Source organism: Malus sylvestris, chromosome 2, assembly GCF_916048215.2.
Source record: "Malus sylvestris chromosome 2, drMalSylv7.2, whole genome shotgun sequence".
Taxonomy (NCBI): domain Eukaryota; kingdom Viridiplantae; phylum Streptophyta; class Magnoliopsida; order Rosales; family Rosaceae; genus Malus; species Malus sylvestris.
In genome coordinates this window covers 14994354-15066442 of record NC_062261.1, presented here as the reverse complement: position 1 = coordinate 15066442, position 72089 = coordinate 14994354, and the positions used below count along the sequence as shown (strand labels likewise).

The window sequence follows — 72089 nt, the reverse complement described above, 5'->3', positions numbered from 1 at the left end:
ATCCTTGTGTTCTTAGCTAGTGTATTAATCTTTTAAGTCTAGTTTAATCTTACATTGATTACTTGCATCACAAGTTATTTAGACTTCTTAGTTCTATTGGATTGTTTATAGATGGGCTAAGTCTGTATAAAATTCTTCTTGCCTTGTAAACAAGGATTTTTACTCATAATATCATATGTCCAACTAAAGGGAGTTTAGGGCCCTTCAAATTAGTTCTTTGGTTATGGTTAACAATAAAGAAGCAATGTTAATTAGTTTAGCAAGATTAATCATAGATGAAACTTTGAATGAAAAGCAGTAAAAAATGATATAGGATCCAATGAAATATGCATAAACAACATATCTACTTTATGTAAGTACAAACAAAAGAGACTCGGGTAAGATTATGACATTGGCAGGCAATGTTCGTCTTCTTGCAACCACTTCTCTTTGTGTTTTACACGGGTTGTAGTGTTTGGAGAATGAAATATAAATCGGTTTACTAAAGAGATTCGATACTACAACACACGGGAAAGGTAGCAGAGCTTCTAAAACTTGACAAAAGATGGCTTTCTATGGTGGACCTGCGACTAAAAGGGTAAAGCTTGAACAAACTAAAACTTTCGGGTTTCCTGCTTGTTGGAGTGCAAAGTTGGATGTCCTTTGATTGATTGGTTGAGTGTTCTTCTTCCTTGTGTCCTTCGGTGCTTTTATAAACTCTCTAGCCCGACTGTTCAAGCCTCCCCTTTTGGTGATGGCCTTCAGAGTATGGTGAGTCACCATTTATTTACCTATCTATGCCCTGGAAAAGTACTTTTTGATGGGGGGTGATCTGCCCTTTGTATGTCACTTCTCACATAGGCTTGTTGCCTATTTCTTGGCAAAAAATGATTTTCAATTCTTCCTGGAATGCCAACTGTCTGAGCCCAATCCTCTTTCTACTTTTTGCATTCTTTGGCCTTCAATCGCACTAAGCCCAACATTAAATATCCACTCAAACAAAAGGTATATTAAGTATTCAATGATTGTGAAGGTATTAATATCCATGTCAACAAGAAGAAAAAAAAAGGTAAAGGTGGTTACTATTACCAATGTATTTTATATTTTTTTTAATGTTTTCTTGGCCTCCTTAACCTCCATGTGTCATTATTACTTTAGATTTGTAAGTTTGTTTAAGTGTGAACTTTGTAAGTACAATCTCATGAAATTAAAATAAAGTCACAGGGGATAATATCAGTGTGGCTTGGTCAGTCTTTCCTTGGAATGTATGGAACTTCCTCCTTCAAAGAAAAACCTTCTTCTCATGACGCAAGTTTTTTCGCTTTTCTAAAAACATTTTGAATCAGGGGACATCTCATCAAGGCATCGCATGGTATCCTGATGGTTAGGAATTTTTATTTTTTGGATTTTTTTAGTTTTTATTTTTATTTTTTATTGTTGGATTAATCATGGTCATTGATTTTTAAAATTTTACGTTGGATGCCCCAGATTTTGCTACATGGCAACTGCAAAAAAAGTTGCTAATTTTGTATGGTTGGAAATTCAACGACTGATGGACCAAGAAAAATGAGCAGTTTGGCTCAGTGGTAAGCACATGGGGGGCCCCATGCCTTTTGCTACATGACATCATTGTCAATGTCAGCCACTGCTAGCGGGCTTATGGCCCCATGCCAACGATGTTACCGCTAACAATTTGACCACCATGGGGGACATTCGTATCCCCATCAACAATTTTCGCTAGAGTCAAGGTAGAAGTCGGCACAATGGGCTGCCCTTCTAGAGTTATGGCAGCCTTATGGAGTTATGGTACTTATGTTACTGTAATTGAAGATAGGAATTAGCATTTGGAGGGTGGTCCACCTGGAGTTTTTCAGAGATTTCATATGTTTCACAATGTCCACAAACTTTGCATGGTTCTCTACTTGAGAAGCTATATAGTTTCTTTGAAGTTTATCAACGGAAGTGTTGATCTTCAACAAAGTCTCCCAAATATATTCCATTGTGGGAGGAGGCCCAGTCGCAGGAATGTCACCGTTTTCTAGGATGGTTGTTACATCAGTAGTCTGGTCACTCGCACTAGGAGTGGCAAAGACGTCAAGAACTAGGTTGTTCCCAATGACAGTGATGGAGGCCTCAGGGAGTGGATTGTTTCTCGTTGACATGTTAACGCTACCGTTGACATATTAACGCTACCATTAACATAACTTTCTTATGCAAATGTGCTTGTGGTAAAGTAATTTGGTCGGGAGGATCTTGAGTTCAACTTTCAATGAAAACACCAATTGTTGAAACCAAATTTCGTAGGCCGCCATGAAGGGTGGAGATGCACAAACTCGACTAGACTAACATGTAAAAGAACATACAAATGTAAGCAAACAAGGACCCGAGGAGGGGAGTGCCAGCCAAAGGTTCTTCGACGATCAAATTAGTAAGCAAATATTTGAGACTCAAATGATAGGCAAAAGAATAAGTGTGCGATAATTGCATTAGTAGAGATGAAGCAAAGAAAGGTGTATTTATGCTAGTCGAGATATAGACCTTTTAGGATATGAAATCCGTATTAAACTAGGAGAAGCCCAGAATACTTCTAAGAGTATGATTACTTACGGTGCACGACAATCCTTATATTGTAAGGATTATAAGAATATAAGAAACCTGTTGATTCCTTACTGGATTAGGTTTTTGTCTCTTGCGGAAAAACCATGGTCAACCTTAGTGAAGTCGTTGAACTTCGCCTACTGATTTGGAACAGGGTGATGGTGGCATCGCTACTCTGTTCAACTCCGCTGCGAAAGTTGTTGAGTTCATGACTAGACTTCTGAGGAATTCATATTCCGATCAACCTCACTTCGGCCCTGGAAAATCATGGTCGCACAATGAGGTGGGCTTGGCAATGGTGAACCTTCCATATCCCACTAAGAGTTTCTACTAATCTCTCGATTTTCCAATTGAGGGATATGGAATTTACCAAAAATAGTAAGAGATGCCATTTGATTTAAAGACCTAAACCAAATGGCTAGAAAATCAAGCTAATTAAATTGATATTCGTTATGTAATCAAAATGCGTACATATTTACAAACACGCTATACAAAACTTAACAAAGAAAAGGCCTGAGGCTAAAGTTTCCTAACTTGATACCGCAATCGCAAGATTGTCTTGAAAGGATTTACTCAAGTAGTTTCATCCTCATTTTTCCTAGTGATAGCGTATCCATATGAGATTATATTAGATAAACAAAAGTGCTTGTTCCTTTGTTCAACGAACAAGGAGCTTAAAAAGTTAGCACAAGAATATGGACACTTCATGTGCATGCCATGATTCTTCACTGCAAACAGTTGTGTGAAGAAATACGAATTGCTACAAACAACTCCTAAATAACCCTTGCTGATCTAGGAAGTGACATTGAGTTGGGGTTTATTGTCCTTCATTATTTTAGTCCCATTTAGAATGACAATTTACCAAGTGTTTCTAGGCCCCCTTCCATTTTGTGGTTTCTTTTTTAGCATTAGCCATGTACCTCGCCCAAAAAAACATTTAATATTTTTATAAATCACGTTTTAGATATATTGTTTATCCAACCTTGTCCTTCCACCATTCACATTTTTTTTTTCTCTCCCTAACATCATCTGTCATTTCTTTCTCCCTCTTCTTCCCCACTACTATTTTTAACTAAGAAAAAATTAAAGCAGTTGAAACATTGCCATATAGAGCAAATCAACGAATGGAGTGATGCAAATGATGTTCTCAGAGAATTAAGAAACATTTTGAGGCAATAATTTGCTGAGCACAAAAGTATTAATCGGAAAAACTTGTAAATGATGTCTCGCCAATAATTGTACTAGTTAACTCATAAATCCTCGTTTGCTCAACATACCTTTCCCACAAAGGGATATCAACTTTTAAGGCCTATTGTGGTATTGTAGTGGCGATCGAATATCCTTTAGAAAATTTTATTTTGGTAATCCTTCTATATGCACTAACATCTCACATGTTAGAACTTGATGTAGCATATTATCTACATGTTTGTTCATTTTTGGAGTACATATGTAGCTGTGTGTTTTCTGCAAGTTGCATAAATCCAGCTTAGAAAGGAGATGAAGCACGCTTACTGCAAGTTATATTTGTTCCAATTACTCATGGTAAAAGTACATGCTGAAATCATCTGTCAACAAATGTTGGCCTCAATGATTGATATATCTTTGTTAAGTTGGTTTTGTGTGTCTAAATAGCATTGCACTTTTAGTTGAACAACAATTTTTTAAGTCATTAGTTAGTATATATTTGCATATGTTATTATAAGATTAGGCTAGAATATTACATTATTTCTTGCCTCTTGGACACTATTCCTTGCAGGCCGGTTTATGTCGATAAATAATTCAAATTTTGTTATGTTTGTCCCAGTAACAAAATCAGTAATTCCAAAAAAATAAATATTATTACATAAAAATATATCTATCTATATGGAGAGAGAGCGGACCCTATCTATTTATATAACACATGATGTCTCTGTTTTGTATTCCATGGAATTATTTTTTCATGAGTAATTCTTTTATTATCATTTTATTAATTATAATGTTTGAGAAAACATTTTTTTTAGATTACAATTTAAAGAAATCAAGATACTGTAACATACAATTCCTAAACATTCGACATTTATAGGAAGGGAAAATTAGTATCCGATCTCTAATTTCTAATGTTCATTGATGAATGCCTTATTAGTTTTTAAATTTTGATCAAAGTCCCTAACATTACTATATTAATGAATTACATGTAAGTTACATAATTTTTATAATAAAAATTAGTAATTGATATAGAGTTTTAATGTCACATCCCGGCCCGGGCCCCCACGACATCGCGGGCTCGAATCCACCATAGCACAATATTGTCCACTTTGGGCCCCGACCACGCCCTCACGATTTTGTTTCTTGGAACTCACATGAGAACTTCCCAGTGGGTCACCCATCATGGGATTGCTCTCGTGCGAACTCGCTTAACTTCGGAGTTTCAATGGAACCTAAAGCCAGTGAGCTCCCTAAAGGCCTTGTGCTGGGTATAGATGGGAATATACATATAAGGCTTACAAGATCCACTCTCCTGGGCAATGTGGGATGTTACAATCCACCCCCCTTAAGGGCCCGACGTCCTCGTTGGCACACTTCCGGCCAAGGATTGGCTCTGATACCAAATTGTCACATCCCGGACTGGGCCCCCACTACATCCCGGGCTCGACTCCGCATGGGATTGCTCTCGCGCGAACTCACTTAACTTCGGACTCGAGTCCGCCATAGCACAATATTGTCCGCTTTGGGCCCCGACCACGCCCTCACGATTTTGTTTCTTGGAACTCACATGAGAACTTCCCAGTGGGTCACCCATCATGGGATTGCTCTCGCGCGAACTCACTTAACTTCGGAGTTCGGATGGAACCCAAAGCCAGTGAGCTCCCAAAAGGCATCGTGCTAGGTAGAGATGGGAATATACATATAAGGCTTACAGGATCCACTCCCCTGTGCGATGTGGGATGTTACATTTAATACTCACACCCTTTTTAAACTCCTAATTAATTTTCAATTCAAACATTTATAAAATATAAATAAATAAATTAGAATAAGTTTGTACCCATTAAATTTTTATAATTTTTTTATAATTTTTTAATCTTATATATACCCATTCTTAAATATACCAATTTGTTATATGAAAAATGTACCCTTTTTTAATATAAAATGTACCCATTTTTTATATAAAATTCATTTAATCTTTTCTCTAATCCAATTTTTAAACTTATAAGGGTACATTCTTTTTCGTTGATTTGAGAATGTATCCATGTTAAATTTAATAGAAGAAATTTGATAATGTTATTAAGCCTAATATCTTTTTTTTTTTTTTTTGAAAAAAGTACCCATGTTTTGGTACAATAAATTTTCGGTTAGTATTGATGAACGTACCCATGTGTGTACACACACAGTATATTAGAGAATATAATTTATCTTTAATATTTTTAATCCCATAAATTATGGATTTTATTTAAAATCTCATTAATATAAATAACTACAAATTTCATTTTTAATTTAGAAATATAATAACCTACATAGAAATACATTATTACATTAATGTGAGGGACTTCAATAAAAAACTAAAACCACAAAGGTTTTAATCAAAGAATATTGGTAGTTAAGGACCACATCCAAAGTGTCCCAACAAATTTTATGGAAATTGACCTTCTAACAACTACCCAGGCAAGGACTTGGAGTCTTGGACACGTAAGAGGCGAGTGTTTGACTAAGGACTGTCACATTCTCACCAAATTTGTGCTCTCATAAGATAATTGCAAACGTAACGTTGTTAACATTCATTGAATTTGTAAGTAATGGAAGCATCCATAAGTTGTGTCCTTGATCAACACAATGAAACGCGTAAGAAGGAAAGAGCCATATACTATCTCAGCAAGAAGTTAATTGATTTTCCATATAAAATTTCAATTAAATCCACCAGGCCTAACTCTTGTCCCAAAATCCTACAACATAAACCAGACTAACCCTTAATTTTCCAAATAATTGACTTTTACCATTTGATTACCTCGGAGTAACATAAAACGTGATCAAGATGGTTGGCTGCAGAAAGGATCAATGTTTTTAAAAATCCTACAATTAGTAATCCAGTCCAAAGAAGGAAGCCGGAAGGGATAATAATAATTGAACGATCTTGACCGGAATATAATTAATGAGTAAATAACATTTATGCATATGTTAGGTATTAAGAATTTTATGTGTTATGTATTGCATGTTTTCTTTTGACCTATTCTTTGAGGGTTGGTTTACTTATCAGTTATGGACACATACAAAATCGGATAATTTAGGAATGGGAAGAAGCAAGGAAAGGGAATTGAATTAACACCTCCCCTTAGTTAATCAAATTCTTGAAATTGGGTTATTCCATTATAGATTTTAGGTAATTCTATTACGGATTATATTTTTTTTTTTTGGAAATTATTACGGATTATATTTAAGTAAACGCAGAGGAAGTCATGAAGGGAATCCATTCCCTTTCTTTTCATTCATAAGTAAACAAGCCCGAAGTTCTTGTTTTTGTTTTCACTAGTGTTTTAAGTTTTTGTTATATTCTGCCGTATTATATATTATGTTATTTTTGTAGTATATTTGTGTGGTTGGTCCGGGATTGAATACTATAATAATATGAAATGATTATTAACTGGAGAGGAGAAATTTGGTGAAGAAAAATACCAGTATATATCCATGGGCTGATTAATATTGCTAAAAGCTAGGCGAAAGAAAAAAAGAAAATCGTGTGAAATGCACGTTTGGCTTGGTGCTCTGCATTTTCATTTTTGGGTTGGGCATGTATTTTTTTTTTCTTCCAACAAAAAATGTTTTTTTGCCCTAGTATTTGGATGATAATTTCAGTAAGCATTTACTTCCTCAATTCTCACTCCCTTCAACTTGTAGGTTTTCCTGCAGATCCTGACTACATTGTAGAGCTTGTTCTTCTGCACAATAAATACAAACAGAAACATCATCAGTTCTTGTTTTGGGGAGACATGATTCCCATGCATCGATCGTTTTACGTCTGACATGCATGTTCGGTTTACTCTGTTCCCATGACCTATTTTATCTCTTCTCTACCATATCACAGTAGAAACTGGTGATCGATAATCTTATCTGCCAAATCCCGCCAGACTAGAATGGGCATAACATTATCTATCACAACACAAACAATCCTTTTCATATGTTTCATTGTTCAGTAAAAAATAAACTTATCGTATATGTATTTTTGTTAATTTTTAACTTATTTGAATTTTATGTCTCTGTATTGTTACACTGTGATATGATGTATGCTTTTTTGTCCTGCCAATGATATGATATGTCTCTTGATTTTATTCACTTACTCGTTACCACATTTACATTTTCAAAAAGTGAAAGGCAGATTCCATTGACAATCTGCTTAACGGATATGATATGTCTCATGTTTCATGGTTTTCAACATTTAGTACATCAATTTTTTTTCGTCTCAGAGTCATACCTAAAGTGTAAATTTTGGGACAGTTTCATACATCTGTTAGTCAAACTGTTAATTCTCCCGTTAAGTGATGACGTGGCGCCCATGTGGACAATGACTGGGCGCCACGTGTCATTAAAAATATTAAAATATTATTATTAAAAAATTAAAAATAAATTAAAAAAAAAACCCTATCGTCTTCCCCACCCCGACCCCCCTCCCATCTCTCTCCCTTCTCTTCTCTGCACCTACCCAACCCCCAACCTCTGCACCTTCCCCCACCCCCTATATTCCCCCACTGCACATCCAAATCAAGTAAATTAACCCGTCTTCCACCTCCCTTCCTTCTTCCCTCTGCAACATTCTCTTCGGCTCCCCCTTTTCTCTCCCCTATTTTTATCCCCCCTTCTCCACAACCACCACCTCCTCCACCATTCCTCTCCTAACCCTACCCCCTCTTCCTTCTCATTATCCTGCACCCCAACCCAACCCCACCCCCTGTCCCTCTTCCCCGATCCCCCTCATTCCTCCCTCTTCACCTCTCTCTCCCAAGCACCCTCCATCTTCACCTCTCTCTCCCAAGCACAGTCGATTGGAGGGTCCATCATCGAGTTTGGATCCAAGCTTCTCCATGTCCAGCAGGTGCCGAAGATTTTGTCCTCAGAGCCGCCCAGCTCCTTGAAGCTGCAGGACGGGCTTCGAACGGGTTCTAGAGCAGATCCAGGTCGTCGGGATCAGAAAATGGATCTCGGATTGGGTTCGACGGTGGTAGGAGCCCCGGAACGGGGCGCTCGGAGTTGCGTCTGGCAACGGCTGCGCCATGTGTCTTGAGAGCTGGAGCTCGGATTCGGTTTCGGGTTGGTTGGATCTTGCATTTTGTTAAGTCCAGTTTCGGGGTGGGGGAAGGTGCAGAGGTTGGGGTTGGGTAGGTGCAAAGAAGAGAAGGGTATTTTGTCGAGTCCAGTTTCTGGGTGGGGGAAGGTGCAGAGGTTGGGGGTTGGAGAGAGAAAGGAAGGGGGGTCGGGGTGGGGAAGACGACAGGTTTTTTTTTTTAATTTTATATATATATATATATATATATATATATTTTATAATAATAATAATAATAATATTTTAATATTTTAATGACACGTGGCGCCCAGTCATTGTCCACATGGGCGCCACATCATCACTTAACGGGAGAATTAACAGTTTGACTAACGGATGTATGAAACTGTCCCAAAATTTACACTTTAGGTATGACTCTGGGACGAAAAAAAATTGATGTACTAAATGTTAAAAACCATGAAACATGAGGGTAGTAAACAGTCTTTTGCCCTAAAAATTACAACAGTGTTTATCTTCTCTGGCTTTTTTAGGGTTTAGTAGTGATAATCTTGGTCATTGCAACAACTTGAATTGGTGGATATAATTATATAAGGTCTTTAATAAAAAGACAGCCCTATAATTTGTTGTCTGAATTAGGGCTTCAAGAACTTAGGTTCATTGAAGGGAATTCTACACAACATCATCACAGGCAAGTCAAGCATTTCGATATGACTCCTTCCACCTACCATCATTAGATATCCATTATTTCTTCACTTATAGGTTCTTCAGTTCACGCCTAGAACATGTGGGGTCACACAAGATATTTTCGAAGAAAACTTACTCTCTCCTTGACTACACATGCTTTCCAGATTCAAACTTAGATCGCGATCATATGGAGATTACTCGAACCTGGACTAAATTCAAAAATCTCATTTCTTAGCTAGTAGCTAAATTCTATTCGTCTGTGTTTTGATGCTTTGGGGACAATCCGCATCCTTGTTTGCTATATATCAAAGTTTTTATCAGCACCGAAAAAGAAAAAGAAAAAACAAAAGAAAAGAAAGAGGACCGTACGTGGCTTGGGCTAGTAGCTAGGGTAGTAGATAATAGTTAAGACTCCACCAATTTGAAATTGAAGGATTAGACGATATTAGTTCATCGGCAATGGTTATGAGTCATGACTCTCTCACAGGATGAGGACCTTTACACTCGGAAAACTACCAGCACGTCCCTCCTCCACCTTAGTTAGGCCCATTTGTAAAAATTGACAGATAATGATCTAGATCAATGTGAAACGCGAACTATATGTTACTATAAATCCCAACAAGATTACTATATATAACCAAATCTTAGCAGCCTAATTGTGTTTACCTAGCTAGTAGCCAAAAGCAACTGCAGCTCCTCATGATCAACTGGTCCCAAATTTCAGACTTAGCTATATTAGCTATGTGGTTAGAATAAGATGATTTAATTAGATACGTTCTGATACTAGTGTTGGATGTTCATATGCAAACAAGGAGGGTCGGTCGGTAAAGATTTTAACTATATCTAGCTTTTTTTTTAAGGTAATGCTAAGGAGACTAAATTTGTAAATAAAATTTTGTAAACGAAATAACATGGAAGTTGATGATTAGATTATTACTTAAGCGTTGATATTATGTTCGTGACATATCATTTAGTTTTTATATTCTGTCTATAAATCTTGTCTCCCTAACATTACTTTTTTTTTTAATCACTATATCTAGCTATTTATATACTATTATTTAGGGCGATGGACTTTCTCAACCCTTGTAGAAAATGCTTCCATTTCTCTATTTTCTTAATTTACTCTTATTGAAAGAAATATATATATATATATATATATATATATATATATATATATAATAAGGATAAACAAGAATTTTCTAATAAAATAAAAATAAAAATAGTACAATTTTCTCACAACTTTCTCTTCCTCAACGATAAATATATACAAGAGTAGCAAGTTTCTCACTTCTCTTCTCTTCCTTTGCAATCCTTGATTGTTTTTATCCATTGAGTCCACATTGCTCTATAAAATTCACCGATAAAGAAAACAAGAAGAAATACAACATTACAATGAAAAAAAAAAGTGCAAAAATTATTTTCCTATATAAAACAGCTCGCTCTCCTCATGCATTAGCTACCATACTAGCATCTATAACATGTGTGAGGATTTCTTGTATTTATATATGTATGGTTAGACTAATTGTCGATTGGTCATATGTAGCTGTATTCAAATATGATAGGGGCTTATGTTTGATTAATTCAGCTGGGCCATTACATATCATTCTTGGAAGATGGTCTCAGATAAACGAGGAGTCTTGTCTAACTTCACATGGCTGCTAAGCCTGCTGTGCTGTATAGGTGTAGACACTGTAGAGTGTAGAAGATCCTTGATCGGCCGATGAATTCCAAGGATCCAATTAGCTTGTGATTTTGTGGATGCCATCTAATTATTCTCTGCCTCTTAATAAGTGGCAAGAAACTGTATCCTACTTACCCCTATTTGATGGAAATCCGTGACTCATTGTTTAATGGAATTTCACTCGAAGGAATAAAATAAGTTAGACTAGTAGTAATATAGTTACTAGCTTCTAATTTACACTCTTATTTGTAAGATCTTGTGCCGTCGGTCATACAACTCACATACTTTTGGAGTCGAGTTAATAACAAATCTAAATATAACACAAAGTAATAAACACGCCATGTTAGTATGAACTCATATCACACAATTAAATATGTACCATAGTCTGTAACTCAATGATTGTAAACTAATACATAACATCGTAAACCAATATATGGATATTCACCAATATTCTGTTACTTTTTAATATAATATTTACTACCAACTAGTACTTTCGCCAGGCTCAACTCACATGAATGACAAAGATAACGATGTATAATATTTGTATTGAGTTAATTGCTAACTAGGATTTACCTCCTTAATTGAGATGATTTTTTTTGGGGTATTTTCGAGCTCAACGAAGCCCTTTAGAGCATGGCTGGAGAAGACCTCAAGCAATTGCCATAAGTTGGACCTCTCAGCTCCCTCACTTTTCTTTGTCTACGTTAAGTATGGCTGAAGCATAAGGACTCGTTTGGAAAGTGTATTTATATGATTGAAAGTGTTTTTAGATAAAATATTTTTGGAACCAATCATTCGTAAAAATACAAGTTAATCCTCAGTCATGTAAAAGCATTTTCTCTAAAAACGTTTTCAATCATTTAAAAGCACTTCCCAAACGAGCCCTAAGTTGTTCTCATTTAGTTCTTTTTGGGTTGTGTTTAATACAGATGATCAGTTTGGATAAGCTAATTCATTATTGGAGGAAGAAGTTGATGACAACTTTAAAATGTCATCTGTTGAACGAGAAATTTTTTATTGTGACCGGAACACTACACCACGTGTTTTTATATGAGTGGTGAAAAATTGTATTTTTTAAGTTATTAACTTTTAAACACATATTCTACCATTTATATAATAACACGTGGTGTACCATTCCGTGTTCTGGTCATATTGAAAAATCTCTCCTGTTGAATGAACAAAATGGAGTAGTCATGGGGGATTTCTTTTTTAATCTTACCATCATGACTGACCCTCCTGACTACAAATCCAAGAGGGCCCAATAAAAAACAATACTATGGGCCGGGCTTGACAACCCAATGAGGGTCCAATTTAGATACTTAAAACAGGCTTCAAAGGATCAGCGTTTTATTAAGACACTGATCTGACCGTAATGGAAAAGTAATCAGATCGAAGCCAATTATCAATTATGGTCCAAAGAGATTAGATTGGTTGAAAAAGACAAGTCAAATATTAGTTGCCACACCAAATAGAATTTAGTTGTACTAAAAGCTGAAGCACAAACTGGGAGCCTTTCTTCTTCTTTTTGCTTTTTTTTTTTTGTTTTTGTTTTTTGTGAACAACTGGTAGTCTTGCAGAAAGAAATTAAATTATTATTATTATTACTAACAGATGCTTACACAGGTGTGTCCAAATTATTTATTTTTATCGAGTGATTAGTTTTTAAAATTTAAAAAAAAAAATCAATTATGAAAAACTAACAACGATGGGGTAGTTTCTTCTTTCTTCTATCATAGGAATACTTTTTATTTACTTAATTTTAATCCTTAAATAGGATATGTCTGTTTTTTAATTTTGATTGACAAACAGATAGATAGTTTAGAAACTGAATTATTTTTCCAAATACAATAGTTGAAAGTTTGGCGTTATAGCACTACACTATAAAGTATAAACAACAAAAATGAAACTATACCAAGGTCCCATCGACTAAAGTTGTCTTGATGATTTAAAGTACACGTACCAAAGCATTATTAGTTTGGACTTCTACAATGGTATAGAACTTTTGTGCAGGGATTTTGCACTTGTATCTATATCGATAATATACACATTACGTTATTGATTTGTTATCTACTAATATTATCTATCGAACTTTTGTGAATGAATTTTGTGTTGATGTTATTGATATATGTATCAATGATTTTGATAATATGCATGTTTTGTTGTTGATATGTTATTTAACAAAGATTATCAGTTGATTATCGGCTCTAAAACATGTATTATTTAGACAAATTTAGATTGAAATACAATAAATACTAGGAAGAAAGCTTAGAATCACAGCCGAAGATTTAAGTCCAGCTGCTTATTATGTACATCTGATTCTTGTCGTGGCAATTGATGATCCACCCGGAAACTTCCGGGCCAAATATTATCCATGGTTTCTTCAAGCATGAAGGGTATCCATGCCATCCCAAAACCTGCGGCGGCGTCACTAAATCTCGCCACCGTTGACGACCCATCAGACCTGCTGCTAGGTTTCTGCACGAGTGAATGAGGCTGGACGCCAAGTGACCTAGCTGCTGCAGCCGTAGGGCTGAACGGAAACCCCATTGCTGACATCATCATTTTGTGAGAGTGATACCTTTTGGCAGCTCCCCTCTCTCTCTTGTGTGCGTTTTGATGGCCTCCCAAGGCTTGTGAGCTGTAAAACTTCCTCAGACAGAAGTTGCATGAGAAAACTTTGTTGCTATTTGAGGGTTTTGGTGACGGAAAATCGGCGTCAACTTCCGCCGCGGATGGCTCGTTGGAGTTGAGGCTTAAACTCAACCAGTCTCCCAAATTATCATATTCATGATCATCAGCTAATCTTTCATCATTACTTTCTGTAATCTCATCATTTGCTTCCTGTGCTTCTGCTTCTCGTTCTTGCTCCCTTTTGGGAATCATTGCAAACCCTAAATAAAACTCAATTTAAAAGGTATAAGAAATGGAGAGTTTGGGATAGAGGGTTGAAGAAGTGGGGGAGCTTGAACTTAAATAACGGATGTGTGATGAAAAAGAAGGAAGTTAAGTTAGTGTAGAAACAGCAGACGTGAACGTACGACATTGGCTCAACTTAAAAGAGAAATTTTTAATTGTAACGGGAACATAAGTGGTACATCACGTGTTTTAATAAAAGTGGTAGGAAATTTTATTTTTTATGTTATTAACTTTTTAACATACATATCATATCATTTATTTAGTGACACGTGATATATCATCCCGTGTACATGTCTCATTGAAAATCTCTCAAACTTAAAGTATAACATTGCTTGTATAAAAAAATAAAAAAATTCTAAACAGTCCAGAAAGGGCATATGATAATGGAGGGGATGAAGTGTCATTGGATATTACTAAAATATTTTATCTCAAATTTATGTGGTGCTCCCGTTTTGTGATGCTTGAAACTTTTTAGGGGACCAGTTGTGCTCAAGTCATGTATAATTGTATTGGCCATTCAAAGCTTAGGATTCCTTAGTAGCATCAATATAATTTGATTCCATATGGATGAATTAATCACAAACACTTTAAACTACTGAAAATGCCATTAAAAGCATATAGGTAAACATTTCCAAAGTGCTTCTAGTGATGGAAGGTTGAAATCAAAAAGCACTTTTAGGTAAATGTTGCTTAGAGAACACAGGCAAGTTGGAGTTCTTATCTACAAGCCCCGAACTGTACACCCTTTTGAACCCATACTGCAGATTTAAAGCATCCAGCATATGTTTATGGAGCCTTGTTTTCACCTCACCTAGTAATCAAGAATTTATGCTCACTCACGGTTGAATTTAATATTAAGAGTTGAGATTAAAAATTAAAAGTACATCTATTTGTTCTTTAAGTGACCATGAATTCTACGATTACCGAATAACTAAGAGAACATTTCAGTGTGTTTATGTGCTGGACTGGACTCTCTGCAGATTATGGACCACTTCTTTGATGTGTCGTACGTGCAAAATTAAATTGGTCTTGCCAGAGGTTGATATGTAAATTAAATACAACTTACAGAGAGAATGAGATTGATCTGTGTACTGCAATAAATGTTTTGCATGCCCAACATTCATTAACATGTGGTGTTTGTTCAGATAGTAGGGGGAAAAGGTTGGAGGCAGATTGTATGCCCAACATTCATTAACATGTGGTGTTTGTTCAGATAGTAGGGGGAAAAGGTTGGAGGCAGATTGTATGCCCAACATTCATTAACATGTGGTGTTTGTTCAGATAGTAGGGGGAAAAGGTTGGGAGGCAGATTGTCTGCCCTCTGTTTGGTTGTCATTTTCATCTCTTTCTATTTGTGCAGTCATGGTTAAAACACATCAATATTTTATATTCTTATTGTTTTTTTTTCTTACTATCTCTATAAAAAAAATTAATATAAAATGTTAATGTGACTTAACCGTAACCGCACAAAATAAGAGGGAGGGGAATAGCACCTAAACAAAATGACAGACAATCTACCTCTAAAAGGTTGATATAGCAAATCAATCAATTGAGTTGTTAATAAATATCGTTAAGATTTATTTAATATGATATCATCATAATATACATGTGAAACTAATAGTGGTGATGATGGTGGAAAGTGAAATCAATCAAAATAGATCATAATGGTCCCTGGTCTATCCTACCTTTTTTTTGTTCTTGTTACTGTTCTAAATCCAAACTCTTTTTCGTTCCAGGTCTGGACTCATTTTTCTCTTCATCCCTCTTTTTGCCGTGTAGTCTTCACTTCTCTTCCTTATTGTATCAACTTTTCTTTGACTTTATCTTATATTTTAAAATTTTCTTGTTACTACATACCTCATATTCTAGATTTTGAGCGTGTGTAATGTTTTTAGTTCTATATTGAATTTAGAATCTTTCAATTTTATGCAAACTATTCCAATCTCTCATGTTCTGATTCTAAATTACCTATATATATGATGAACTCTCCCACCCATAAAATTCTTGCCCCGCTACTAATTTGAAGATGCTATTATCATCAATAATTTCGTATACACATGATACTGCAATGCAAACCTGCAATGGTAGCTTTATGAAGAGTTTGGGAGGACCCAGCAATATATATACACTAGCATTTATGCACACGCTCACGCGCCTGCAGAAGACATTTTTAAATCATGACGTGTTATGCGTTACTTACACTTTTTAAATGTATTTATATGCGTGAATTGACAAAAGGAAAATCAAATATTTGAAGTACATGAATAATCCTAGATCATGCTAGAAAAAACCCTCACAAACCAATCAAAGCAGTTGATTCATATAATAAAATCGATCTTTCAATTTTCATCTACATTCTATTGAATTTACATTAAGAATAGAAAAAATAATATTTAATAAACAACTGATTAATCGCATTATTGCTAGCTCATTGTGAGGCTAAACTCATCACTTCCCCCTTAGTGTAGATAATATCGTTTGTTCAAAAAAAACAATCATTTGACAACTTATTTAATCATATTATTATGCGCGTGTGAAAGATCTTTTTTATAACCGACATTACACGCATCTTGAGATATTTTGGACATGTTTAAAAATAGTGAAAATAATATTTAATAAATAACTGATTGAATAACATTATTGCTAGCCTATTGTGAGATACTAATTTAAAAAAAATGTACAACAAGAATTAATTATTAAAAACACTGTTAAAATGACGAAAATATTCTTGCATTATTTTAGGTTGTTTTTGAAATTTTTTGTTGTAGGGGCGTTTTTATCCAAAATTTTTTGATGAAGCATGTGATCCCAAAAGAAGTTGTTGGCTTTATGTATAAAGATAGGTGGGATGTCGATTTTTCCCAATTGGGGTTTCCGAGGATCGTTGTTGGATGTATCACGTACAAGTAGTGGGCTATGTGTACACATATGTATTACGTACAGTAGGAGCCGAGAAACCACCACGACCACATAATTCTTAGAAAATCAAATCAGAATCTTGCTGCTCATCCAAAAATCTTCATTGGAAAAGGATTAAATTAAAAAATATTTTTGTGGTGGAGTTGGAATGATGAGTCGGATCGTCCGTGTGCTTGGAGATTGGATTTGTTTTGCCCAAGGTATTAAATATCAATGATATCGAAAATATCGGTATTTCAAAAATAAGGAAATTTTGATGAAAATGTCGGGATATTATCGATATCAATAAAAATTGAATAAAAATCACGAAAATTGTAAGAAAAACTTAGAAATTTTTATTGAAACTTTGCAGGATGTTTATTTAGTCAATTATCTATTAGTTTATCACAAAAAAATTGGAAGGAAATGCATTGCATGATAGATATAACTGATTTAAGTTGATTATATAGCGAGCTGGCAAACATTGTGAGTGTAGAAAATATGTAGTAATTAATGAAAGAAGTTTAAACACACCTTAATCATTTATATATAATAAATTAGTACAATAGTTTACACTTTATACATTGCATGGTAAGATACTTGAGTGACTTAGCAAAATCTAAAATATCGATGATATCGAAAATATCGTTAGTCCAAAAAAATATCGATAATCCAAAAACACGGAAATTTCGATGAAAATATCGGGATATTATAGATATTTCAGACCATGGTTTTGCCCACACTGCTGTTTGGCTTTTGCCTTTTAATCATCAAGCAAAAGAATTGTTTTCTAATTCAATCCAAAGCAAGAAAGGTAAAAATCAAATGAATAACAGTAAATTATTAATTTCGAATTGGGTTATTCATTTATCGCCTATGGAATCAGAACTTATGACCTACTTCGAAAGATTGAAGACCGCGTTTTTCTTTGAAATGTAATGATGCCAGATTAATTTTTTCTATCTATCAAGAACAAATTGAAAAAATTCAGTCTTGACTACACTAGTTCTTCGGAGAAAGGAGGTGGATTGTCTGTCTTCCCATTTCCATACTCTTCCTATCCCCTTCTGTTTTGTGTGATCACGATTAAGCCATGTCAACATTTTATATTCCTATTACTTTTTGTTTTATTATTTTTATAAAAAAATTATTATAAAATATTAACATGGCTTAATCATGACCACGATAGGAAAAGAATGAAAATAGGAGGGGAGACAATCAACCTCAAGCTAAGACACAAATAATCTGTACGGTCCATAAAGAAGAATCAGTGCTGGCATGTTTACTTACTAGGTATGAGTATGAGAAGAAGGGGAATCATGTTCCAATTTCTGATCACCCGCGTTTACTAACACACAAGGAATTAAAAAAGGTGCGTTCCACCTTAAAATCAGTAATCCAATACCCTCAAGATCATGAATTGTATCAACAGATGGGGGGAGGCAGTTGACCTGATTCTCGTTCCTCACCATATTCCAAAGTTGCCTGATTCTTTACTTTTCCTATTCCTAGTAAGTAAACATGCGATGAGAGGAAAATAGAGAAGAGCAATTTCTCAACAAAGTTCAAATGCATAGTATATGGACCGACCAACAAGGATTTCACCTGATTCACAAATGAGGTTGGATTTTCAACTACAAACTACCACACCCTTTTGGAGAGAGGTTACTCTTTCATTCTATAAGCTAGTGTAAAATCTACAAGATTATAGCAAAAACAAATGCAGCTTCTGGGGAAAGACCAGTTGCACCCCTTATGTCGTGTATTAGATTTCAATTTGGATCCATTAATTTCGATAGCAATAAATAACAGTAAAACAACACTGTTAGTCAGATCAGGAAACAGTCGTATGGCGTTGTAATTCTGATCATAAAAGGCTACACAAGCCAAATGGCTTATAAGAAAATGAACACACCTTATAGAAACAATGTTGAAACTAGAAATTATCCACTACAACGTGAAATTACATCCTACACCCACCTTATCAAACATAAGGAGTACAGAATGCTTCCACTCTCACGATCCACATAATAAAGCAGCAACTGCTGCTGTGTCAATCCAACCGAAGCTTGTTCAAGAACCTACAACATTGCACCCAGAAGACCAATAAGCTGAGATGCATATCTAGACAGACACTACTCGCACCGAAAGACAATAACATAACTTTTTTCATGTCGGAATTGGATAAGCCCACAAGCGTTTCACTTGAGATGGCTTATAATAATAGATGGATAGTTAAAAATATAGCAGCCACAATTCTGTTCAAAATATTGGAATTTGGACGAAGAATAACACCTGTACGAAAGCATTCATTATCCACCACCAAAAAGGATAAAGCACAAGGATGAAAAGACAAATGTTACCGAGAATCATAGTATCACATCTAGAAACTCCACAATTAATCAACTTCTATTGGGTTCAGAAACAACTATAAGCTTTATTTCCGATTACACAAACACTGCATTGCATACCCAACAAGTTCAAAGCTCCCATCTTTGCTCTATTTTCGATTGAAATTCTTATCGTTACACTCCCATTTCTCAAAATCTAACGCGCAGATAACTGGAAGAAACAATAAGATGGTACAAATCAATAAGCTAGTGCTGAGTATCATGAATCACAAGCTTCTCATTAAACAAACAGCTCACAAGGCATTGCATACACAAAATACTCAAAGTTCCCATATTTTTCTCTTTCAATTAAAATTCCTTATCATTACACTTCCATTTCACCAAATCTCACACACAGATGACAAGTAATTCAATGTAATTTGAAAGGGGAAAAAATGTCAGTACAAGACGCACCGCAGAAAGAGAGAAACTACTACGAGGGATCAATGGAGGTACCCTGAGACAGCTCGCAGCAATGCCGCGCTTCGACGGAGATGTGGCTTGTGAGACGAGCCGAAGCCAGGGCGCTGTGCAATGGCATCAGCGACTGCGCGCAAGCTAATTGGCCCGCATTGACTGGGAGGGAGAAGAGGTTGCGGCGGGAGCTGCTGCCGATGAGATTACGAAGCGGAGCGCGAGGGAGAGATGAGATCGACGGAGACGACCGGAATGTCGAAGCTCTTGCCGTTGAGATCAGAGACCTTGACAACGACGACCCAGATCGCCACGCCATATCTTTGCTTGCTGGAAATTTAGGAACTGGGGATTGGATTGGAAGCAAGGGTTTTATGGCATTTCGATTTAAACCCTGAAACTGAAGAAGTTGTCTTTACAATACAATTGCAAAATCATTGGGCCTGTTTTACATCTGGTCTCTTCAAGTTCTGGTCCAATATTGGGATTTGGCCCATTAAGAGCGCCCTTTAAACCATGGTTTCGATCTAACAGATACATGCCACGTCTTAGAGCCAAAACTGACGAGGCCACCATCATGATCTTTATTTGAAGACATGCATAATGCATTGCAAACTGAGTACTTCACTAAAAAGGATTCAGTCTTTCGGGTTGGGCTCTTCCTTTGGGCTTGAGTACCTAATATTGATATCAGAGTCTAGGTTCCCGACGCTGAGGAGGGGATAACCTAGAAAGGGCTACCTTAACAGAATGACCAAAAGGGTACGCCGCCGTTAAGAGTGAAAGCCACCAAAGTAAGGGCCGTTGTGGGTGTCGACTTCTGAAGGGTGGTGTAATGTTATGATCCCACATCAACTACACTTATAGTGGTGTAGGGGTTCTTAAGTCATTGGGATCCTCCCACCTATTGAACTAGTCTTTTGGGTTGGGCTCTTCCCTTGAGCTTGAGTACCTAACATTACGCACTTTGACTTGCTTTGGCTGAACGCTTGGATCATGAGAAAGATATTTTCTTGCCTAAAGCAAAACACAACTAGTAGCACTTACGCTTTCAAAACTTTAAGTATCTAAATGAATACAACTCTGAAGTTTGACATTTCCAACTGATTCTAGTTCTTCCGTACCCGAAATCTGTATGTGCTTTAGTCAAATTGATCGTGTGCTTTCGCTTCCAAAGTAGTCAACACAAAACCAAAACCAGAAAAATAGTTGGAGTAACAGCTTTCTTGAGAATGTTCAGTAGCATGCCATAAGATTGAGAGAGAAGCAAACTACATGAAAAAGCCCTAACTAAAAAAGTTGAAAACAATCCTGTACATCTCTCCTAGAAAAGCAGCTAGATCGACAACTTAATCAAGAAACGGGCTCACAAACAAAATGAACATTAGTGAGTTTAGCCTTGATCTACGGTTAAAATGCAATGCCTACCCACCTAAAATACACTCAGCCACCCATCCTAATCAAATGCAAAGAACTAATCTACGACTTGGATTTGACGACCAACTAACTTCCGATACACGACAATTTTGGTATTTCCAGTTCTAGATTCTAAAATCCAAAACGCAGACTGTGTTGTTGGCAAAACATGCAGCAAGTTTGTCGCCTTCCTTGTTCCAGCAGACTTCAAATATACCGCCACTTCCAGTGTACGTTTTCACAATCTTGCCTTCCTTCAGTGACCATATGTGCATCGATTTATCAAGAGATCCACTGGCCAAATACTCACCGTTTGGGCTAAAAGCAACAGAATAAACAGGTTCCCTGTTGATTCAATTTGAATGTATCAATACAGAATGAAGTATAGAAATTTTATTAAGCTTCGAACACCATAAGGGTTTGTTTAAATCCAGTACCTGTGTCCATCCAAGCTGCAGATAAGTTTTCCTTGTTCCACATCCCATAGCTTCACAGTGGAGTCGAACGAAGCACTGCACAAGAAGCACAAAGATTCAGTGTATTTTCTCCACAGAAAGTATTGAGTGTACTTTCTCAGCGGAGTATACATGCAGAATGAAGTGCAAGTTTGAATCCTATCAAGAAATAATATTTCTGCATAAAGACAACTGCGCTTAGGCATGAAACAGAAACCCCCAAATGCAATAACATGAATACAAAAGATCAGTGGCTTAAAATACAGTTCTCGCTGCACCACAGGGTTAACGGCAATAAGAAGTTTGACAATAACTTGTTAGCACAGAATGAATCAGGAGAACTACCATCCAACCAGGTTTTACACAGGTAATAAATCATTTTCTGTCTTTGTACAAAATTTCAACTGCCAACATTAAGCTTTTCTTGAAAAATATGAAAACCATGTAAAAGCTATTTATTGAAACAATTTGCAACTTAACTGAAATAATAAAAGAAGACATGGTAACCGCAACGCACACAATACAGTATCCCACTTCATCTGAGAAGCACTATACCTTGCCAGAACTAACTGTTGGCTAGGGTTGTTTGTTCCTGGCCCAGTCGGACTCCACCTGATAGTGTATATCTCCTGCAATCCAAATTTTCAACTCTTCTAAGATTCCGCAATAGTAAGTTCAAACAGACATGATAGGAAAATTAAACTTGAATGACAATCTCAGGAATACCTTAGAATGCTCTCTCAAATCATGAACATACTTTTCCTGCTTCATGCTCCATATCTAAACCATAATTTCACATGAGTTGCAAATTCAATAGTCTTATCAATGGAAAACAATGAACCAGCTGAAAGTGATCCAATTAATTGAATGGAAAATAATGAACCAACTGAAACTGATCCAATTAATTGAAAATGGCTATATTATACTGAATAGGGATAAGATGTACAAAAGAAGAATGATATATATATGAATTATCGGACTCAAACTTCTAATCTAGCAGTAAACGAGATTGGTTTAATCAATCCTATTGTTCCCATGTTCCGGAGTATACATATGACACTACCCCCATACCAGGTCTGTGTTCAACTTCAGCAACTATCTTTGATTATATACAAGTATAGAATAAAAATATTATATGCAAACAAGTATCTTACTGGACATAAAATGGAACTACTTGACTACAAATTGAGCAGGTAGCACAGATAACCTTTGCACTGATATCGTCAGAACATGAAGCCAACAATGAACCGGTTGGATCCCATTTAACACAATTAACTTCTCCCTGAAACAGCGAAAATCCATTGATTAGCCACAAAAACTGATACTATCAAGTACAATTGTAAATTATAAAGTTTATCGTTCGCAAACATGCAAATTTTTGCAGATGTTCAAAACAAGTGAAACCATTTTTGCTACCTGAGAAAATTCCAGTAACTACAATCAGACATGTTCAAATAAACTGGTAAGCTCAGGGTTTTCCAGTTGACAAAATCAAATGCAGGTGTGTAAGCTTTAGGGAAATAAAACAGCAACATTCTAGAATGGAAGGCTGGATTACCAAGACCCTCTCAAATCCATTTTCAACCAGACGAGGACCAGTTAACCGAGATTTTCTCAAATGAAATTGAACATTAACATGATCAGCATCAAGACAATATATCTCCGACTAGAATTGGGTGTACCTAGATCTTCAACAATCTAAACAACACAAAACTATCTGCAGCCTCTACAGGAAAAGAGTAGAGTATACATAAACAACAATAATAAGAAAAAAATGCTAAAAACATAATTAACCTCAGGTTTGATCTAGAGCAACTAAATGCTTGAGAATACCTGATGTCCTGCAAAAGTTTTAATAGGGTGGTTTTCCCCAATCTTGCAGACATATATCATATTGTCTGTTGAGCTCATTGCAAAGGATACATTGTTGCGCCAATCGACATCGAGTGTTGGACCTAAATGACAGAAAATAATCATCAAAATCCCAACACAACCACTATTACACTGTCTGTTCCATGAAAATAACACACCTGAATGAAATTCGAACTGCTGTTTTGATTGCTCTGCCTTTACATCCCACACAATTGCAGTTTTATCACAGCTTCCTGTAAGAAGATAATCTCCCTTTTTGTTCCACTTTAGTGAGAATATAGGCCCTTTATGTTTGCTCAAAGTACTAATTAATTCACCTGGGCAAAGATACCACACAGAATATATGTTCTTAAAACTTCCAAAATGATGCAGAAAAGTAAACAAGAATCATAAATCAAATGGAACAGAAAAACCAGAAAAGCAATCTGCTTACCATTTGTACCCCAAATTCTTGCTTGCCCATCATACGATCCGGTTGCAAGCATTGTTCCCTCTCCCTGAATAAGTGAAAGGTTTATTTGCATATACACCAAAGAAAAAAAATACAAGAAGCTCTTGCAGTTTTAGATGCTTTTGGAATAAAGAAAACAAGTTTTTTTCTTGATTAGTGAAACTCGCAAGAGCACATAACAAAGAGCATCCACATGGCATGTAATCAATTACAAGAAAATTTGATAGGCCAATTATCACAAAATAAATCCACAATAACAGAGCTCACATTCCAATCAAGTGTTGTCACATCTTTGCTCTTTTCATTTGTTCTACCCTTAACATGCTTCAGCACCAACACATTTGAGGAGCCATTTTGTGAACTAAATCTGGAGCTTCCATCAGCAATGGTCCAAATACGAGCAGTTGAATCTCCAGACCTGGAAAGTGATTAATTAAAAGTGACAAGAGTAAGGGATTGAAAAAATGTGGAAAGAAGAGATCTTTCAAAATTTGCCACTGGTACGGTAATCCTAACAAAGTGTGGTAACACCATGGATTCGGAAACAGCCCATATTCTGGTCAACATTAAGGCCCACAATTAACATGATATATGATAAATTAATATCACCAGTTCCAACTAGTCTTGAGGGATGTTGATTTTACTGAAATTTAATTCTAAGAGAGAGGCTTAAATAACAACAAAAGATAGTATCAAATCAAATGGTGAAGAGCAGATAAAGGGAAAAACATGTCTCATCCAACATCAGTATTCAATTAACTAGCAAAACATGTGAAAGAATTAGTAAAGAGAGAATAAATTAACAACATTTTTCCATGGTTCATTATTCTCTAAACAAGAAAATAGATAATAGAAACATCCACTACATATGAACAATAACAAATACACACCCCGATGCAAGAAGAGAACCTGCTGGACTCCATGCACAAGCACATACCTAATGAAGAAAGGAAATGAGATCCAATGTCACACACAGAGATATGAAGAAACATACGGCACAGAAAGGGGGGAAAAGCCAAGTATAAGGTGGGTAATGCAGGTAAATAGGAGCATGCACAAACCTCATTAGTATGCCCCTCCAAAATTGTCACATCAGAACCAGGGATTTCAACATCTGTAAGAGGAATATCCATTGGTTCTGCTCCAACAAAAGAAAATCATGATTACTTGTACACTTAAGAAATTGACAGGAGAAAGATTATTTTGGATAGAACCGGAAATTTTCAACTGTATTAAAGGAGAGTTTTACATAGCATGCCTTGCCTTTTTACACATATTATTATTTTGGATAGAACCGGAATTTTTCAACTGTATTAAAGGAGAGTTTTACATAGTATGCTTTGCCTTTTTACACATGCCAAAAACTCTAACTCATCATACCTAGATGATTATGGAATGAAGCTAGTTAAACTTCCTTGCGCAGATTCTCAAATGGCAAGAAATGCGCAAGGCACCACATTCCAAAACAAATTCTCATCTTGGCAGATCATGATATCATTACAAGAGAAAACAAGAAGTTAAAGCATTCTTCCTTTATTACTTTCAGTTCATTAAAAATTAGAAAAAAAATTATATAAGAGTAGTTCACCGGCTAAGCGGATGTTTGTACATATATAAAACTTTTCCTGCACCCTGGTAAGCTCCAAAAAACAAGTGTCTACATCTTAGTTCTTATTTCTCATCAATCACAACATAAAAGAACATAATCATTGAATGGATTTGTGGTTGCTAAAAAACTGTGGCCATTTTGTGGCCTTAGTAATTGTATTCAGGCTAATAAAAGAATAAAGACCACAAAAGAGAAAATCATTTGCAGTAAAACTTGAATCTACCTCCAGAAGCTCCATTTTCTTCATGTTTCACATTAACTTTATCTTCCTGATCTCTAACCACATCTCTGTCATTGTGGTCCTCCGGCTGCTTTTCTCGCTCCTTGTTCTTTTCTATCCTCTCTCTATCCTTTTCAAAATCCTTCTCCCTTTCTTTTCTTTCTTTCTCTCTTACTTGTGCACGTTCTCCTTCATGTTCTTTTTCATGCTCCTTGTCTTTATCTTTCTTCTCATAAGACTCATGCTCTTTATCTTTGTCCTTGTCCTTCTGTGCATTCTTCCTTTTCTCTTTAATCATTTGCCTCAATTGATTTACATCCTTTGTAATAAGATCTAAAGGTTGTAAAAAGGAGAAATCTTCATCCAAGTCTGCATCACTCTGGCAAGCTTAAAACAAAAGCTGGTTAACATACATTCTAAGATGTTCATTGCGCATAAAGTTCTTGAACAAAAATTACCAGCTATTCAATAATCCATAAAAAAACAAGAATACTAACATTACTCAAGTTAGCTTCCATCTCCAAGTACTGAAGTCCTTTTTGTATAAATGTAACAAGTGCACCAGGTGGAACCAAATTTCCATCTATAGTGCATTTGTTAATACCGGCCTCATATCCTAAAGCAAAAGCTGAGTGCGTGAAACCTGCAGAAGTAACAAAACAAGAAGCGTAGAGAAAAAGAATTGGGTTCATCAATACAATCTTTGATTGATTCGGAAGCTGCTTCACGTTTTGCACTTTGATAACAAATCTAGAGTGTGCAAACATGCAATTGGCTTGTGTACAAAAACCCATAAGATCACTCCACAACTCGGATTCTCTGCTTTTATATGATGTTAAATAATCTACTACTTGAAAAAAAACATCCAATAGCTTCGCATATTGATTGCGCATCAAATCCTAGTCAGATTCAAATCTTATAATATCATAATAAGTAGGTATACAAATAACATTCAGTTAAACATAAATTTTTATTCAGGTTCCGGCAAACCAAACTTATAAAAAATTGATTAGGAAAAATAAAGGGCATTGCTATCCATACACCTCTTTTTACCTTCACACACTCCTCTCAATTTCCGGCAGTGGGAACGAATGAATTGAAAAATATCAAATGACATAAATTAACAAGGGTGTCTAGGAGGTATAAAAGGGTGTGGATAGCACCATCCAAAATAAAAGAGAAAACGAAAAGTACTGAACTTTCGAGCATTCCAGAAGATAATTACACAACAAAATTATACCCACTACTGTTTTAAGATCTATAATCTCATGCCCCCTCGACGCCCAATAAACAGGAAGCCAATTGAAAAATTATTCCCAAAAATTATAGTTCTGAACCCTAATTAAGTTATACTAGCAACCATGCAACACAAATTGATATATACAACCTTATAATTTGTACAGCACACTCAATGCAATTTAAAAGGGGAAATATAGGGTAAAATAAATCCGAAGAATAGATAAGATTGTGGGGTTGCGAAGTGTAGAATACCTGATTCCTGAAGGTAACGGAAGACGAGGAAATTCAACTCGACGGAGGTGATAGAGGTCATCGTCGCAGAAGTTGCCGGCTCCAATGGCTGTGATGAGAGACCCGCAAATCGTGCGGCCCAGTTTCAATGAGAGAGAGAGACTGCAATGGCAAACAGGCGGGGGATATTTATCGGTTTTGCACAGTTTGGAGGGACTTTGGAAGCCCGAGCCAGAGAGAAGAAGGGAGGGCAGGAAGCAAGGACCTTCCATTTTCCCTTTTCTGTATGTCACTTTCAACAACGAAAATGATATTTTTACGTTAAAATATTATTCTTTTATTATTTACTTACAACACATTTTATCTTTTGATTAAAATTTAAAGTTTTTAAATTCTTTTTATTAATTTTTTTTTTAAATGAGAATTTCTCTTTGTTTATATTTATTTATTTATTTTTGTTTTTATTTTTAATGCTTTTTTTTTTTTTGAAACAGAGAAAATCATTACCTGGGCAAAGATGTCAGCAAATACAGAGAAAGCCTACACCAAGGCTAGCAAACAAGAAAGAAACAGAAACAACGGACATAAGAAGGAGCTACAAGGAAGACATAATAGCCAAGCTAGCATGTTGCCCCCTCCACTACCCCCAAAAAACATTACAGAGGACATGGTAATCCATCACTTTAGAGCATAAAAACCAGAGAAGATAGGGGTCTATTGACCCAAGAAACATCGCACATCTCCACACACCAATGCGACGCCAGAGAGTCCGCCGCCATATTGGCTGATCTTGGAATCCAAGACCAGCGACAGTCCTGGAAAGACTCTCCTAACCTTTTAGCTTTCACTAATGAAGGAAAGGCTTCCCATCTGCCCTTCCCAAGAGAAACCGAGAGAGAGCAAATAGACTCTTGGGAATCACTCAACGATTACCTTTTGAAGTCCCAGAACTAACTCCAAATTCACAACCCATTGAAATGGACACAGCTTCAGCAACATTCACACACGGAGCCGTAATAGCATGTCTAATTGCAGCCACAAATGATCCCCCGGCATCCCGCAGAATAATGCCAACGAAACCAGCGCGCTTTAACGCTGACCAGTTGGTGTCAACGTTAATTTTTGTGTATTGCAGATAGGCCTGACAATTTCTGACACGACCCGATAACCCGACACGATACGACATGAAATTAACAGATGTTCGGGTCGACACGATAATGAATCGGGTCGTTATCGGGTAACCCGATAAACACCTGTTAAGATAACGGGTTAATTCGGGTATACACGTGGGTAATACGATACACGATAAGCATAATATTAATTTTATAATTTTATAACCCTAAAAAAATATTGTAATAATTATATATATTAATTTAACAATTTTATACCCCTAAAAACTATAATAAATATCTATATATATATATATATATATTAAATTAACTATAATAATTATAATAATTATATATACTATAATAATTATACCCCAAAATATTAACTATCTATAATAATTATATATATATATATATTAAATTTTGAATTATAAAAACTATAACGATTATTAATTAATATGTATGCATCCATTGATTTGAATTTTGATTCCATAATTGATCAATTCCATTCCCTGCTGCAGTGCCGCCCTTTTTGAAGAAAAAGGGAGGGAAAATGAAAATGATAAGAAAAGTTGAAAAGGAAACAAAAAAGAGAGGGAATTAGGGAAAGATGGATGGATAGGGTGGAGGGAAAAGTGAAAATTATATGAAAAGTTGAAAAGGAAACAAAAAAGAGATGGAAAAATGAAAACTAATAGAAGTGCAGTGGTGAGAATATTTTTTTTTAAGTTATTAACTTTTTATCGCACATGATATATCCCACTATTTTTATAATGACACGTGATGTACTACTCTGCGTACCGGTCAATTATACATACAAAATAAATAGATTTAAATCTACTTAATATATATATATACACACACACACACACATACACCATTGAACTTGATGGGATACGAATTCTCCGAAACAAATTTCAATGATCACAACCGTCAAACTTGTTTGTATATGCTTCGAGATCACATCACCAAAAAATCACAAAAAACAAACATTCAGAGATCAAGTAACGGGACAAATCTTTTTGACGGTTATAAACGAAAAATCACGATTTAACGGTTATTTTAACTCCGATTTTGATGATTTTTTACAGCTACACTCCTTGACCCTATATGAATACAAGAATGAATTCGATCTTCAATTTAAAATATTTACACAAGTGGATACCACAAAATCTTATGTTATACTTAATGAAAGTATAAATAAACTCTAAGTGTTAGTCAATCTATTGTTTTGATGGGATACAAATTCTCTGTAACTAATTTCAACGATCTCAACCGTCAAACTTGTTTGTATATGCTTCGAGATCACATCATCAAAAAATCACAAAAAACAAACATTTAGAGATCAAGTAACGAGACAAAACATTTCGACGGTTATAAACGAAAAATCACGATTTAACGGTTATTTTAACTCCAATTTTGATAATTTTTTACAGCTACACTCCTTGACCCTATATGAATACAACGAATGAATTCGATCTTCAATTTAAAATATTTACACAAGTGGATACCACAAAATCTTATGTTATACTTAATGAAAGTAGAAATAAACTCTAAGTGTTAGTCAATCTATTGTTTTGATGGGATACGAATTCTCCGAAACTAATTTCAACGATCCCAACCGTCAAACTTGTTTGTATGCTTCGAGATCACATCAGCAAAAAATCACAAAAAACAAACATTTAGAGATCAAGTAACGGGACAAAACTTTCCGACGGTTATAAACAAAATATCATGATTTAACGGTTATTTTAACTCCGATTTTGATGATTTTTTACAGCTATACTCCTTGACCCTATATGAATACAAAGAATGAATTCGATCTTCAATTTAAAATATTTACACAAGTGGATAACACAAAATCTTATGTTATACGTAATGAAAGTATAAATAAACTTTAAGTGTTAGTCAATCTATTGTTTTGATGGGATACGAATTATCCGAAACTAATTTCAACGATCCCAACCGTTAAACTTGTTTGTATATGCTTCGAGATCACATAAGCAAAAAATCACAAAAAACAAACATTCAGAGATCAAGTAACGGGACAAAACTTTTCGACGGTTATAAACGAAAAATCACGATTTAATGGTTATTTTAACTCCGATTTTGATGATTTTTTTACAGCTACAGTCCTTGACCATATATGAATACAAAGAATGAATTTGATCTTCAATTTAAAATATTTACACTAGTGGATGTGGATATCACAAAATCTTATGTTATATACTTAATAAAAGTATGAATCAACTATAATAATTATATATATTAATTTAACAATTTTATACCCCTAAAAACTATAGTAATTATATAATATAATTATATATATTAAATTAAATTTAAAAAATTGATGACCATTTGGATCGGCTGAGATTTAATCTTTTGAGAAAGACTTACAACCTTGAAAACAAAAACTCTTTCATTTTGCATATCCTTGCACATTTAATATTTGTAATAGATTAGTAGTGTATGTATTATTTTTTTATTAGGCTCTTATTTTCGAGTGTAGTTATAATACTTAAATGACAAATGTTTTAATGTTTTGAAGTAATATTTATGTGGCAATATGTGGTATGTGCAAATTAAAAAAAATATATATTTTTCTTAACGGGTCGGGTCACTTTACCCGTTGGGTAAAGTGACACGACCTGTTAAGGACCCGTTAAGATAACGGGTGTGACATGACACGACCCGTTAAGATAACAGGTGTTACACGAAAACGACACGAACACGACAGACACAACCCGTTTGCCAGGCCTAACTGCAGAAGAGGAGTGGCCCATCTGGGCTCCGGACTAGCCACAGGTCAACGGACAGGGAGGTCCGGATTCCTACGAATAGCTTCGAAAAAAGCACCAACCGAGTTGGAAATAGCCCACATTACCTGAGTGGGATTGATATGGCAATTATTATACACAAAATTGCACTTGGCTTTCCAAATGTGCCAGCACGAAAAGGCAACATGCGAGAGGAGGGACAACCTATCAACATTATGACCGCCAAGGACATTTGCAGCAGAAATAAACCACTCTATCCAGTTCGAAACCCTAGTCCTCGCCATCCGGAGGTTGAGAGCTCCACCAAACCAAACGGGTTCCACCCAAGGGCAAAATAACAATAAATGCTCGATGGACTCTTCATGATTATGACAAATGGGGCAATTTGGATAAGGCACAGACCTCTTTTTAAACAGCTCATACATCGTTGGGAGAGCACTATAGAATGATTTCCACGTAAAATTTTTAATCTTTTCCGGTACTCTAAGTTTCCAGATAAGCTTCCAAACCCTACTTGGGATAACAATGGAGGCACGGGAATGCAGTGACATCGGGTGGTTGAAACGAGCATGTACCCAGTGATACCCGGTCTTCACCGAGTACTGCCCATTCTTGGTCCCCGGCCAAATGAACCGATCCTCACTCCTCAAATCACCAATATAAGTATCTATAATGGCATTGAGGTCCTCTGCCGGAAGGAAAGGTTGGACCGAGTTGAGGTCCCAGGTGCGAGAAACAGGGCAAATGAAATACCTCACCCGAGTATCTAGGGTGACTGACACTGCACCACCTGGGGTGAGATGACCCAACGGGATGGATGGAAGCCACCTGTCAACCCATACCCGCACTCGCTGCCCATCCATGATTTGCCAGTGGGCCCCCTTCAACAGTAAATCTCTGCCCACCAATAAACTGGACCAAACCCACGACGCTCGACTACCCTTCTGAGCATCAAGAAATGAATAGTTAGGTAAATACCTGGCCTTAAGAATAGAAGCCCATAAAGAATTTGGCTCCATAATCAACTTCTAGCACTGCTTAGCAAGAAGGGCGTCATTAAAGGATTTGAAATTTCTAAAACCCAGACCCCCTGCAAATTTTGAAAGTCCTATCACTTTTTTGGAAACCCAGTGAATTTTCCTCTCCCCATATTTCTGACCCCACCAGAACCCATAAATCAAAGAGTCTAACTCATTGCAAATAGAATCAGGGAACTTAAATAAATTCATCGAGTACGCCGGAATGACTTAGGCAACAACCTTTATCATCACTTCTTTGCCAGCCTGAGAAAGCGTACACTTTTTCCACCCCTGAAATTTTCCCAACAGATGACCTTTCATATAAGCGACCACGAGACTTGGAACAGCCCTAGATGGCAGGAAGACCAAGATAGGAACCTGGGTGAGACACCACCAGAATGCCAAGATCACGATGAGAGGAACTGGAAGTGCAGGTCGCCGGCGGTACCTACTCTGTTTCTTAGGCGATGCTTTTGGGGTGCGCTCCGATTTGGGCCATCAAGTTGTGCCACAGCATCAACAAAGCAGGGGAATTTCAAGTACACTATTTTTGTAACTTTTGAAATCATAGTTTGGAATATTTACTGCTTGCCCGTGCTTCAACTTGTCCATTGAAGATAACAGTTTCTCGGTGTCCAATGCATTAGGATGGTCAAAGTTGTACTTATGTACACGTTTAAGTTCCTCATCGGTTAGATTATGATAAAAGGAATCCAGAAGCTGCCCCACCAGTACCGCCAATAACAAAGGATTGTTTTTGCATGTTTCCATGTGCTGATGTTGTTGGTTGCTCCACCTTCTGTCTTTATCCTTTGTGTTGTCTGCCACATGCAAAAGGAATAAGATAAAAAGAAAGCAAAAAAAAGCTTATCTTCCTGTTTTCCATTGGTAGATGTGGCAGGTTTGGTGGACTCCACCATAACAGTAACCTTATCATCTTCTCCATCCTTGTTGGCCCTGAGGACCATGACAGGCTCGATGCGTCCGACCTTGATGAGGCTGCTGACACTCCGAATCCTGCAGTGGGAGAGCTCAGAGAAAAGAATCATGCCCTCGATGTTGCTGTACTCGAGGAGAGAGGCGCAAGCGCCTATGTCGGTGATGTTATTCACCTGGATCATCACCGCCATGTCAACATCCAGGTACCGCGTTTCGTATATCTGGCACTCCAGGTTCGGCGTATGGGAAGCCATACTTGCTGCTTCTTCCTTCCTTATTGCAGACAACAGTTGAAACAATGGATATGACGTATTAAGAAAGGTGCGAGAATGGTTAGTCTCCCACCTGTCTGCACACTGAATGGGCAACAAAGAAACAGACTTCATGTTCTTCACCAACTCCGCCATAGCAGTCACCTTTAAGGTGGAAAACAAGCAAGGACAGGTAGAGCTCCGCCACCTCAGAAAGACCAAGCACAGCCGAGAAGAAGACGACGGTGACGAAGAGTAAGCAGCGGAGGCGGAGGAGGAAAGAGACAACGACGAAATCCTAGGCGTGAGGAATGTGGTGGATGACGTCGCAGAGAGAGTAAACATAGTGAGAGAGAGAAGCCCCCATATCGTCTTCTCCTAGATTTTAATATAAGTTCACTCTTTTAACTGTTCTTACGGTGGAGTAACAGAAAAAACGCATCAGAACTAGAGCAACTTGAGCAGAGGCACAATGATACAGCTCGCCGAAGAAGGTGGCAGGGATTTGGTGGTGTCCAAGAACCCTTGCAAGTTCATGTCACAAGCTTCGTTATTGCCAGCGTACTCCAAAGTGTAAACCAGCATCCCTCTCAGCCCTGCCTCGTTCAGCTCCATCACCTAATTTTCGACGGCGACATCGTCCTCGCCGGTGCAAAAGTGGTCATAAATCGTTAACCGTATCACCCTAAGATCACATCTTTGATCAACGGAGTATGCATGAGCCTGGAACACATGACCCGCATCCCAACATCCATCATCGGCTCCACCACCACCATGTGGGGGTTCATCACCACCCTCAACAGTCGCGACGTGGAGATCGACGCAAAGAGCTTGTCAGCATCATCAAAGCTGGAAACTTAACATTTCACGCTGTCGGCGTCGGTGGTGGTGGTAGTGGGGTGTGGTGCTTTTTCGGTGTGGCCAATTAGTTGGAAGATGGCAGAGATGGTGATGGAGGAGGCAGAGTTAAACGGCCTGATAGTTTTCAGGACTTTTGATGCTGCTGGGTTTACACGGTTTGACATTCAACGATGGGTGGCTTAAGTAACTCTATAGCTCTCTGTTTCTAATCATCCTCATCTCTCTCTCTCTAGCACTATCTTTCTCTCTGTAGATTGAATGGGTGTGTATCTGAATGTGGGTGTTGGGTTGATGGTTCTTGGGTTTCTGCAGATTCACGGTGGAGGTGAAAAAAATGAAAGAACCGACATAGCTTTTCGTGTCGATTCCCACAGACGGCGCCAAATGTTGATGCACAAAACCGGAGGTCTTGGAACAACGTAAATTCGACCGTGAATCTGCATGAAATGTAAATAACACAAGATGTATCGTGGTTCACCCCAAGGTTTGGGCTACATCCACATTGATTATGTATTTATTTGAGGGAGAGAGAGCCCTGAGAGTGAGAGCTTTGAGAGGGGATAAGAGGGCCTAGGAATTGGCCTTTGAGGGTGAGAATGAGCCTCCCCTAATTGTGAGGGTGAGGGGTCTTTTTATAGAATAATGACTCCTCACTTATTACATATTCGCCCATTCCTTTATTACATAATTACATTTAAGTCCCCAAATATTTATACGAGGCCCTAAATATGGTATAAACACCCCTCTTAGTTCTTCTCACATTTGTAGATTTCACGCCTGCGATGGTGGGTCAAACCTTTCAAGAGTCATGTTTGACTCATCCTTTAATCGCTTGAAGATGATGTATGTTGTTAGTTCCGGTTGGATGCTACAATACCATCTTCTACATATCTCATGTCGAGGCTTTGGTTCATCAGTTTCCAGTAGAGGCGGTTACAGGAAGATTGAAGAAGTTCTCTATCTTTTTTCTTTTTTTCTTTTTTTGTCTTGTTATGGGTTCCAATTTCTGTTTTGGCCCAAACTTCTGTTTGTTTAGAAGGTCTTTTCTTCTCTCTTGTGCTTGTTTTTGTTTTTGTGCTTCTTTTCATGTAATCTTGCTTTGTTTGTAATGAAATTACCCTTGACCAAAAAAAAAATAATCATAGGCTACATTTGAAGTGAGTCCAATATGTTTTTAAGTCCAGTCACATTTTTTATTCCTATTTTACCCTTTGAGAATGAAAAATTAGTGTTTGAATTCCTTAATTTTTGAAGAAAAAAAAATTCCTTAACTAATGCATCCATTTACATAATTTTGAATTCAAAATATTCAAACGTACTATTATCTAGGAAAGTAATTTTTCTAAAAAGTATAAAAATTATATAAAAAAGGTTAAAGAAAACTCATATGTAGTATATACCTATAAAACCATATTACATATACCACAGGTTGAAATACAATATTTATAAAATTTGCCCACTATGTAGGTAAAACATAAAATGTAATAGAAAGAGGTAAATTACGTTATAAGGCAAACACAAAAAGAAATAGAGGTAGACTAAAATAATGTAATACAGGTAGATAAATACATTTAAACTACAACAGAAATATGAAACCCACAAAAAAAAACTCAAGGACATGGTTGAGATAAACTAAAATCTTGTGCTATAGGTAGATAACTAACATGAGTAATGAGGAGAAGCCTTCGTTAAAAGAAAAAAATTAGGAGAACTACATTACATGTAGATGATCGATGAGGAGAAAAATTGAAGAAAAGACATTAAAAAATTGAGGCTAAATAGCCAAAATGGTCCTTGAGATTTGCATAACTCATCACTTTGGTCCTTAACATTTCAAATCGATAAAAGTGGTCCCTGAGATTGTCCACCATCCATCATTTTGGTCATTCCATTAAAAACTCCGTTAAGTGTCCCGAAACTCTTGGCCGGAAGTTTGGACAATTTTCAAAGCTTCGTAACTCAATCGTTTCTTAACCAAATTCGACCCATAATATATCAAAATGAAGATAAAAAAGTGTAGAATAAGATTATACCTATTTGGAAGCCCAATGGATGCCAAAGATAGTCAGAAAATAGTCTCAAAGTTGACTGGTCTAACCAAAATAGCAATTTTCGAGCCGTTTTCTGGCCAAACCACAGCGAGTTAGCCATAAAAAAAAAAAGGTACCATTCTCTTCGTCTCATCAAGAAGTATGATTTTCGTTTTTGAATCACTTGATTTAATTAAGTATTGAAGAAGTTATGAACGTTTAAAGTTTACCCAGTTTCCGACGAGTTTTCCAGTTTTTTCTCGAACCAATCAATTTTGAGACTATTTTATTGCTATTTCCGGCATCCATTGGGCTTTCAAATAGGTATAATCTTATTCTACACTTTCCTATCTTCATTTTGATATATTATGGGTCGAATTTGGTTAAGAGATGATTGAGTAACGAAGTTTTGAAAATCACCCAAACTTCTGGCCAAGAGCTCCAGGGCACTTAACGGAGTTTTTAATGGAATGACCAAAATAATGGATGGTGGACAATCTCAGGGACCACATTTATTGATTTGAAATGTTAGGGACCAAAATGATGAGTTATGCAAATCTTAGGGACCATTTTGGCTATTTAGCCAAAAATTGATGAGTTAGGTAAAAAACCAAAAAATGGAAAAAGAAAACAAAAAGATGAGAAGTTGTATATAATCCTTCCATTAAAAATGCTAATGGAAGTTGCCACTTAATACTACATTATAGTGGTATTCCTCTTCACTTGTAAGTGAGAGATCTTAAGTTCGATTTTCGTCAAAGACGAATTTGAACTACATTCCCTACAATTTTCTCTGAGGAATCGTACTCTCGTCCCTTCTATTTTTCAGTTTTCTATTTAGATATTGGTCGATCCTTTCATGCTAAATATATAATAAATACTGTAAACATACAATTTAGGATAGAAAAAAAAAAAATATATATATATATATATATATATATATATATGAGGTAGGATCAGGGTCGCACGTTTGTGTCCCACATTTTGACCCATATTTTATAGGGTTCACTTCGTAATGTATTTTAACAATTTGAATCATCTATATTTTAGTATCCTTGCAAAAAATTAGACAATCTAAAATCATTAAGACATTCATTTATAGTGAAGAAAACAAACGAATACGATTGTGACATCCCACATCGCTCAGGGGAGTAGATCATATAAGCCTTATATGTATATTCTCATCTCTACCTAGCACGAGGCCTTTTAAGAGCTCACTGGCTTCGGATTCCATCAGAACTCCGAAGTTAAGCGAGTTTGCGCGGGAGCAATCCCATGATAGGTGAAAGTTCTTGTGTGACTTCCCAAAAACAAAACCATGAGAGCATGGTCGGGGCCCAAAGCGGACAATATCGTACTACGATGGAGTCGAGCCCAGATGTGGTGGGGGTCCGGGTCGGGATGTGACACGATTCTCAAAGAAAAACTACGTTTAATTCAACAGTCATACGGTTTGTATTTGGGTGGTTTTTTACGAACATAATCTTTGAGTTAAGATATAAAAAAATAAACAGATGGATCATTGTATACATTACAAAGTTGATCCCACAAAATGTATCACAAAAAGCTGTCACCCCGGATCCTAACCCTATATATATTGGATATACACGTGATCACAACATTTCACACAAATATTGTATAGGTACTTACAAAAATACAGGTGTTCACAATACATTTAAATAGCTAAATCCTGAACCAACTTTCTCTTTAAAGCTTGTTTGATACTATTTAAGTTTTTGGGTTTTCAATTTTTTGAAGCATGATGACGTTTTTGGTAACTACTTTTAGTCATAAAAAATGAAAATATAAATTAAAAAAAATCCTAAATTAAAAATGGAAAGCTAAATTTTGAAAACTCACAAAAGTAATTTTTGTTGTAGGCGTATTTGATTAAATGATCTAGGGTTTAGAGAGAGAGAAGGGCCGGCTACAAATAGAGAGAAGAGAGAGTGATTTAATTGTGAGGTATGTTTGATTCACCCCATTGTGCTTTTATTTATAGTAGTAGGATAGGTAAAAACTTTTCCCTTTAGAATTACAACATTTAATAGGTAATCAACTCCTAATAGGAATATAAGATACATTCCCATATCTACTAGAATTTACATAATCACATTCATATTCCCAGTGGGCCGACGATGTCCTTTTAAGTTTAAATAGATTCCTTGATTTCATAATTGATATCCGTATGATGTAATTTAATTGTTTGGACTTAGTTTCATTACGATACCTTACTTGGTCAAAATATGAATCAACGATCCGACCGTTGGATCATCACCAAACCTTAATGCGTTATAGAACATAATATTTAAGGATAGCTGGAATTGACAGATAGGGAATCCGACATATGGATCTTCCCGAATTAGATTTCTATGTTAGTTAAATTAATTGTTAACTACCACCTAATTCTAGCAATTAGTGGAGATCCGACCGTTTGATTGCGATGAGAATTTAGTATGTGGTTCTATGAGCATAATGTGAATTCTGTTGAATTATTTAGTATGTGGTTCTATGAGCATAATGTGAATTCTATTGAATTATGTATATATATATACACACACACACACCATCGACCTATGTTTATTGAATGTGAATTCTATTGAAGTGTTATTTTTATTTCTGGCCATCGATATATTTTCATTAAGTATGATTTGACTTGTGCTTTGGAAATATGGTTTGTATTGTATGATTGGATTGATGTGATGAAATGTGAGGGCTAGTAGTGGACCGTTAACCTATTGTCATGGGTTTTGTTACTTAGACACTTGTTTCACATCTTGTTTCCTTATTTCATTTTTTGTGTCATTCAGCCTTCTAAATTAAGTACTTGGTTCTTGTATTGTTTCTTCAAGCCGTTGTTGTATCCCTTGGTCTTCCACTCGATTCCATTGAGTGATGGTCCGGAATCGTATCCTGGTTCGGATTCCATTGAGTGATGATCCTGAATCCTTTCGATTCTGCGATTCCGTTGAGTGATGGTCCAGAATCGTATCCAGCTTATGTTCCATTTGGTGGTTCTATATGCATGGTACTCCCCGATTCCGTTGAGTGATGGTCCGGAATCCCTTCTATTCCGTGATTCCGTTGAGTGATGGTCCAGAATCGTATCCTAAGTTTGTTTCCGTTGAGTAGTCTGAAATCCATTTGGTAAATTGGTTCCTTGGATTTGATTTTAGCTTCAGAGATGTAGGCTTCGGTCGAACTATGTCGTTCTAGCCCTGCATATCAATGTGTTGTATAGGTTATTATTTGGTGTGATTATTGGATGTTGTTGGATGTAATTGTTATGATTATGATATACCGTTAATCAATATGGCTATAGATTATTATTGCGCCTCGTCGATTGTTCCTTGAGATGTTGCACGCTCTGAATTGTGCATTATGTTGAAATATGGCAGTTTATGTGATGAATATTCGAGTTTAGTGAAAAGTTGAACTACGAATAGCTTGATCCCTATTGAGGGTACGTGGGTAGTCTAACGAAGAGGTTATATGCAGCCATAAAGTATACGTAAAATTATTATGCAGCTGGATCTTGAATTATATTTTGTACATACCCAAAAGGCAAGGTATGTTGAGTTACAGGCATTTAGGGACGTCACGTGTCGATCTTAGACGTATGTCGGGATTGGGGCGTGACATGAAATCTCACGATTCTCGGAAGGCCAGCATGTTTCGTCTGAAGCATCATCGTAATCTAGAATAACCTCATGCGTTGGAACAAATGAATGAGCGATGGTTGGATTCAAACTAGGGTCACTAGTTGGTGCCATTTTCTTCTTCCGGGGTTGTGAATCCTTTGAACCAAAAGGTCTATCACGTTTCAAGGTCGGAGCAAATGATTGGCTAGCCGCTAATGTACATTGCCGCGTGGAAAGTGCAACCTTCCTACCTTTAGGGACGGTTCTATAACATCCCACATCACCCAGGGGAGTGGATCCTATAAGCCTTATATGTATATTCCCATCTCTACCTAGCAGGAGGCATTTTAGGAGCTCACTAGTTTCGGGTTCCGTATGAACTCCGAAGTTAAATGAGAAATGGGCCAGAGCATTCCCAGGATGGGTGACCTACTGGAAGTTTTACTCGTGTGAGTTCCCATAAACAAAACCATGAGGGCGTGGTTGTTGGAAATGTGCCCTAAAACCAATCATATGATGATACTTTACGGACATTTCACATGTTAAACTAATGTAGTTTAAATATAAAGGGCAAAGATTATTGTTTGAGCCGTCTCATATAAATGTTATATGCTTAAACGATAAGTCCAAGGAATATGTGATTGGGAGAATGCAATCTAAAGAAGTTAGATTCATGAGACCATTCTTTCGTAGACACATCCTAAACGTTCCTGATCATAGGATTGCCAATTGGGCATTGACAGTCCGTTAAGATCAGTACGTGTTGTGTCTTCTCTCAAGGAGAGTGACTAGTCTCGAGTCATTGGTGTGTGTGACATCAAGACAAGTACGTAGGTGCTCAATAGAGAATGAGTTCACTGAACACGATCAACGAAGAGTTCTCATATTCATGTCACATGAGAACTCATGGTTAGGATAATGCAAAGTAGTCATTTGACCTGAGGCATCACAGTTGTCTTGTGGTTAAGTCCTTGATCTTTAATTATGTCAAAGTCACCCAATCCACAGGTGTCCACGGCATCGTTGGGGTTAAGCCATTTAGCCATGGAGACAATTGAATGCGCAACAAGGGATCTCTAACCTTCAAACCGTTTGGGGGAGAATACTCTATGATATGATTGAAAATCTCTTATCAGAGTATGAATGAGATTTAGGAAGGCGTTCCAAATCACATTCAAGGTAATCATATAAGTAAACGAATCACATTGGATAGTAGACATGAATAAACTATCAAACCAAACAATGTGGTCAGGAGTATTGTATTAGAGCAAGACCGTATTGCATTTGTAATCCTAAACTGAATAGGTTCTCCACCTCTTCTGATTAGCTTGGGTAACCATGATATGCTGCTAGGTGTCACTCATGGTTTGTGGAAGCCCTAAACGTGTATAATCACTAAAGGGAGAATTGAAAGTAAGTTTCAATTCACAATCGATTTGAAATGGTTTTAATCGCCCACTGCCTCGCTAAAAGGAACCTAATGGATCGTACACCGTGTAAGGTGGAGATTGAAGAAACAATGGAGATGAGTAAGAATAATTAAATGGTTTAATTATTTATGGCAAGGATTAATTAATATGTTAATTAATCAAACGAATAAGTTCGTAAAAGACCACGGGTTAGTTTTGGGCCTCAAGGCCTAATGGGCTTCGAACGTCAAGCCCATTGACTTAAGTTGTATGACAACTTAATTCACAAAGGCCCAAAAGCCCAATAAAACCCTTATGGCCGGCCATGTTAGAGAGAATGGCTTTTTGGTTCTTTAGGTCACTTATTTGAAGGGACTATATAAAGGACTTTATAGCCTAAATTCATTAAAGGGTTCTTTTTGGAGAAAATTGGAGAGAACAAGTCTCTCCTTTTCTCTCTAGGAGGCCGGCCCCCTTGGAGGGATTTGCTAGCAAACCAACTCCTCCAAGGTCACTCATTTCTTCTCCAATCTAACCTTGGTGTGGAGACTTAGAGGTTCTCTATTTTGGGAACTTAGAGAATCCTATTCTTCCATCCAAATCCATAGATTTAAGAAGCAAGGAATGAAGGCCCTCTCTTTGGGTGATTAGCCTTTGCTTATGCAAAGAGGAATCTACAAAGGTATAAATCTCAACTCACTTTGTTTTGAGTTGATTCTTGGTTCACCAATCTACTAGGCTTTGAATTTCATGGGTAATGTTTTGTTTTGAGTGCATGCTTGCATGATTCCGCCTTTAATTGTTAATTGCATGCTATATGATGTTGCTCAAATGAACATGTTTTCACAAAATCTTCCTTCAGTGGTCGGGGCCTAAAGCGGACAATATCGTGCTATGGCGGAGTCAAGCCCGGGATGTGGTGAGGGCTCAGGTCGGGATATGACAATTTGGTATCATAGCCAATCCTTGGCCGGAAGTGTGCCGACGAGGACGTCGGGCCCCTAAGGGGATGGATTGTAACATCCCATATCACCCAGGGGAGCGGATCATGTAAGCCGTATATGTATATTCTCATCTCTACCTAGCACGAGGCCTTTTGGGAGCTCACTGCTTAGGGTTTCGTAGAAACTCCGAAGTTAAGCGAGAAAATGGCCAAAGCATTCCCAGGATGGGTGACCCACTAGGAAGTTTTAATCGCGTGAATTCCCAGAAACAAAACTGTGAGGGCATGGTCAAGGCCCAAAGCGGACAATATCATGCTACGGCGGAGTCAATCCCGAGATGTGGTGAGGGCCCGGGCCGGGATGTGACAGGTCCAGCTTTCCCAGTCAGGTTGTTGACGTACACGGGGTACATCTATCCTTGCAAGTATGTTTGCAGCAGGTATATGTAATCTTGTCACCTTTGCTAGATCATTAAAAGCATATGGCATGCTTTGAGCAATGCTCTGAAGATCTATAATTCATCGCACCTCAGTTTCAGACTGGGCAGTGTGAGGATCTAAATGAGACATAGTGGGAGCATACCATGACAATTCGCAGCATTCTACGGGAACATTAGCATGTTTATCTCCTCTTAACGATGGGAATATTGTCTCATCAAAGTGACAATCTGCAAAACATGTTGTAAATAGATCTCATGTCAATGGTTCTAAGTAGTGAACAATTGATGGCGAATCATAACCGACATAGATTCCCATTTTTCTCTAAGGACCCATTTTGGTACGTAGCGATGGCGCTATGGCACATAAATGGCGCACCCAAACACCTGTAAATGTGAGACGTCAGGCTCGTATCCAATGACGAACTGTAACAATGAATGTGGTTGAGTAGTGATGGGCCTCAGGCGGACCAACATAGTTGCGTGCAATATTGCATAACCCCAAGCAGATACCGGCAGTTTGGTTCTCATAACCAAAGTCTGAGCAATCAATTGAAGGCGCTTTATGAAAGCTTCTGTCAGGCCGTTTTGGGTGTGAACATGGGGTACATGATGTTCCACATCAATCCCTACTAACATGCAATAATCGTCAAAAATCTATGACGTAAACTCTTTAACGTTATCCAGTCGAATCAACTTAATTAGATAATCAGGGTGATGAACCCTTAACTTAATGATTTGAGCTAGGAGTTTAGCAAACGCGGCATTGCGTGTGGACAACAGGCAAACATGTGACCATCGTGTCGATGCATCAACCAACACCATAAAGTATCTAAATGGTTCGCAGGTTGGTTGGATAGGTCCACAAATGTCCCCTTAAATCCTCTAAAAAAACTTAGAGGGGTTGTGAATGATCTTTGTATGTGAGGGTTGAGTATACAACTTCCTTAAAGAACACGTTTTGCATAGCGGAACTCTAACATAAGGATGTAACTTATGCATGTGTGAAGATTTGAGGATACGGCGCATCATGTCACGTCCAGGATGTCCCACACAGTCATGCCAAATCAACAAAGTGTCTTGGAACTCAGGCATAGGGCCAGCTACACTGTGGGCTTCTATACCCCGAATGGTTATGATGTACAACCTACTCGGTAGATGTTCTAACTTCTCGTGAATATGCTTCTGGCCATATTTGTACAAAGTGATACAAAGAAATTCAGAACCATTATCTTCATTGGTTTCAAGATGATATTGATTATCTCGAATATCTCTAAAACTCTGCAACGTTCTTCAGGAACGTGGAGAATAGAATGCCTCCTTAATGGTCAAAATTGTACCATTAGACAACATGATACGTGCCTTTCCATATCCTTTAATCAGGTTAGATAAGCCCGAGAGAGTTGTCAAATGAGCTTTCTTAGGTATTAAGTTAGTAAAATAGTGTCATTCACGCAAGATAGTGTACGTGGTTGCACTATCTGCCAAACAACTAACTTCCCCGCCAAACAACTAACTTCCCCACCAAACATACCTAGAAATAAATTGATTGAATTGGTCACATGCATAAATATAAGTCCATTCATTCAATTAAGCAATTTGAGAAAATAATATCCATTCAAATAACAATCCATAATTCAAAACTAACCAAAACCAAACAAATTATTCCAAATACTTAGAAAAATTGTTCAAAATTAAACCATAAACCTAGAAAATAGGGAGGGTAGGGCCGGCCACTCCTAGTGGGTTCGGCCACTAGGGTTAAACACCCTAAAAACATGTCTAATTTATTCATCCATCAGCGCTGATGCCTCATGAAAATCCGATATCTCCATTAATGTAGTTGAATTTTCTGAATGATCCATATATGCAAAGTTAGACTCATAACGGGAATGATACTTGGCAATAGCCTCAGGGGAAGCTCAGCATACGAGTGACCAATGATCTCTTGATCCACATCGATTACACATGTCCAGTTTAGTAGAAGCGGGTTGAACGGGGAGCTTTGCCTTTGTTCTTGAAGTTTGGGGCCTTAGGGGCTAGTGGTGGATGTTGCTAAGTCGTATTTCCTCCCTTAGGTGCAGCACTCTATTGACCTTCGGCCCATGGTTGGGCTTGCTGCCCATTGCCATGGCCACGAAGATGCTTTTGTCGTTTATAGCTGTTATAATGGGTCGCATACACTTCAGGCGCAGCGTTCGAGCCAGTGGGTCGAGCTTGATGATTATTCATCAAAAATTGGTTCTGCTTTTCAGCGAGAAGTAAAATAGAGATCAAATCCAAAAACTTAATGAATTTATGTGCCCTATATTGTTGCTGCATGACAATATTGATGGCATGGAAAGTCGAATAGGTCATCTCTAGAAGATCTGATTCAGTTAGTTCCACTATACAGAATTTCAACAGTGAACGAATTCTACAAACTTCAGAGTTGTATTCATTCACGGATATTACCAGTCGTGTCTTACTTCAAGCAAGTATATGTCTTTCTAGTGATCGAAACGGTCAGCCAGAGCAAGCCAGAGGGTGCATGGGTCCTCCTCAGCGAAGTACTCAGTCTATAGTGCATCGTGGATGTGTCTTCGAATGAAGATCATTGCAGTAGCCTTCTGAGCTTCCTCAACAGGTTTGTCGGCGATATGTGCCTCGATAGTGGCTCTAATGCCCTTTGCAGTTAGATGAAGCTTCACTTCTTGAACCCACTTCAGATAGTTTCTTCCAGAAACTTCTAGAGCAAAGAAATCGAGTTTGTTCAAGTTCAACATGTCCCTAAAACGGAGGGAAAAAAAACATGATTAGTCATATGGTAAGCCATAGACATATATCGTAGAACATACAAGTTCTATAAACATGTATTCGTTTAATTTATACATGAAAACTACAGGTGCAATATACTAATTTAAATATAGTGGATTTGAGGTTCTTTGAGAACTAAAGTATGAGAGCTTCGTTACTACGAAAATATGTTACAATTCAGAGTATAAATAATAAATAATTGAATCGTTAATGTCCAAAAGTGATCTTCAGGTCAATAATTTTGGATTCATTATTAGATTAATGGATTGCATATCACTTTTAATTAATTCAATAAATTGGGTCATACGAGGTTGATTGTAGAAGCTAAATAATATTAAAATAATATTAACGGGTCTAAAACATAGCCCAAAAAATAATTGGGCTTGAGTTGGGTGCCTTGAGTAAAAGGCAAGGCCCTATAAAAGCCTCGGGAGTGGGCTGCAAGCCACGGGGGTGAGGGAGAAACCCTAGCCGTAGCTGGGTTTCAATTTTGGGCCTAAGAGGGGCACGAGACAAGGCCCAACGAAAGCTGGCTTGTGGGTTTGTCGCGGGAAACCCAGCCTCAATGGGCTAGCTGGTGCGAGCCAGGTCTGCTGCAAAGCCCAGCAACCATAAAGGTTGCAGCGTGCAGGTCGTGGGTCGAGACAAGGGGGCAGGGCTATAGGCCCGTGCGACATGGAACCCAAGCCGAGGTTTGGTTTTGTCCAAGAGGGAGCAGCAGGCCCAAAAAGGGTTGTGCAGGTGGTCCAACTTGTCAACACCATCCATGGTCATGCCGTGGTGATGCCAAATATTACCCAAATTTTTTTCAAACCTAGGGTTTAGGAAACCCTAAATATTCTTCTAATTTAAGTTTATACATTGACTCACATATTCCACATAACAATTTAATTGTGCGATGCAAGAAACAAATATATATATATATATATATATATATATATATATATATATCGTAAGGAAAATATAAACATAGAGGGGTTCATGCATCATGGGAATGTTTTCATGCTTTGTGGACGTTTCAAATATCTTCTTTTATTTTAAGCGTACCTGATTAGCAAAAAACGAATATAAGCCTTTGAATTTGGATGATAGCCTCCACCTACAATCCGTCAATTCCTCAGATTCTGGTAAGAGCGTGCTAATAACGTGTTGTAGGCCTATTTGTGAGGTATGTTTAGAGGGAGAAAGGGGGCTGGCTGGCTACAATTAGAGAGAATAGAGAGTGATTTAATTGTGAGGTATGTTTGATTCACCTCATTGTGTCTTTATTTATAGTAGTAGGATAGGTAAAAACCTTTCCTTTTAGGATTACAACATTTAATAAGTAATCAATTCCTAATCGGAATATAAGATACATTCTCATATCTACTATGATTTACACAATCACGTTCCTATTCTAAATATGACTGCAACAACTTTCAATTTTTAGGTTTTGTTTTTCATTTTCAATGTTAAAAAAAAAAAAATCCCTGATAGCGAAATAATCATCTAATAGCCCTTAGTACAAAACTAATTTGTAGGGTTTTCGTTTTGGGTTAATACTTGATTAGGAGTAGGTTTACAGGGTTAGCTGGCCTAATCCAATGTTAGGTTCTTTCTCATGTCGTCTTCAGCATTTTTTTTCCTTCGTTTGATGTGACCTTCATCTTAAGCATTTAACTTTGACAATGAGATTGGTGGAAATGGATAAGAGCAACACAAGAAGGGTTGTATTCTAAGTTGTTAAATTTAACAACTTACATATAATAAAATCAAAACGGTGCAAATGGATAAGAATAATGCAAGAAGGTTGTATTCGTGTGAAATTAAAAACAAAAAAAAATCAAGAAAAAAAAACAAAAATCATTGAGGAGAGAAAAACTTGTAGGCGGGGATGCCCAAAAATTTGTGTGCCGAAAAGATAGAGTCTTGAAGGGTGGAACCGCATGCCATACAAGGGAAGATCAAAGCAACACTAAATTTGCTAATTTGTACTGCATTCCCTTCACCAGAAACATGAGAACAACGAAAAACCATGTGCTGTAAAAGGGAAATACAATTTTTCCAACTAATTCGAAGTTGCCAAGGAGGAGAAAAAAAGCCAAAAGAAAAGCTGGAGATCATACTGAATAGTCACTTTCGATGCACAGATATCGCCAACCCCGCACGTGGGCCAACTCCACAGCATGAAGCTTAACACAGAAAGATGTATAATGCCCCAAAGTCTGAGATAAACAACAAGAAAAAGAAAAAGAAAAAAAAAACAGTTGAATCAGGAAAGACCCACCACGAGCCGCATGACCCAAGTTGCCCTTAGCAAGCTTAGGCCATTTCCAACTGATCTAGCCAGAGAGCCGAAAATAGCTTAAAATGATACGAAAATCATCTCCAACTGAAGGCTAGGCCAAAGGGCTCATGGGCCCTACCGGGCCACAATTGCACAATGGGGGCAACTGGCTGGCCCGAACCAACCAGCCAGCTAGCCCCGAGCCGGTCTACAATTCAAGCCCAGTGACTACCTGGCGTCAGCATGACGCCAGCTAGCAACGGCTAGCTAACGCCAGGTAGCCATTGGATTTGATATATATATTACAAATTAAAAAAATTAAAAATTTTAATTTTTTTCCTATAACTACCTAAGCCATTAAACAATATTAAACAATATTAAAAACATTAAATAACATTAATCTTAAACAACATTGAAAAAAAAAACATTTAATAATATAAAACTTAAATGCCTACTCCATGCTTCTTTTGGCCAGAAGATGTGCAACAAGATCCTGTTGTAGTTACTTGTTTGTGGCACACAAACGTATCAGCCTATTGCACCTCATGTACTCATTTAACGAAATATTACCAGTTATTATATCGAAAAGCAAATTAGGCCCATCATATATTTTTGCACAAGCCCTCCTTTACCTATTTGGATCATCTTGGTCGTCATCAAATTCTCCATCAATATAGACATCGCACTCATCCTCCATAATCATGTTAACATGTAATATGATGCATGACATCATGATGGAGTTCAATTTATTTCGACTCCACCCTCTTGCCGGTTCCTTGACGATCTTCCACCGTGCTTGTAGAATACCAGAAGCTCTCTCAACATCTTTCTGGTATGCATCTTGGTGTAAGGTAAACCACCTTTGGGCATCATTCATATGGTTTGGAATTGCTTGTACAAGTGTTGTCCACTTTGGGTAGATGTCATCTGGCAAGTAATACCCCATATTGTACTGACAATCGTTAATATAGTAGTCAAGTTGAGGTAATTTACCCTCCGTCTGGTTATTAAAGAGAGGTGAACGCCTAAGAACTGTAATGTCATTTTGGGATCCTGAGACTCTAAAGAAAGCATACCAGATCCATGTGTCAAACGAGGCAACTGCCTCTAATACAATAGTTGGCTTTGTCGATCTTCCGCTAAAGCCTTTTTGCCATTCGGTGAAAAACCAAGGCGGCCTGCTCTGTCCAGCTTCTGTCGAAAGTATAGATTGACATGTTGGACATCATAAAGTAAACGCTCGAAGACATGACGCATCATCCAGAAGCGACATCTGAAATCTTCTTCTGTGTACACCAAGTTGGGGTTGAAGTAGCTGTTCATCAGATTGTCATGCGCCATCTTTCTGTTTCGTGGTTTGTAAGAGCGACCAGTAACAGAGCCACCTTATTGAGGTTGTTCCTCAGTTGGCTCACACGCCATGACCCCAACCATGGCTACCATATATGATGTGTTGCGTCATGCTTCATCTTCTTCATCAGACTCCTCATCTTCTCATCTCATATGCGCCCATTTTTCTTCTAATTCGGAATTGGATAAGGACCCCCATTTGGAATCCGAAAAGGATCCAAAGTTGGAATTCATTGCAAACTTGAATTGAAAGATATTGAATTGAAAGAGATATTGAGATTCCATATCGACAAGAAATCTGCAAAGTTGAACACATATCGACACGTGGCACTCGAAATTCGAGACGTAAAATTATTGAGATTCCATCTCGAAAATTATTGAGGTAGTTTAATTTTAGTAACCATATTAATTCAATTAAAATAATAAATTATGTTTGGCCTATGGCCCTTTGGCCCCCTCAGTTGGAGATGGTTTTTTGTCATAGGAATATGTTTGGCCTATGGCCCTTTGGCCCCTTGGTTGGAGATAGTAAGAAATATGACATGTCACTGTTCATTAAAATATTAAGTTCTTAGAGGACTATAAGGATAAAAGGAGTCCTCTGACCCTTCTTTGGTTGGAGATGACCTTATCTGTATCCACTTCACCCTAAGACAATTTTGAAACAAAATATGGAGAATAAATTTTGAAACAAAAAATATGTGTGTTCAATCAAACTTTAAAAGAGTTAATAAAATCTATAAAAATAAAAAATAAAAAAAACCATATTCAATTAGAATTTAAAAGAGTTTATAGTAATCCAAATACATTCACTTCTTATTCGATTTTTTTTTTTTGTTATCTATACTAAGAGATAAGAGATTGGGTTAAGCCTCACAATGAATTAGTAATAATCGGTTCAAATTCGCGTTGGCGAGAATCAAACTTAAAACCTCTTTTACAAGTAAAAAGAAATATCACTATATCGTAGTACTAAAACTGAATGATTTTGATAAATTTGTCGGGATTCCGTATTGTTGTTTCCTATATGGGTAGGTGTTCTCGAATACCCTTTGTAAATTGTACTGTTGTTTCCTATATTTAATGAATTTTTAGTGTATGAATGTCCATCAAAACATTATCAAACTTCACAAATTTATAACTCTATTAAACTATTTTTTAAATCTCGTTAGGTTGGTTTCCTGTCCTATTCTTTTTTCTTGGTTTCATGTCGCCGTCGCCTTAATTTTTAAATATATCCAAAAGAGAAAAATAGATCCAAAACTCGGTGCTAGAATTAAAAATAACACGATCCATTACGAACACGGCACACAAAATTACATGGGACGGCAATGCACTTCTTGAACATGATCACTATACATGTAACATAGTGATCTTCTTCTTAATTCATTACAAAATTACATTAACAAAGGATAATTAATTAAGTAGGTAATTAAGGATCTAAATCCACGCGTCATCGTCATCGTCATCGTTCCTTGGAGTCCAATCATTTGTTGCAGGGTTGCTTTTGATCTTCGATCCCACTCTCGCATGACTTTCAGGTAGATGAAGATGGAGCCCATCAGCTTCACTGCCCTCTTCTCTCACCGCTCTTATGAACCCAGTTCCGGTCTGAACAATTTAATCCAATTCAAATCAAAACCAAACCAAATTAAATTCATGAACTCATCAAACCAAAGGATATATTAACTCAAAAAGTAAGAGGAAAATTAACTAAAAATTATCAGAAATTAAATTCCAATATTTACAACATATATATCGATTAGATATAGATGATTTGAAAAACGAATCATTTCAGAATTTCCCAAAAAAGTAAGAGATGTTACCGTGTGATGCTGTTTGTCGATGGAATTGAGTTCCTTGTAGTACTCTGTATCCACAAACTCATCTTCCACCGTGGGATCTCCCTGCGCTGAGAGTATAACAGCAGCGGATTGGGACTCGAGAGAACGAAACTTGTCCAGCTCAGGAATGGTGGGTTGTTGGTCGACGACGAAGTAGGGAACCGGGTTTGAATCGGGGTCGCTCCGGCTCGGCTTGATGGGTCGCTTTGGGGCGGCAGAGTCGAACTGGGCCCTTACCTGCTCGGCGATCTTGAGCTGTTCATCGGGTGACAACACCTCGTCGCTCCGGCTCGGCTTTACCGGCTTCATCTGCCCCACCACCATCAAAGGTTGGATCTTTCTTCCGTTGTGGTTTGAGTTGGCGGTGGATCCATACTGTGAAACGGGGATTCGAACAGAAGACATCGGATACAGAGATAAACGCTCTTAAACGACTTGGGTTGGAAGTAGTTTGCTTTTTGTTTCGATTTTGGATGGGCTCTGTATGTGTTTATATACAGCAATTGAAGGAGAATGACAAGAAATTTTTTTTGTGTTGCATAATTCAAGGTGCTCCACGTGTAGTAATTTGTGTTCTGATACATTAAAAAATTTCACGAAAATAACAAGTGACGAGGAAATTGGGAAGGAGGTGAAACCGTGGGCTAATCAAATTACTGGAAAGTATGAAACCGCTTTGCTGAGAGTTTTGAGCAGTTTTTGTGGAGGGATGATTGGTGTGTAGGTTCTGACTCTGAATGGGCCTGGAAAAGGGCTTTTCATCATTGTGCGGCTAAAGTTGCTGGTTCTAGAACTTTCAAAAGTAAGTTTACAGCCACAGGCGGGTCTAATCGTTCGTAAATGTCGATTATCATCAAACACGAATTTGAATCAAATAATTATAAGTTGTCAATTGTGAGACTTAACTTAGTAATAGTGTAAATAAATATTCTATGTATTAAAAAAAAGCAGACTTACTAAACTTAATCCTGAATTTTGAAAACTAATCTAAATTGTAGAAAAAGTGATTTGAATTTGATTGTATAGCTAACATTCGCCGTAACCAATGTGGCTAAGCCACGTAAAGATTTAGCTTTCATACCTGCTATGTTCTTTTTTTTTTTCTCCTTTTATTTGTCACCTTATGAAGTTGGCATTACCCAATTTCAGCATTTGCCTCTTCTTCTTCTAGTAGCTTCCCTCTGGAGGAGGATGATGCGCCCAGAACAGCTGATGGCCATTGAAATCCATTTTACAGAAGTATTTTCCCATTCAATTCTTGTTATGCTAATTTCAGATAATGAAGTTATAAACCTGATTAAGTTGTGCTACTTTGGTTTGACATTAGTATAGCTTCATTTACAAGCATTTTCACAACCCCGTTGGATCACCATTTCATTTTTAGTTTTTAATTTTCGTTTTTGTGTTCAATTCTAATTTATTATTTATTCAGGTAGGGTCATAATATTGTAGGAAATGTAGTCCACAACCACTTTTTTCTGTTCTTAGTCTTCATACTTCCATAATTTCCATGGTCACTCGGATAGGAATTCCATAGGCTAAAAACTTGCAAAATTCAGCAACTCCATCAAATTTTCATGGAAAATCTTGGTGCCGGTAAAACCCGTATCCCTCTATTTTCTGTGCTTGTTTTTCTCCTCCACTCTGTCTCTTGAGCTTTTGAGCTCCTAGATAAGTACTTCATCAATAGTGGGTCAAATGCTAATGCAACCTCAATAACCAAGCGTTCACTGCAGATGATTTCTTATACTCAAAGGCGAGCAGCTTTGTCAATGGCGGCAGCCAGTTGCCAGCTACATTATCGAATGATTCGAATCTTTACCATACAGAAAGAGTTATCAGGTAACAATCCTACTAGGAGCTCGAGTAATCTATCCACTGCTTTTTATTATGTTTCGGCTTCTCCTGATATTTGAATTCTGCATTCACGCTGTTGAACAATTTCATTGCTAAAATAGTAGTAGCAATTCTATGATATAGGAGTTTTTCTTGGCATTGATCCTGGCTCATTTAGAATATACTTCACGCGTCATGGACTGTCTTTTGCATTTGTAAATGCCATTGAAATCTTCCTTGCCACTGCAAATTTCAGCCCTGAGAATTACACAAGTAGTTCCCCTTTAGTTCTACATACAATTTACAGGGTGAATGTTGGAGGTCAAGAACTCGGACTACTTGATAACAAACTATCATGAAACTAGGATCCCGATGATCTTCATATGTCGAATTCAAACTCTGAAAAGGAAGCCGGACCCTCATTGATGCCTAACTACGGTGACTTGGAATCTGATGGTTTTGTTGCTGCTGCTAATGATTTTATTTCCCTAGGTTCAGTTTACCGGACTGCCAAAGTAATGGACAATAATAGTAGTGGCCCATCCACTATATTCAACATAACCTGATTTTATAACATGTTGCCTTACTACTATGATTTCGTGATAGAGTCTAATGAGTCTGAACTCATTAGCATCAGCATAGGTCCTAATGCAGAAACCAAAACTAAAAATTCCTTTCTAAATGGACTGGAAATCTTGGAAACAATGGAGGAATCAGCACCAGTTCCAAATATGAAGAGTCGAAGAACACAAATGTTGTTGTTCTGGTTGGTTTGGTTCTTGAAGGCCTGTCTCTTATCTGCATTTTGGTAATTGGAATCTTGTTTGGTAGACCCGGCCGTTTCTGGCACGACACGAAAATAACGGGTTTCGGATCAACACGATAACTAATCGGGTCATTATCAGGTAACCCGTTAATAACAGGTTCTTAAACGGGTATACACGTATGTAACCCGTTTCGACCTGTTAAGAAAAAAATTATTATAATAATTTTAAAGTTTAATAATAAAAAATTTATTATAAAATACAATAACCATATTAATATATACAATATATTCTATATCAAATATATAGTTTTGTATTATTATTCTATATAAGTTAAAAAAAAAGTTTTAGTCATTATTTATTTTATTATGAGAGTTCCTATTATAATTACTAAGATAAATTTTACTTAACATGTTATTGTCCAAAATTAAAATAAACTAGTATAATATTTGTATAGACAAGAACTAAGAAGACATACATACAAATATAAAAAATGTGAATGAATATATAAACACTCGTGATTCATCATTATTCCTCCACGAGTAGATAATTGTTACACTTACATTATCGTTTAGATTTTTAAAATCCTCCAAACCCTCATGAATAATGTTTTTATTTGAGGGCAAAATTAATAAAATTAATAATAATTATTGTAGAAGTGTAAAAAGTGTAAAAAAAAATATACAATCACTCATAGTGACAAGCTTTACAACTTTCATGAAGAGGTCAACTTCGAAATCCAACGTTATAATCCATAAACTTTAAATTTATATTTAACCGTCGATTGTCATTTATACTTTATTCTTCTTACTGAATTTCATTTTTAAAATTTTCTTTTTTGAAAACATGATCATCTGGCGAATGTAAGAAGATGAATGGTTCAGATCTTTAATATCACGTTTCGATATTTACGGTTAACTGAAATATGAGTCAATGTCATAGTTTGTAAAAACTTTATAAACATCAAGCAATATTTACACTAACCGTAAAACTCTGAATATAATATCAACAATCAAAACCGTTCATCTTCCTACATCCTCTAATAGATCATGTTTTCATAAAAGAAAATCCAAAAAAATAAAATATGATGAAAAAAATGAAGCGTAAATGTAAACAACAATCAACGGTTAAATTTTGATCTATAAAAATAAATGAAAGTAAATTTGTACCATTGGATTCTATTTCATTTGTATTATTAGAACTTTTCTGAACGAAAAAACCCCTTGTCTATTCCATTTTTCTCCAATTTGACCATTTGATCAAAACAAAAGCCCTAATCCCTTTCGAGAAAGGAGGGTTCAGCGTGAGTACGAAAGGCGCCGCGTGCGCGACAAGGCCTGTGGAGGTCTCAAGTCCCAACGACGACCGACGACGAGCAACGGCGAGCTGTTCTCACAGAGAAACGGCGACCACTGGTGACCTGAGCTTCTCCAGTGGTGACCAAGGAGGGGCTGCGCGAAAAGGCCAGAATAAGTTTCAGTCCCAACGACGACCAACGGTGAAGCAGCAGTGAGCTTCTCTAACTGAGCAATGATGAACACTGGTGAGTGTAGGAGAGATTCTTGACTGCTGCTGCGTGACTGCCCGAGCTTATCCAACGGTGACTAACGGTGGGGCTCTGTTGCAATACCAGGTACGTGTGGGTTTTGGCTGGATATCTGGGATATAGAATGGCGAAAACTGGGGAAAAATTTGATGGTGCCGGATCTACAAGCGGAGGAGACTGAGGAGACCAACCCTGTGGGGTCTCCAAAGTTTTGTTTAGGTTTGATTAGCCTTTCCGCCCCTATGTCCAATTCCATGTTCTCTCAGAAGCCCACATACTCTTAACCCCTTCCCCTCTTCTCTGCCATTAGTTGTTAAGCAATCTCTTTGCAGGTTTCAATATCATATTTTAATCATGTTATTGGTACTAAATGTGATAATGAAGCCTTATAATCAGTGCAATGTATTATCTAATATGATGTTGATTTTGTCATCTGAGTTTCTTAGAAAGCTCGCAGCTTGGTTACTTTTCTGACTAGGGTTTTTACTTTTATTTGTATTTTTTAGGAAATTGCAGAAACCTCACATTGAGATTTGGTTCTTTCAGCAGTAGGACCTCAGGATTGAAGACTGAATTATTGTAAGTTTGTTTTCGTTTTCAATCCCAAATTATTGTAAGTTTGTTTTCTTTTTCGTTTTGGCAAGCGAAATCTCAATTATGCTCCACTATTGTTTTATAGTGTTTTTGTTGATGTTGGTACACATATTACTGTAAAATGAGCTCTTTATCTTTGTTTGTTATAATTTTAACTACTCTAATTGATATGCCCAAGTTACAAATGAGGATTATTAGGGAAAAAAACATTAGTTGTATAATTCCAGGAAAGGTGTAAATGAGAACTATCAGGGAAAAGAATAGTAGTTGGATGTCACAATATGGTATGTATATACTTATTTAGTATTATGTTTTTTTTATTTGATTATTTATTGGTTTAAAATATATTTTCCTTAACGGGTAACAGGTTGGGTCATATTAGCTGTTAATATTATTGGGTTGATTTCAAGTCGGGTCATTTTACCCGTTTATTTTAACGGGTGTTACACGACCCGACCCGACCCGTTAAGATATCAGATATGACACGAAAACGACACGAACACGGAAAACACGACACGAATGCCAGGTCTATTGTTTGGTATGAAATACAGAAAGGCAAAGCGTGTTGAAACTTCGGAATGATCACCAACCCCTACATTTGGAGGAGCTAGTACCATAGCAGGTTGAGTGAGGGAAGGATTACTGGCTCCCCTGTGACTTATCTAAATCTTGGGTAGATGTTATCTTTTGATGCACTTCCGCAAGCAACGAACAACTTTGACACAAGATTGCTGATAGGTGAAAGTGGCTTTGGGAACGTCTATAGAGGAACTCTATCTGATGGCAGAAATGTGATATGACCAATATTGCATACATTTTAATGCCCTTTAGTTAGATTTTTGTTATGTTTTTCGTGAATTTAGTTTGTTTCATTTAGTTTTATGTTTTTCTTAGATTTGAAGAGTGAAGATGAAAAAAGAAGAAGAAGGAGCACTTTTGCGATTGAAACAAGTTTGGCCCGTTGGAAGCAGAGGCTGTTTGTGCGGATCAGCCAATTTGACGGAATAAATTGTACTTCCTAAGAGTGAACCAGCTGTTGAGCCTTATACCATTGGAAAGATATGGAAGTTAGCTTTCAGAGGAATTTTACGGTTCGTGATTCCGAGTTTCCTAGACGATGTTACGAAGATTTTCGTACAAGACGTCGGTCAGCCAAGTCTACGCGGAAGTTGCAAAGTCTGTTGGGTGTCTGTTGGGTTTTTCAAGTCATAATTCAGTCGAAGCCCAAAGCCCAAGATAGAACGTGTTGAGCTGACTTTAATCCTATTTCGAATAGTTTTGAAGTAATTATTTGGGAAGTTTACTTGCCGCATCATTCAATTATGCAATACAAGATGTCACAAGACCTAATTATGTTAGGACTTGTCATATAAGGAGGGCCTTTGGGAACGTGATTTTGGGGATTCTCTGAGACATTTTGGAGGAAGAAGAGCAGCAGCCGCCAACCATCTTTCCTAAGATTTTCATGTTCTTAAAATTTTTAATTATGTTTTCTTATTCTATGAGTAACTAAAATTTTTTTTCTAGGGTTAGCCCTAGCATGGATGTTTATGGTTTTTAATGTTATTCATTGGATTTCTAGCTTCTTTTAGATGAATGCTTAATCACTGTTTGAATTGTTACTTTTTGTTTGAGTTATTTGATTGATCACCTTAGGACTTTGCATCTAGTAAGATTGGAAGATGAATTTGAGGTTGAACTAGCAATATAATTCAATTAGCTTCTTGTGGTTAAGTGTGGTAAATTACATTATTGCTTGACAAAGAATAATGGTTTGCTTGGTTTCCTTGTTTTCTAGAGCGTAAAGAGTCCTACTTGTTAAATTTATGCCTTAACTAGGATAGATTGCATGTTAGAATATACGACTTTTGCTTGAACTAGGAGAGAATCATTCACTTAAGGAAAACTATGGTCTAACGTGTCTGACAAGGACTTGGATACGGGAATTATCATCTAAAGAATCAAAAGATCCGTTGAATGCATTGAAACCTAAACTAGATTGCTTGTGGTTGATTCTGAATCCCTAGATTTTCATCACTTGCCTTAAAACACAACGTTTTCTTCTCTTTAATTTTAGTTTTAATTTAAGGTTCTGTTTTTGTTCGTTTATAAAATCATCACAACAAACTCTTCACATGTTTGATTGATTTATTAATTAAGATCGAGTCTAGTTCGATGTTTGGGTTTATATTTTATATTTTTTGGTTTGTGTCTTCAATCTCCAATTTCATAAACTAAACCAAATCTAATTATATTAAAGACACAAACCCAAAAATATAAAATATAAACCCAAACAACGAACTAGACTCGATCTTAATTAATAAATCAATTAAAGATGTGAAGAGTTTGTTGTGATGATTTTATAAACGAACAAAAACAGAACCTTAAATTAAAACAAAAATTAAAGAGAAGAAAACATTGTGTTTTAAGGCAAGTGATGAAAATCTAGGGATTCGGAATCAACCACTAGCAATCTAGTTTAGGTTTCAATGCATTCAATGGATCTTTCGATTCTTTAGATGATAAGTCCCGTATCTAAGTCCTTATCAGACACGTTAGACCATAGTATGATTCTCTCCTAATTCAGGCAGAGGTCGTATATCATAACATGTAGTCTATCCTGATTAAGGCATAAATTTAACAAGTAGGACTCTTTGTGCTCTAGAAACCAAGCAAACCATTATTCCTTGTCAAGACCACACTTAACCACAAGCAGCTAATTGAATTATATTGCTAGTTCAGCCTCAAATTCATCTTCCAATCTTACTAGATGCAAAGTCCTAAGGTGATCAATCAAAGAACTCAAACAAAAAGTAACAATTCAAACAGTGATTAAACATTCATCTAAAAGAAGCTAGAAATCCAATGAATAACATTAAAAACCATAAACTTGCATGCTAGGGCATAACCCTAGAAAAAGAATTTAGTTACTCATAGAATAAGAAAACATAATTAAAATTTTTAAGAACATGAAAAACTTAGAAAGATGGTTGGATTCTCCAAAATGTCGCAGAGAATCCCCTAAGAAACCCCCAAAAGCACGTTCCCAAAAGCCCTCCTTATATGGTAGACAAGTCCAAACATAATTAGGTCTTGTGATATCTTTTGTATTGCATAATTGAATGATGTGGCAAGTAAACTTCCCAAGTAATTACTTCAAACCCATTCGAAATAGGATTAAAGTCAGCTCAACACGTTCTATCTTGGGCTTCAACTGAATTATGACTTGAAAAACCCAACAGACTGCGCAACTTCCGCGTAGACTTGGCTGACCGATGTCTTGTACGAAAATCTTCATAACATCGTCTAGGAAACTCGGAATCATGAACCGTAAAATTCCTCTGAAAGCTAACTTCCATATCTTTCCAATGGTATAAGGCTAAACGGCTGGTTCACTCTGAGGAAGTACAGTTTATTCCGTCAAATTGGCTGATCCGCACAAACAGCCTCTGCTTCCAACGTGCCAAACTCGTTTCAATCACAAAAGTGCTCATTTTTCTTTTTTCTTCATCTTCACTCTTCAAATCTAAGAAAACATAAAACTAAATGAAACAAATTAAATTCACTTAAAAACATAACAAAATTTTAACTAAAGGGCATTAAAGGAGTCCAGATAAGGTCCAAGATATTACATACTGTAGAAACTTCAAATTCCAGATGTGAGATTTTACGTTCTTTTGCTAGCACAGTAAATGCTCTTAATTACTTGAGTTAGAAGTCACTTGGTAGAGTTACGTTAGCTTCTAAGAACTGCGTTTCATCTCTTCAAGTACACTATCAACGGAAAATATACATAGGTTTAGGCTACAATCATATATGCATAGGCTGATGCATATCTAGTTCCAAACTATATATTCTTTACAGTTGCTCTGAGAAATACATAAGAATAACATGTACCACACAGCCAAAAATAGATGAAGGAAGCCATGAAAAACATTGAAAGTATGAATCTAAGGGAAGATTATACGAGTCATATGACTATATCTAATGGCCAGAGCCCCTTCTGCTAGGTCCAGAAGCCAACGTAGACATTTTCTGATAACCGACGAAAACCTTGTCCCTCATCTTCCTGGCAAAGCTCGAAAACGAAGGTCTTGTTGTCGGTCCAACGTCGGCTCCTCTACGCCCATCTGAACCAAGAAGACCTCTACATTCAACTAGAACAACAACACTGGACTGTGAAAACACTAGAAACATCATCAAAACTAGTAGAAATGATGAGGAGGAACTAATGTGTTTCATAACTTTTTATGCTTCAAAAACTAAGTTTTGTTGAATATATGAAGCTCCTCCCCAACTATATAAGATAATTCTTTCAACCAATATATTATTCTCCAAAGCAAAAGGAATGGAGCACAAAAAGAATGGAGCACAAAAAGATTGGCTTTTTGGTGTTCTTTGGCATCTTGATTTCCATATACAAGGGATTGGAGGAGGAGGAGGGATTTGGGTGGCAGAGGAGAGGACAGTGAAGGGCCCTTTGCGTGTGGGACCCTAACAAGGAAGTCTTTGACTTTGACCAACTCATATGTTGTCGTTGTTAAATTCCTATTGCTTGTGATTCGTGACTTTCTGTCCACATTCGTATGGGTTTGTCCCAATTTTAGGACTTCGTGAGAACATGGGGTTTTCGGCTCCGACCAAAGTATAAACACGGGTTACGGTTTTGAATAAATTTAGAGGTCGGTTTGGTGCACACATTGCACAACTCTTAGGAGTTATAGGTATGTGCGTGTTGTTGTAGCAAATCAAATTAAACATTTTTAGACTATCTCCAACCCTTAAGTTAAAATCTAAAATTTTTAACTCAGAAAATTTAGGTTTTAACTCAAAAATATGTTTTCGGCTCCAACCCTTCTGGATTAAATTTGTAGTCTAAGATCATTAAAGAATGAATTTAGGATTCTTAAGGTAATTTAAAAAAAATTATGTAAACTATCCAAATTTAATTTTATGAACATTTTAACCTAAAAATATTTAGATTCTAATAAATATTGAAAAAAATCACTAAACCGACACCAAAAAACTCGTGAAGCACTATGAAAGAATACAAAACACATGAAATAATTTTTTTTAATTATTTTAGCCATTGGATTTAAATTTGGACCGTTAGATTTGATCATATTAGATTTTAACCGTTGAATTCAATGAATTTGTAAATATAAAACTAAAAAAAATACATATATATGGTGGGTCATTCCACTAACCCAGAGGAATTCTGGGCTAAATTTGCACCAAAAATGAATTTTGGGTTAAAACTCATAGTTGGCCCAAGGGTTGAAGGAAGTTGGGGTAGGTTTAGAACCTAAAATTTGAGTTTTACTCTAAGGGTTGGAGTTGGTCTTAGACCCCTTGGAGTAAAACTCAAATTTTATGTTTTAAACTTACCCAAACTTGCTCCAACCCTTGGGCCAAATATGAGTTTTAACCCAACGCTCATTTTCTGGGGCAAATTTTGGTCATAATTCTCCTGGGTTAGTGGGGTTGACCCACCATATATGTGTATTTTCTTTAGTTTTATATTTATAAATTTATGAAATTCAACGGCTAAGATCTAATATGATCCAAATCCAATGGTAAAAAAAAAAAGATTTAACGGTCCAAATTCAAATCCAACGGCTAAAGTAACTAAAAAAATTCTTTTATGTGTTTCATATTCTTTTGTAGTGTTCCACGAGTTTCATGGTGTTAGTTTAGTGATTTTTCAAGGTAAAATGTTCGCAAAATTAAATTAAGATAGTTTACATAATATTTTTTTTTAAAGTTACTTTAAGAAAAAAATTATCTTAAATTCATTTTTTAATAATCTCAGGCTAAACATTTAACCTAGAAGGGTTGGACGAGAAAACTGTTTTTGAGTTAAAGATTTTAGGTTTTATCCCAAGGGTTGGAAAGGAAAGTGTTATTGACAATCCAAAAATCTCATTTTACTTTCCTCACAAGTGTATTTTTCTTTTTTAATATAAAAAATTTGAAATGTAGAATATAATTTTTGAAATACTAATAACAATTCTCGATTGGAATACATGCGAAAGAGTCATTTCTCTCGCCTCTAAATTGTAAGGGCGGATTGATTAAGAGATTATCTGGATTTCGAGACTCAAACGAAAAGACGGGTAAGAAGGTTTTGCGTGGATATTTGCAACGAATAATTTCTTTTTACATGCCAGAAAGGAAGTACATATCAATCAAATTCTGAAAATGTGTGCTGCAGAAGTCTCCAAGTTGTCCGGGGTTCTCAGATGTCAATATCATATAAACAACGGCCTAGATGACACCATGAAACAGGATCCACGTATTTCAATATTCCATGGGAATCTCAGTTGATGGATATTATATTTTTAGGAAAACAACCAATAGTGAAAGGAAATTGAATGGAGTGGTTTGGAAATTTTGAATACAACAATGTATTTTTATATTAAAAGAATGAGAAATTTGGTTTAAATTAAATAATGAATAAGTCATAATACATTTGTATTGAACTTATTATTAACGAGATTCAAATTTAAAGCATCTCATTTACAGACGAAAAAGAATATTATTAAAACATAATATTAAGGAGAGTGAGTGATTCTTGTTAATTTAATTTTAGTTAATTTCTTGATTATAATTCAGGAGGCTTAGGTACGAGTCAAAGTAGGGATTCCTGTGTCTGGTCAGAATTCAGAACCATGAAGCCTACATTTGGAATCAATGCATTTGGTATTGAAGATAAATTAACTTTGTGAGTGGTGGTGGTGGTTAATCAGTTGATTAAGAATTAAATAGTTAGTTTAGATGTTTGTTGCTCAAAAGTGTGAATAAAAATTAGAGGTCGAGACACTAAAGTGTGAAGACCAACTATATATCGAACAAAGGCATAGGAAAAAGAAACCCTACGGATATTTCTCATTTGTTAAAATTATAATGAATGTTACAGTTATAGTTTGAAATATCGATAATATCGACGAAATATCAAGGATATTTCGGTTTTTTCGAATTACGGATATTTCGGAACATATCCATGTACATATCGTACAAATATCGACGATAATATCGGAAAATATCGATGTCGATAGGGAAATATCGATGTCGATAGGGAAAAAAAACATAGAGGGGATTTGAACCCTTCCCATTTTACTCATCCAGCACCGTAACCACCATATATCACTTATGTTTTAGTGATAATATGCTAAAATATTTATATTTATATGAGTGGTATGTTAACAATTACATGCAAAACTATTTTGGGGATTTATCATTTGATGAATACTCTTTACAATAAACTTACTCTACACATAGAGATGATGAAGATAGTGAAAATTTTGAATTTCATAGGAACTTTATGTGGTACTAAATCACTCATGTATCTTACCATGCAATGTATAAAGTGTAAAATATTGTAGTAAATCATTATATATAAATGATTATGGTGTGTTTAATCTTTTTTTCATTAATGACTACATATTTTCTACACTCACAGTGTTTGCCAGCTCGCTGTATAATCAACTTAAATCAGTTAAATCCATCATGTAATGCATTTCCTTCTAATATTTTTTTGATAAACTAATAGATAATTGACTAAAAAAACATTCTCCAAAGTTTCAATAAAAATTTCCAAGTTTTTCTTACAATTTCCGTGGTTTTTATTCAATTTTTATCGATATCGATAATATCCCGATATTTCCATCTAAATTTCCATGTTTTTGGACTACCGATATTTCTGATATTATTGATATTTTAAACAATGGTTACAATTTAGTAGTCTTCTTCTTTACTAATTTACTTCTTTACTCTGTGTTTGTACCATGCTTGACCAATCTCGAAATTACTGAGCACCGGTCAATGTTATACCGTCAAGGACCCATAAAAGTTTCCCTATAATTAGGAGGCCAATCACATTGCGACACATGTCGACATCAGAAGCCAATCATAGCGCAACACATGTCAACATCAGAAGTCAATCACAACACGACACGTGTCAATGTCAGAATGAAACTAGAAACTCTCTTCTATAAATAGAGATCATTCTCTCACAATATTTCCTAATGTCATTTGTACTAAATCATTCACTTGTACTTACTAAATGAGAGCTTGAACCTATGTACTTGTGTAAACCCTTCACAATTAATGAGAACTCCTCTACTCTGTTGACGTAGCCAATCTGGGTGAACCACGTATATCTTGTGTTTGCTTCTCTATCTCTATCCATTTACATACTTATCCATACTAGTGATCGGAGAAATCTAGCGAAGGTCACAAACTTAACACTTTCTGTTGTACCAAAGTCTTCGTTAATTTTGTGCATCAACATTTGGCGCCGTCTGTGGGAACGACACTTATTCTCACTTTCTTCAGCTTTGTTAAGCTGGTTCCCACCATTCGTACACTCTCTTTTGACCAGGCATCCCTCTCCAACATGGGGAGCGAAGGGAGCCACAACACATAGAATGACACCCCTCTTGCACCTAGTGTGAAGCAACGAAAGAAGGAAGGAAAGATGGTTGCTCTTCAAGCTAAAGTCGATGAGCTAGAATCTCAAAACAACAAGATAGCAATGAAGAATGAGGTCCTCCAGGAGCAGTATGAGAAGCTCTTTGAGATGCTCCACGAAACTAGGCGTACTCAAACACGCGAACTCGTTACCTCTGTGGACATCAACCATCATATGGATGCCTCCCAACAAGGAGGGTCACCTTCCTTCGACATGGGTATCCCTGATGAGGAGCGAGCTAATCATCAAAACATTGATCAATATAAGACTTCTCTCAACCCAGCTGCTTCGACCCGAAACAGGAGAAGTGGAGGAAGACACCTCCTTGCAGAAAGGTTGGAAGGATCGAAAGCCATTTATCGTGATTGCCGAGACTTCCTAAAGCAACGTCGAGAGAACCCCCTCCACATAAGCTCGAAGATCAATGACCCAAGGATTTCTGAAAGACTCGGTCTCCTTCCACGTCCCAGGCTGGCTACCAATTTGGGGAAAGGGCAACAAGTCTTAGAGAAACATGAAGGTGTAGGGGACTCAGAGATGTTTCGACAAACATACCTTGAAAGTCAGTACGGCGAGTCTAGGGAAAAATCACATGCTCTTGATCAAACCTGCATACTTCTAAGAGGAGATGGAGATTTACGAAAGAAATCTCCAGTGGTACATAACTCTACTCAGGATCCTCTTGTCCTACAGCTTTTTAAGAAGTAAACAAGTTGAAGGTCGAACAACAAGCTGAGATACTGGATTGGAACCAACCTAGGCTTAGCCCTCTTACAAGGAGGATCCTCGACACCTCCTCCAAGCAAAGACAAAGCAGAAGCTTGGCTTGCAACTCTATACTGTAAAGGAGGACCCGATTGAACACCTTAACCTCTTTGAGTCCACCATGGCATACCGGATGCACACCGATGAAGAGCGATGTCTTCTCTTCCCCTCCACCTTCTCTGGCGAAGCTCTAAACTGGTATTGCCGTCTTCCACCTGAGATGGTAGACTCATTTAAGGAATTGAGAAAACTGTTTGTTTCTCATCACATTTTCCAAACCGATCACTTGCATTTTGCAGATGACTTGTACACTATTTGCCAGAAGCCGAACGAGTCACTACGCGAGTATGCCGATCGTTTCAGCCTTGAGTATTCTTGCTGCGCTGAGGTAGATGACAAGACCGCCCTCAAGGCCTTCACGGCATGCCTACATGATTGTTTCTTCAAGTACATGATCAATGCCAACACTTGGAAGACTTACTCTGAGGTGATGGCACAGGCTTACAACCATGCCTCCGCCGAGGCAATGACATATCAAGGGAAACCCCTCACAGCCACCCCTTATCAGCAAGTAGGAAGTGGAAGCCAGATCCAACCAAATGAGAATACCTCGACCTTCCAAATAGCAGTGGTGTCTCCCCCTGCCTTACTTAATACTTGGCTAAGTCAATAGATATATCAATCTCAGGGCAAAAGGAAAGATTTCCATCCTCACCAGACTCATTTTAGTAAAATGAGTAAGGGGCATTACCACAATAACCAAGGGTATCGCCACGATAATCCCCGACCCCAGGCAACCAACACAATGGGTCAAGCACGTGTCAGGACAGCCCCTACCCCGAGGTATGAGGCATACACACCTTTGAACGCCACATGCGTGGCCATTTACCTTAGCATAGCACACCTGATATCAAAGCCAAAGCTGAAGCACCCGGATTACAAGTCCACAAAGAACACAAGCACGTTTTGCTGCTACCACGAGTATAACGGCCATGACGGTGAGAAGTGTATCACTCTTCGTGATCATATTGAAGCTCTGGCACGTGAAGGAAAAATTGATCAATTCCTCCTTCACCTTCCAATGGGTTACCGTAGCCAACGCTAGGTGAATGTGATATATTCCATAAGTGGTGGCACACCCATATCTAAATCTTCCAACAGGGCCATGAAAAATAGTGAACGAGCTTTAAGGTCTGGCCACCAAGTGTTTCACGTGGAAGACATTAGGGGAGGCAAGTATCTAAAGCCTAACCTGGGATCCAATATGTTTCTACCTTGAGGAAGAAAGAGGTATCATCTATCCTCACAACGACCCACTGATCGTGGAAGCTCATGAAGGATATTTTGTGAAAAACATGTTCATTTGAGCAACATCTATATAGCATGCAATTAACAATTAAATGCGGAATCATGCTTATATGCACTAAAAAACAAAACATTACCCATGAAATTCAAAGCCTAGTAGTTAGGTGAACCAAGACTTAACTCAAAACAAAGTGAGTTGAGAAATTTATACCTTTGTTGATTCCTCTTTGCATAAGCAAAGGATAATCACCCAAGAGATAGGGCCTTCATTCCTTGCTTCTTAGCTCCATGGATTTGGATGGAAGAATTGGTTTCTCCAAGTTCTCAAAGTTGAGAACCTCTAAGTCTCCACACCAAGGAAGGATTGATGAAGAAATGAGTGACCTAGAGGAAGTAAGATTGCTAGCTATGTTCCTCTAGGGTGGCCGGCCTCTTAGAGAGCAAAGAGAGCTTTTGTTCTCATCTTTTCACCCAAAAGAAACCCTAATGAAGAAAAGGCTATAAAGTCATATTTATACCTACTTCATTGGAGTGGCAAACTTGTAATAAGTCCAAAACCCACTCCATTATCAATATGGCCGGCCATAGGGTGTTATTGGTTTGTTTGGGCTTTTGTGAATATTTAGTCATTAAGTTGTCATACAACTTAAGTCAATGGGCTTGACGTTCGAAGCCCATTGGGCTTTAAGGCCCAAAACTAACCCTAGGTCTTTTAACGAACTTTATTTGTTTGATTAATTAACATATTAATTAATCCTTGCCATACATAATTAAACCATTTAATTATTCTTACTCATCTACATTGTTTCTTCAATCTCTGCCTTACACGGTGTACGATCCATTAGGTTCCTTTTAGCGAGGCAGTGGGTGATTAGAACTCTTTCAAATCGATTGTGAATTGAAACTTACTTTAATTTCTCCCTTTAGTGATTATCCACGTTTAGGGCTTCCACAAACCATGAGTGACACCTAGCAGTATGTCATGGTTACCCAAGCTAATCAGAAGAGGTGGATAACCTATTCAGTTTAGGATTACAATGCAATACGGTCTTTCTCTAATACAATACTCTTGACCACATTGTTTGGATTGATAGTTTATTCATGTCTACTATCCAATGTGATTCATTTACTTATATGATTACCTTGAATGTGATTTGGAATGACTTCCTAAATCTCATTCATACTCTGGCTAGAGATTCTTAATCATATCATAGAGTATTCTCCATTAAACGGTTTGAAGGTTAAAGATCTTTTGTTGCGCATTCACTTGCCTCCATGGCTAAGTGGCTTAACCCCAACTATACCGTGGACACCCTCTGACGGAGTGACTTTGACATAGTCAAAGATCAAGGACTTAACCACAAGACAACTATGATGCCTCAGGTCAAAGGACTACTTTGCATTATCCCAACCATGAGTTCTCATGTGACATGAGTATGAGAACTCCTCGTTGATCGTGTTCAGTGGACTCATTCGCTATTGAGCACCTACATGCTTGTCTTGGTGTCAATCACACCAATGACTCGAGACCAGTCACTCTCCATGAGAGAAGACACAGCACGTACTGATCTTAATGGACTGTCAATGCCCAATTGGCAATCCTATGATCAGGAACGTTTAAGATATGTATACGAAAGAGAATGGTCTCATAAATCTAACTTGTTTAAATTACATTCTCCTAATTACATATTCCTTGGACTTATCGTTTAAGCATATAACATTTATATGAGACGGCTTAAAACAATAATCTTTGCCCTTCATATTAAACTAGATTAGTTTAACATGTGAAATGTCCATAAAGTATCATCATATGATTGGTTTTAGGGCACATTTCCAACAGCTCACATAACAAACTTTGAAGTACGACGAATCCTAGTAGACACAGGGGTTTTGGTCAATATCATGTTTGCTGAAGCTTTCAAGGCACTTAATGTAGCTGAACACTTGCTCGATCGCTCGATTCCTATCTGATAAACTTCTCCGGTGATATCGTGCAACCTTTGGGGAGCATACACTTACCTTTCATCATTGGCACAGACCCTTACACAGTTACCATTACCACTAACTTCCTGGTGGTTGATTGCCCAACGACATACAATGTCATCTTCAGACGCACAGGCATCAATGATCTCAAGGCCATGGTATCCACACATGTTGTTGATGAAATTTCCAACCCCCTATGGCAATGGTTACATTAGAGGAGATCAATTTAGTGCACGATCATGTTACAACACTTCGGTCAAGCAACAACACCTGTATGTGCCCAAGGAAACCCTTTCTATACATGACCAAGTCATAAAGACCAGCCCAGACGAAGCCAACTTGGATCTTGATGGTGGCAACAATCAACCCGACGATCCTCGAGATGACTCTTTCACCCAACAAGCACAACCCGCTAAAGAGTTGGAGAATGTCTCTATCTCAAAAGATTATCCGGATCGCATGGTGAAGATTGGTACCACCTTGTCACCACTCATTCGGTTGGCATTGATCTCTTTTTTGCAAGAGAACACTGAGGTCTTTGCCTGGTCATACGAGGACATGCCAGGCATCTCTCCCGATATAATCTGTCATCGCTTCAGTATTGACCCCAAGACCAAGCCAGTGAGACAGAAGTGAAGATTTTATGACGCTAAACGGTACAAGGCAATGAAGGCAGAAGTTGAAAAACTCAAAGGCATAGGCTTCGTCCGCGAAGTCAATTATCTAACGTGGGTAGCAAATGTTGTCCTTGTTATGAAGAATTCGACCAAGAAAAGTCTCATGCTCCAAAAGGTCTTGTTGAGAATGTGTATCGATTACACCGACCTAAACAAAAAATGCCTGAATGATAGCTTTCCTCTTCCTTTCATAGACAAACTTATAGACTCTACAGCAGGGTGTGAACTTCTAAGCTTCATGGATGCTTACTCAGGATACAACCAAATCCTCATGAACCCTCCGGACCAAGAGCACACAACCTTCACTACTGACAGGGACTATATTGCTATAAAGTCATGCCCTTCGGCTTAAAAAATGCAGGAGCGACTTATATGAGACTGGTCAATTCAATGTTCGCCGAACAGATTGGGAAGAGCATGGAAGTTTACGTTGATGATATGCTAGTCAAGAGCAAACATGCTGACCAACATATCACTAACCTAACTGAAACTTTCACCATTCTGAAGAGGTATCGAATGAGGTTGAACCCCAACAAATGTGCCTTTGGCGTAAGCTCTGGCAAATTCTTAGGCTTCATGATAAGCCAACGAGGCATTGAGGCTAATCCCGAGAAGATCAAAGCAATCCTCGACATGAAGGAACTGGTAACTTCAAAAGACATCCAAAGCCTTACTGATAAGGTGGCAGCCTTAACTAGGTTCATCTCTAAGACCACAGATAGATGTGCTCCTTTCTTCAAAACACTTAAAGAAAGTAAGAAAGTACATTACATGGACTGATGAATGTGCTGAGGCATTCAAAAACCTCAAAGACTACATGAGTAAAGCCACTTTGCTCTCCAAACCTGAGGTTGGTGACACTCTCATTATCTATCTGTTGGTATCGGCTTCAGCAGTAAGTTCCGTTCTCATTCGAAATGATGGTAATGTCGAACGGCCTGTCTACTATGCTAGCAACGCCTTACAAGATGCGGAGACACGATACTCCAACATTGAGAAATTGGCTTTAGCATTGGTCATGTCTGCTCGAAAACTTTGCTCTTACTTCCAAGCACACTCCATCATCTTGCTTACCAATCATCCTCTTGGACAGATACTCCAAAGTCTTAACAATTCTGGGCAAATGATCAAATGGGCGATATCATTGGGTGAGTTTGACATCTCCTACCAACCAAAGCCAGCTAAGAAGGGCCAAGCAGTGGCAGACTTCATCGCCGACTTCACATATCATGTTGACATTGTTTCTATGCCTAAAGAAGTGGTTTCATTACCCTCAGAAGCTTAGAAAATAGAACCAACAGCCCTAGCATGGAGTCTATATGTTGATGGCTCGTCCAACCAACAGGGTTGTGGAGCAGGACTAGTTCTTATGACCCCTGACAAAGTGGCGATGAAGTATACTCTTCATTTCAAATTCAAGGCATCGAACAATGAGGCCGAATATGAAGCCCTCATAACAGGCTTACGTTTGGCCAAACACTTTGGAGTTAAATGAATTGATATCTTTAGTGACTCCCAATTTGTGGTTAACCAAGTCACCAACAACTTTGACGCTAAGGATAGCTCTATGGCAGCATATCTGGCACAAACACAATTGTTGCTTAAGCATTTCCACTACCAAACCACCCAAATTCCTCGAATGGCAAACAGTCATGTAGATGTTTTGGCTCGCCTCGCCTCAGGGGTGGAAGACAAGATTGGGAGAAAAATTCAAGTTGAATTGTTGGCAGCACCAAGCACCATGGCTGCGGAAGTATGCAACTTACAACAGGGGGATAGTTGGATTACCCCAATTTATAGATTCCTTTCTCATGGCACCCTTCCAAATGACAAAGTCCAAGCTAAGCAGATTCGATACAAGGCTACCCGTTACTTGATCATTAATGACTAACTCTACAAGCGGGGTTTTAACCTACCATACCTAAGATGCCTTACGCCCGCAAATGCGGAAACTGTCATTCGAGAAATACATGAAGGAGTCTGTGGAGATCATGCTGGATCTCGATCCCTAGCACATAAGGCTTTTCGCCAAGGGTATTATTGGCCAACACTCCACCAAGATGCCATCAGAATATCCCGCTCATGTGATAAGTGTCAACGCTACGCAACTATTCCTCACTCCCCTCCCTAGCCGCTCACTCCTATGATTAACCCTTCGCCTTTCACCCAATGAAGACTTGATCTGATCGGCCCAATGCCTGCAAGGAAGGGCAAGGTTCGCTATGCAATCGTTGCAGTTGACTACTTCACAAAGTGGGCCGAAGTAGAACCCTTAGCAACCATTACTGAGGCAAAAATAGAAGACTTCGTATGGAAGAACATCCTTTGCAGATTCGGCATTCCCAATGCGATAGTCACTGACAACGGACAACAGTTCGACAACAATAAGTTCAGGATGTTCTGCTCTAAGTTCAACATCAACTTATGTTTTGTCTCCCCAGCTCATCCCCAGTCTAATGGATAAGTTGAAGCCATCAAAAAAATAATCAAGCGAACTTTGAAAACCAGCTTAGACAAGGCCAAAGGTTGTTAGCCAGAATTTGTACCCCAAGTTCTTTGGTCATACCGCACTTCGTATTGGACATCAACAGGAGAAACCCCATTTTCACTTGCCTTTGGTACAAAGGCAGTTGTCCTAGTTGAGCTTGAGCAAGCAACGTTCAGAGTCCAGAACTACGTGCAAAGCGAAAATGACAAACAACTTACCCTCAACTTAGATCTAGTCGAGGAACACAGAAACCAGGCTCACTTGAGGAATGTCGCCTACAAGCAGCGCATCTCCAACTACTACAACTCAAGGGTCAAACCTCGTTCTTTCAAAGTAGGGGACTGGGTATTGAAGAAAATATTACTCTACGACAGAGTCCCGAGTGAAGGAACACTTAGTCCAAACTGGGATGGACCGTTTGAAGTTGTTGGCATCAGTCGTCCTGGCTCCTACAAGCTTAAAAGTTTCGATGACAAGACCCTTGACCATCCATGGAACGCTGATCACTTGAAGTACTATTACAAGTAAACTCACATTGTACAAGTGTTAAGCTTCAGTTGTTCGGCATCCTATATTACGAAACTATTTAGCATGAATTCAATAAAGAGGTGATTTAGACAACTCGGTTCTAATCCTCTTACATTCCTAGTAATGAAACACTCGGGTTCAAAGCTTCAACATGAATGCTT

The 72089-nt window shown here is 37.3% G+C and overlaps 4 protein-coding genes, 2 long non-coding RNA genes and 1 pseudogene across 9 annotated transcripts; 1 reads left to right on the top strand and 6 right to left on the bottom strand.

Moving 5' to 3' along the window:
• Positions 1-13381: 13381 nt before the first annotated feature.
• On the bottom strand, positions 13382-14136 carry LOC126604495 (zinc finger protein 4-like). The gene has a single exon (XM_050271774.1). It carries the CDS (start codon positions 14067-14069, stop codon positions 13458-13460), a length of 612 nt encoding a protein of 203 aa, XP_050127731.1. The 5' UTR covers positions 14070-14136; the 3' UTR covers positions 13382-13457.
• A 3685-nt stretch (positions 14137-17821) lies between these two features.
• LOC126604532 (uncharacterized) lies at positions 17822-18501 on the bottom strand. Its single transcript, XR_007616680.1, has 2 exons — positions 18291-18501; positions 17822-17963 (listed from the first exon to the last, which is right to left on the bottom strand). It is a non-coding gene; the product is annotated as an uncharacterized LOC126604532 (long non-coding RNA).
• Positions 18502-18765: 264 nt separating this feature from the next.
• LOC126604507 (protein NONRESPONDING TO OXYLIPINS 2, mitochondrial-like) lies at positions 18766-20202 on the bottom strand. Its single transcript, XM_050271785.1, has 2 exons — positions 19847-20202; positions 18766-19081 (listed from the first exon to the last, which is right to left on the bottom strand). The coding sequence occupies exons 1-2, from the start codon at positions 20121-20123 to the stop codon at positions 19074-19076; spliced, it is 285 nt and encodes a 94-aa protein (XP_050127742.1). The 5' UTR covers positions 20124-20202; the 3' UTR covers positions 18766-19073.
• An 808-nt stretch (positions 20203-21010) lies between these two features.
• LOC126604403 (WD40 repeat-containing protein HOS15-like) lies at positions 21011-27591 on the bottom strand. Of its 4 annotated transcripts, XM_050271676.1 has the most exons (15): positions 27319-27591; positions 26325-26470; positions 25831-26206; positions 25587-25661; positions 25060-25136; positions 24889-24935; positions 24266-24416; positions 23981-24044; positions 23706-23864; positions 23509-23630; positions 22883-22957; positions 22402-22455; positions 22231-22304; positions 21658-21732; positions 21011-21565 (listed from the first exon to the last, which is right to left on the bottom strand). In XM_050271676.1, the coding sequence occupies exons 1-15, from the start codon at positions 27377-27379 to the stop codon at positions 21346-21348; spliced, it is 1776 nt and encodes a 591-aa protein (XP_050127633.1). In that variant the 5' UTR covers positions 27380-27591; the 3' UTR covers positions 21011-21345. The 4 variants fall into 4 exon arrangements, with proteins under 4 accessions (XP_050127633.1, XP_050127609.1, XP_050127617.1 ...); XM_050271652.1 differs by lacking the exon at positions 25587-25661; XM_050271660.1 differs by lacking the exons at positions 25587-25661; positions 26325-26470 and having other exon boundaries at positions 25831-26214.
• A 22805-nt stretch (positions 27592-50396) lies between these two features.
• LOC126604499 (uncharacterized) lies at positions 50397-51663 on the bottom strand. The gene is made up of 2 exons (XM_050271776.1): positions 50952-51663; positions 50397-50736 (listed from the first exon to the last, which is right to left on the bottom strand). Exons 1-2 carry the CDS (start codon positions 51372-51374, stop codon positions 50566-50568), a joined length of 594 nt encoding a protein of 197 aa, XP_050127733.1. The 5' UTR covers positions 51375-51663; the 3' UTR covers positions 50397-50565.
• Positions 51664-52546: 883 nt separating this feature from the next.
• LOC126601539 (probable receptor-like protein kinase At2g23200) lies at positions 52547-56597 on the top strand (annotated as a pseudogene).
• Positions 56598-58411: 1814 nt separating this feature from the next.
• On the bottom strand, positions 58412-60196 carry LOC126604520 (uncharacterized). The gene is made up of 2 exons (XR_007616675.1): positions 59346-60196; positions 58412-59251 (listed from the first exon to the last, which is right to left on the bottom strand). It is a non-coding gene; the product is annotated as an uncharacterized LOC126604520 (long non-coding RNA).
• Positions 60197-72089: the final 11893 nt, after the last annotated feature.

What these genes read in the sequence shown, in the direction of transcription:
- LOC126604403 (XM_050271676.1), bottom strand. Translation starts at nt 27,379, where the DNA reads ATGACCTCTATCACCTCCGTCGAGTTGAATTTCCTCGTCTTCCGTTAC. An exon ending in GCAGTTCGAATTTCATTCAG is followed by an intron (nt 23,631 to 23,705) that starts GTGTGTTATTTT and finishes TCTGTCATTTAG; the next exon opens with GTCCAACACTCGATGTCGAT. An exon ending in AAACTTTTGCAGGACATCAG is followed by an intron (nt 22,958 to 23,508) that starts GTATTCTCAAGC and finishes TCGCTGTTTCAG; the next exon opens with GGAGAAGTTAATTGTGTTAA.
- LOC126604499 (XM_050271776.1), bottom strand. Translation starts at nt 51,374, where the DNA reads ATGTCTTCTGTTCGAATCCCCGTTTCACAGTATGGATCCACCGCCAAC. An exon ending in TCGACAAACAGCATCACACG is followed by an intron (nt 50,737 to 50,951) that starts GTAACATCTCTT and finishes TAAATTGTTCAG; the next exon opens with ACCGGAACTGGGTTCATAAG.
- LOC126604495 (XM_050271774.1), bottom strand. Translation starts at nt 14,069, where the DNA reads ATGATTCCCAAAAGGGAGCAAGAACGAGAAGCAGAAGCACAGGAAGCA.
- LOC126604507 (XM_050271785.1), bottom strand. Translation starts at nt 20,123, where the DNA reads ATGGCGTGGCGATCTGGGTCGTCGTTGTCAAGGTCTCTGATCTCAACG.